Here is a 72,089-nt window from a genome sequence, read left to right on the forward strand (position 1 = left end):
CAGGTTTGGACATCAGTGTGTTGCCTGTTAGAAGCTGCGATGTGAAGCTTCCTCCATCTCAATCAAAGCTCACAACAGCAAACCAGGCTTCAATCATGACTTATGGAAAATGCCAGATAGATGTAGACATCGGTTTTCAAAAATGTTACCGTGGACTTTCGTGATTGTCGATGTGTCAGATGCAATGTTGGGTTTGGATTTTTTGTTTCATTATCCAGTTGAAGTAGATATCGACTTGTCAAGCATCTGCCAGGGTACGCATTAAAGGCACCCTAGGACGAGGGTCTTTGCCTATGTTCGATGACAGACTGGTGGTGTCACAAAATGTAAGAAACTGCAAATCCATGCCATATGCGCAGGGAGTTAAGCACAACATAGTCCATCACATCAGGACTACACCCGGTCAACCAGTGTCTCAGCGCCCACAGCAGTTAGTTCCCGATCATTTTACCACAGTGGAGGCAGAATTGAAAAAACTATTGCACTCAGGAGTCATCCTTATATCCGACAACTTGTAGTCATCACTACTTTATCTAGTAAAGAAAAAGATGGGACCTGGAGACCACATGGAGACTACCTGGCACTTAATACCCAAACTATTCCCGATCACTACCCTATACCACATATTAGGGATTTTATGTATGTGCTGGCAGGTGCGACCATTTTAGTGTCATTGGTTGTTGGAAACATATCACCAGATACCAGTAGTGCTAGCTGATATACCAAAGACAGCTGTCATGACACCATTCAGATTATTCGAATACCTCCATATGCTGTTTTATTTGAAAAATGTGGCACAAACTTGGCAGCAGTTTGTCAACGAAGTACTAAGAGTTTAACAATACTGCTTCACATATTTCAATGACATCCTGGTCTTTTTGGCACCCGAGAAATTGCATGAACTGCATATAAAGACTGTTTACCAATGCACTGATGCATATGGCATTTCGGTCAGTGAATCAAACTGTTTACTTCAACAGTGTCAGGTGCCATTCTTGGAATACTTAATGACAGCAGCTGGAATCAGTCCACTGCAAGATAAATTTGCCATCATCAAAGAGATAACTTGCCCTGTCGATTATCACCAACTGCCCTGTCGATTATCACCAACTATGCTGGTTCCTTGGAGCAGTTAATTTCTACACACAACATCTGCCTAGTGCGGCAGCCATCAAGGCACCTTTCACGTCAGCACTAGCCAGTGACGACACAGTAGACAAATGATCTTTGCAATGGACACTGATGGCATTCAATTAGACCAAGGCATGTCTACATCAGGCAATCATGTTGGCATACCCAGCTCCTCAGGCATGACTGGTAATTGTTGTAGATATGGCGCAACTCTACACCAGCATGTCGAAGGCCACTGGCAGTAACTGAGCTGCTTCTCCCGTAAGCTTATGTCATTACAAGTTAAATGGAGTGCTTACGACAGGGAATTGCTGGCAATTTATGAAGCTGTCAGACACTCCCAACCACAAAAGGAAGCCAGGCCATTCACAGACCACAAGCCGATTACTTTTGCCTTCAGCACAGGCAAGGTCAGCTGCTGACCATGACAACTTAAAGTCATCTATGCCTGCTCATCCGACCCATGCCTTCTCATCCGACCCATGCCCTTTTTTTTCTGATGCCTCCTTGGATTTAGGGTATGAAGGCTGCCATTCTTCTCTCCTACCACTGGGAGTCCGCTTCCGTCAACTGCTGCCTTCTCTTTCTTAAAACTTTCTTGACAAATGAGGGTATGGCACCACCTTGGCTTCGTCAACGCCACCTAGAGAGGTGGCATTGGCTTTGTTCCCAGACCTGCCTTCTCTGTGACCTTTGTCAGCTTCCCAAGAATAGTACCTCCCCTATAGTTTATCGACGGGCATTTGTTGCTCTATGCACACAAATGGAGAATGCCACATTTATTTACACTGATGGCTCAAAGACCACATTTGGTGTTGGGAGTGCCTATATTGTTGGCAACACCCCTATTAGATTTCGACTTCCTGACCAGTGTTCGGTTTTTATTGCGGAGCTTTACGCTGTTCTCCAGGCTGTCCAATACATCCGTTGCCTTAAGTGGCTACAGTATACTATACGCTAGGATTCACTCAGCTCTGTTCTTAACCTCCAAGCTCTTTATCCCGTCCACCCTCTGGTCCATCGGATTCAGGACTGCCTCCACTTGCTCCACATGGGGGTTGCCTCTGTGGCATTCCTCTGGATCCCAGGGCATTTTGGTATTCATGGAAACGAGGAAGCCGATACAGCAGCAAAGGCTGCAGTCTCTCTTCCTTGGCCCACTGTTTGCATGGTTCCCTTTGCTGATCTACAGAGCGTTTTATGTCGTCATGTTGCTCTTTTATGGTACATGCATTGGTCTACACTTCCCTATAATAAATTATGGGATGTAAAATCTCTGCCCTGTGCTTGGACCTCTTCCTCCCAGCCTCGTTGTTGGGAGGAGGTAATTTTAACTAGACTTCAGATAGGGCACTGTCTTTTTAGCCATTGGCATCTTTTAAGTGGAGATCCTCCTTCGCTTTGTCCCCACTGCTCTCAATCGTTGACAGTGAGACACATTTTACTTCAGAGCCCCTATTTTAATCCGCTATGTGCCAGTTTACAGCTGTCGCCTGATCTATCTTCCCTTTTAGCAGATTACATGCGCTCAGCCAATCACATCCTTGAGTTTATGAGTGTCAGTGAGATGACATCAGTCATTTGAAGCTCCTTTTTGGGGGAAAACCACCTCTCCCACCAATAGTAATTTTCTACAATTTCCTTCTGTTTTTACTTTCCCTCCTCGTTGAGTTTTGCTCCCATTGCTGCTGATTTAATATTCGGTTTTTTACCCTTTACTAAGCCACTGATTGGGCGCTTATGATTGTAGCAGTTTTGCACCCTAAAACCATAAAAAAAACTTAAATTCATCGCCAAATTCATGACACACCTGCAGCGTATAAAAGGATCTGAGAATGCCATGGTGGATTTCCTGTCCTGGTTGAATCGATCTCTCAGGCTATTGGCTACAAGAATTTAGCTGCTGTGCAAGACACAGACCAACAACTTGTCGAATTCCATTGAGTTACGTCTGTGGCAAATACAGCCTGCTGGTGAACATTTCTGAGTTTGGTGCGACATATCTCAGGGAAAATCGAGACATTTTGTATATGAGAAACTGCGACAGCAATTATTTGACAGCATCCATGGGCTGGCTTGTCTGGGAATAAACACGAGCACCAAACTGATGACAGACAGAATGAGATTTTCACTCTGCAGCGGAGTGTGCGCTGATATGAAACTTCCTGGCAGATTAAAACTGTGTGCCCGACCGAGAATCGAACTCGGGACCTTTGCCTTTCGCGGGCAAGTGCTCTACCAACTGAGCTACCGAAGCACGACTCACGTCCGGTACTCACAGCTTTACTTCTGCCAGTACCTCGTCTCCTACCTTCCAAACTTTACAGAAGCTCTCCTGCGAAACATGCAGAACTAGCACTCCTGAAAGAAAGGATATTGCGGAGACATGGCTTAGCCACAGCCTGGGGGATGTTTCCAGAATGAGATTTTCACTCTGCAGTGGAGTGTGCGCTGATATGAAACTTCCTGGCAGATTAAAACTGTGTGCCCGACCGAGACTCGAACTCGGGACCTTTGCCTTTCGCGGGCAAGTGCTCTACCAACTGAGCTACCGAAGCACGACTCACGTCCGGTACTCACAGCTTTACTTCTGCCAGCGCACACTCCGCTGCAGAGTGAAAATCTCATTCTGGAAACATCCCCCAGGCTGTGGCTAAGCCATGTCTCCGCAATATCCTTTCTTTCAGGAGTGCTAGTTCTGCATGTTTCGCAGGAGAGCTTCTGTAAAGTTTGGATGGTAGGAGACGAGGTACTGGCAGAAGTAAAGCTGTGAGTACCGGACATGAGTCATGCTTCGGTAGCTCAGTTGGTAGAGCACTTGCCCGCGAAAGGCAAAGGTCCCGAGTTCGAGTCTCGGTCGGGCACACAGTTTTAATCTGCCAGGAAGTTTCATATCAGCGCACACTCCGCTGCAGAGTGAAAATCTCATTCTGGAAACATCCCCCAGGCTGTGGCTAAGCCATGTCTCCGCAATATCCTTTCTTTCAGGAGTGCTAGTTCTGCATGTTTCGCAGGAGAGCTTCTGTAAAGTTTGGAAGGTAGGAGACGAGGTACTGGCAGAAGTAAAGCTGTGAGTACCGGACGTGAGTCGTGCTTCGGTAGCTCAGTTGGTAGAGCACTTGCCCGCGAAAGGCAAAGGTCCCGAGTTCGAGTCTCGGTCGGGCACACAGTTTCAATTTTGATGACAGACAGATTCGTGTGGCCCAGTGTAAATAAGGGCTGCAAAAACTTGCTTAGATTGTCAGAGGGCCAAGGCTGGATGATACGTGCACAAAGCGGTATGAGACTTCCCACTTATGACACAACGTATCACACATGTGCACCTGGATATCCTGGGATCTCTATTGCTGTCAAAAGGATACCATTATCAGACATTTCCATTGAAAAGGTGGCATGGGTATTTCTTTCATCATGGATCGCACATTTCAGCTGCCCTTTGTATGTTACCATAGACCAGGGGCATTCTGTTCTCAGAATTGGCCAATCTCTGCCATTTCCACCATCATCATACCACAGCTTACCACCCAACAAGCTATGGAATGGTGGAATGCTGGCATAGAATATTAAAAGTTGCTTATTGTGCCATGTGAAATCTTGGTTGTCAGCTTTGCCACTGGTTTTGTAGGGCCTTCGTACAGCATTAAAAGCAGATTTGGGAGCATCCACTGCAGAATTGGTTTGTGAAGAACCCTTATGATAGCCCACAGAATTCTTCACTGATCACACCGGGGCACGACAGACCAAATTGCCTTTATGTACTGGAAATGGTACACGAGCATATGGGCAGACTTCACCCATCCACTGTTTCAAGACATGGGGCGGTAACTACGTTTGCGCACAAAGACCTACGGTCACTTACACATGTGATGCTACAGATGTTCACTGTCAAGTCCCCATATTCTGGGCCCTACAGAGTGCTCTCTCAGGACAAATATGCCATGCATATAGATCAAAAAGGGGAGAGCAAAATGGTATCATTGGGATGGGTCAAACCTGAACATTACTGACATACACGCTAAACATGAAATGTCACCTTCCACTCTGCTGGATACGGTTGATACTGTCTCAGTGCCAAAATAGTAAGTACCACCAACCCTGCCCGCGCCAGAAATGGAACAAATTCAAGCAGCGCCTTCAGTATACATGAGAGCTGGATGTCGGGTGAAATATAAATACCGTACATTCCCAAAGCCCCACTCCCTGAGGAGGGAGACTGTGTGGGAGTCACCAGAAGAACATCTGTGAAGGCACAGTGAAGCACAGCATTATTCTGTGGAGATGAGGGCATGGAAAATCAGATTTATTCTTTGCATTGACTTAGATTTTTCAGTGGATTGGTGTTCGAGCTTAAGAAAATAAAAAGTTATTGCCTGACTACTTCGTTGGCTCTCTTTCGCAGACAGGGATACACTGCAGTTAGGTGAAAGGTTATCATTACATATAAATAACGTCTTCCTGGACTACTTTGGCCCCATTTAATTATTTCTGGAATTGTAACACAACTAACTGTTTGCACATTTATAGTTGATGGGGGTACAGAATATTTCACACTTTAATGTTTATGCCAAAAATTCTGAATTAAATAGATTCAAGAATGAGAATTTCACTCTGCAGCGGAGTGTGCGCTGATATGAAACTTCCTGGCAGATTAAAACTGTGTGCCCGACCAAGACTCGCACTCGGGACATTTGCCTTTCGCGGGCAAGTGCTCTACCATCTGAGCTACCGAAGCACGACTCACGCCCGGTACTCAATGCTTTACTTCTGCCAGTATCTCGTCTCCTACCTTCCAAACTTTACAGAAGCTCTCCTGCGAACCTGCAGAACTAGCACTCCTGAAAGAAAGGATATAGCGGCGACATGGCTTAGCCACAGCCTGGGGGACGTTTCCAGAATGAGAATTTCACTCTGCAGCGGAGTGTGCACTGATATGAAACATCCTGGCAGATTAAAACTGTGTGCCCGACCGAGACTCGAACTCGGATCCTTTGCCTTTCGCAGGCAAGGGCTCTACCATCTGAGCTACCGAAGCACGACTCACGTCCGGTACTCAAAGCTTTATCAGCGCACACTCCGCTGCAGAATGAAATACTCATTCTGGAAACATCCCCCAGGCTGTGGCTAAGCCATGTCTCCGCTATATCCTTTCTTTCAGGAGTGCTAGTTCTGCAGGTTCGCAGGAGAGCTTCTGTAAAGTTTGGAAGGTAGGAGACGAGATACTGGCAGAAGTAAAGCTGTAAGTACCGGGCGTGAGTCGTGCTTCGGTAGCTCAGATGGTAGAGCACTTGCCCGCGAAAGGCAAAGGTCCCGAGTTTGAGTCTCGGTCGGGCACACAGTTTTAATCTGCCAGGAAGTTTCATATCAGCGCACACTCCGCTGCAGAGTGAAATTCTCATTCTGGAAACATCCCCCAGGCTGTGGCTAAGCCATGTCTCCGCTATATACTTTCTTTCAGGAGTGCTAGTTCTGCAGGTTCGCAGGAGAGCTTCTGTAAAGTTTGGAAGGTAGGAGACGAGATACTGGCAGAAGTAAAGCTGTGAGTACCGGGCGTGAGTCGTGCTGCGGTAGCTCAGATGGTAGAGCACTTGCCCGTGAAAGACAAAGGTCCCGAGGTCGAGTCTTGGTCGGGCACACAGTTTTAATCTGCCAGGAAGTTTCATATCAGCCCACTCTCCGCTGCAGAGTGAAATTCTCACTCTGGAAACATCCCCCAGGCTGTCACTAAGCCATGTCTCCGCTATATCCTTTCTTTCAGGAGTGCTAGTTCTGCAGGTTCGCTTCTGTAAAGTTTGTAAGGTAGGAGACGAGATACTGGCAGAAGTAAAGCTGTGAGTACCGGGCGTGAGTCGTGCTTCGGTAGTTCAGATGGTAGAGCACTTGCCCGCGAAAGGCAAAGGTCTCAAGTTCGAGTCTCGGTCGGGCACACAGTTTTAATCTGCCAGGAAGTTTCATATCAGCGCACACTCCGCTGCAGAGTGAAATTCTCATTCTGGAAACATCCCCCAGGCATGTCTCCGCTATATCCTTTCTTTCAGGAGTGCTAGTTCAGCAGGTTCGCAGGAGAGCTTCTGTAAAGTTTGGAAAGTAGGAGACGAGATACTGGCAGAAGTAAAGCTGTGAGTACCGGGCGTGAGTCGTGCAACGGTAGCTCAGATGGTAGAGCACTTGCCCGCGAAAGGCAAAGGTCCCGAGTTCGAGTCTCGGTCGGGCACACAGTTTTAATCTGCCAGGAAGTTTAAATAGATTCAAATTCTGTACCCTCACACATACCACCCCACATAAATGAGTAAGCGTGTTTCTATTTTCTAAGCCATCTAAATCAAATATGAAATATTATAACAAACCTTCCTTTTAATTATACAAGTACTTGAGTGTTCATCATGTGTTTATTTTTTTCTCATCAATTAATTATTAATCCACTCAAAATATTTGTACCATTCTTGATTTTCCTTTGAAAGCTACTAGTTTATGACTTACATCAGGTAAGTATGCACGTGTTTTTAAAAAATATATTTTTATCATTACTTATTACGAGCATCATAAGCACCACCACCACCACCACCACCACCACCACCCTTTTTTTTTTTTAAATCAAAAAGCTGTGTGGTCTTTAATGCAATCAGTTCTGTTAGTGTTATAATAAATCTAGAGTGAAATTTTCACTCTGCAGCGGAGTGTGTGCTGATATGAAACTTCCTGACAGATTAAAACTGTGTGCCAGACTGAGAATCGAACTTGGGACCTTTGCCTTTCGCGGGCAAGTGCTCTACCAACTGAGCTACCCAAGCACAACTCACGATCTGTCCTTATACTCACAGTTATGACAGGTCGTGAGTTGTACTTGGGTAGCTCAGTTGGTAGAGCACTTGCCCACAAAAGGCAAAGGTCCCAAGTTTGAGTCTCGATCCGGCACAAAGTTTTAATCTGCCAGGAAGTTTCATAATAAATCTATGTAATCATTTATCATTATCTTTATTTCCAATTGAAACTTAAAATATACCACATGCAGCAAGGTTCCACTTTAATGGAGCTGTTACATCTGACTCACTGCTTTTTCTACTCACCCTTATTACAACCAAAGACGCACTGACCTTTCAATGACAATATCAATATGGTATTTAGGTAATCTGCTTCTTTTACACTATTACATAAAATATTTACTCCATATCTGGTAGAGACATTATATTTTAATATAGAGATGAAAGAGATTACTTATACAGAAAAACATTAGGTTCTTTCAGATGAAATACCATATATACCTTGACTGGAAGCGATTTGGACATTGCTTCACCTCGGGCGGACCTGTGAAAACATGTTTTGAATATACTGGAAAGGAGAATGGTTCACTCAATTGAATGTTTGGGTATGGATTACGGACGGATAGAATGGTACCCCACTAGGAGAAGTAAGAATGGAAATTGAAGATTAGGAATGTTAGAGCCCAAGAAGGAAAGAAGACAGCCCTGAAAGAAAGGCAGCATTCCCATCCAAGATCCCTCCCTAGGAGTACTTTTCTGCTGGAAGAATAGAGATGTACATCAATCCTACAGAATGGACACTACCAGCTTCATCCCCATAGTCTCCAAAAATATTGGTTCTAACACCTTACGATGGAAAGTCTATGGAGAGAGCCACAATGCACACTGTAACTTTTGTTCAACATCTGAGTCAGACTACAAAGTGGACTAACTCTCACTATAAAAATGAATAAAACTATACATCAGTGACCTTAATCTAGAGTTGTTAGGGGATGGACACAATTAATAAATTAGATCATGTCTGTCATAGTGGAAGACTCCCATAGTATGTTCTCCTTCCTCCAGAATTGCCAATACTACCATTACCATTTCTGATGGATTCTCCTACAAGCGCTAAACTGCAATTAAATATGTAACAAGGGAAAAAAGATTCCACTTCTTCACACTACATCAGTATACACACTATCAGTACCCATCCCATAAAGCAATGGTTGTCAAACTTTACTCAAGAGCCAGTACTGACATTTTTGGGGCAGAACCTCGGACTGCATACATACTGATATTATTATTAACTGGTAACCTACATACATTAGTATGTTACGAGGCCCCTAAAGTTTAGCTACAGTAATTGGAACTCTTTGTGTCAACTGTTGTCTTTTTCAGTTTGCTGCCACCATCAAGGGCCCCAAATAAGTGTTCTGTTAGTGTGTGAGCAGATGTGTAACTGATTAATAACAGTAACTGTACTTATGTGTCAATGCATTATGAAATGTGGTCACAAATGTTTACTAGATTTTTTTAATGTCATTTTCTCCTAGTCACTGTGTTGTATTACAACAGCCTTAATTTAATTTCAAATTCTTTGTTACAAATATGTACTCATTTGAAGATAACCATCTCTGTAATGCACATTCACAAATAAATGATTCTCATATTTGAAATTCATACCTTAGCAGCTAATCTGTAAAAGCTGTGCACACCCATGAGTTGCCAGTACTGAGAAGATGAACAATAAAACACTCTCACTCTCATATCCACCAGTCCTGTAGTGGCCACACTACGTACCCCTCTGTCCCTTTGGTAAGTGGCCAACTTAATTTAGCTCATGGCCGAATTCACCAATGTCAATTAAAATTAAGCATGCCCTTAAGTTATTACTATCTCTGTAAGAATTTTTGTTCATTACTGAATAGGAATGCAAACTCTCTTAAGAAGTTCTTATTGTAAGTAGACATTTTTGGTTTCAGTTGTTAGCTGAAGGATACTTATCATTATAAAATATGACTGAGAAGTGCAGGCCACACGAATACTTCATTAGGGCTGCATGTAGCCCATGGGCCACAGTTTGACAATCACGCCTGATTTTTGACACAAATTCAGTCTCCTGCTTTGTACTGCACAAGATCTCATGTAAACATTTTTTCCTCCATTTCTCTCCTTCTTTGATTAAAAAGACCCTCAGCCACAAAATCCTAAAGGCATTCTGGTACTGTTGGATATTTTTACTTACACACACACACACACACACACACACACACACACACACACACACACACACACTTGCGAAGTAACTACTTTAACTATATGCTATAAGGCCTCAGTATTTTCTTTACTGTTCTAAACATATTCCTTAAGTTGTAATGCTTTTTCATAAGCAGTACACACTGTGTGTGACCAAAATATAAATCCTTTCCTTACCTCACTTCTGACAAATTGATAGTTTAGATACTTTCTGATATGTGACTACTGTGTATTATATCTTTTATCCCCACAGTTATTTATTAAGCATCCTATCTCAGCTTATACAGAAGAGTTCCTTCACTATCAGAAGATTCCATGGTAGCTTCCAATTTCTCCAATTGTGGTTCCATTTAATTTTTAAATACTGCAAACAACTCAACATTCTTAGTTGTGATTTGGTCTAAATTATCCTTTGTCTCAATTAAAGCTTTTTCTAATATTTGTACTCAACTCACTAAAATACCTTTTACTGAGTAAATAGTACATAAAAGCTGAACTTTACTTTCTAACTCTTATTTCGCCAAGTCTAAATTATCACCTAAATCTTGAATATGTTTTTATTCGTAATTCCATTCTCTTTTCTAGTTTGTCTTATCCCACTTAACTGGGAACCTAAACCAAGCACTTTACTGTTGATGTTAGAAAGTTTCCCATCATTTTGAGGGGAAAATCCTCTAGTCTATTTGAGAAAATCTTTTGCCTGCCTGATAATATCCTCCATCCATTACTGCTGCCTGGTGAGAAGCCACCAACAGAATTTTTTTGAATGCTTCCTTTCCTTCCATGAGAATCATGGCCATCAATCTCCTCACCCAAAATGATAATAAAGAATCACATAAGTGGTATTTACAATAATTTGGAACATACTTATAGCAAAAGGTGCATGTTTCTTTTATCTAAGTTGCTCATAAATCAATGAAATTTGCTAAGCAAGTTCAGTGTGTAAACTGACATTCATCTCAACAGGTCACTCTATACATTGAAATTAATAACTCGCTGCACAATAAAATGATATCTCACCCAACAGAAATAATCAGGTTTCAATGAAGTGATCCCCAATTAAAGTTTTCATATGCCAAGCCCACTGCTCATTTATAGAGGATGTGGGCACACAATCATTGCCGGATTCCCACTGCATTGGCTGGTCACAATGTGGGGAATGGCTGAGCACATATTTCCAGCAAGCAGGTGCACTATGGTCACTGTGTTCTCTATTGTTACAGCCTCAAGGTGATCACCTGGACAATAAGCTATTCGCCTATCACTCAGATAGTACAAGAAGTGTCTACGTGTACAGGGTATTTCAAAGTCTTTGCACAAAATGTCTAGGGATGAAAGATCCCAACACAGGGCACAACTTTCGTTGGAGACAAAATATTTGTTGATGCTCCCTAACTGCTAGGCATACTTTAGTATTCACCAACCTTGGGATGACTAGATTTCACCAAACTAGCAGGGTCCACTAGCCAGGTGTGCTGAATATACCTACCACAGCAAATTTATAAGGTTGCTTTTCAAAAATAAAACCTTAAAAATGAGTGTCTCTAAGTAGAGAAACGTATTTTAGAAGCAAAGCAGTAACTTTAATTTTGCTGGGCATACCCAATTTCACATGGAGTAGATGACTGGGTTATAAGTAACATGCAAGGTGCACGTGCGCACACACACACTCACTCTCTTTGCAGAGTGCCTAAGTCCTGCTGCCTATCAGTGGAATAATGAGTATAAAATGACGCCTTGTGTTGCTGGAGTGTCAGCGAAAATTTTGTCTAACGAAAGTTGTTCCCCATGACATGATCTATCACCCCTAGACTTGCATGCAGAGACTATGAAACATCCTGTGTAACTCTGACTTTCAGCTTTTGATTTTTCCTCACTTAATACCATTCAAAATTACATTCAGTTTCCACAGTGTTCTTTGTATTTAATATTAACCACTAAATATTGTGGAACAATGGTTATTACTTTTTGTTCTGTCTGTTGACTGTCTTGTTGATTACTGTTGCTAATATATTTAATATATTGTGTGATGGCAACATTGTTACTCGCTCTTTTTTTTTCCTGCATCGGGACCCGATTGGTATGGTCATTAACATATGTGGCATTGTTAATTTAAGGGATGGCCAGATGACTTTCCTGTGCCCCCCTCCCATACATGTACCCCCAACTGTCTGTGTGTAATGTTGTTAATGTGAAAGTAAGAGAAAGTTTTCTAAATGTTTGAGAATCATGTAATTGAGGTGAGAGATGGGTACCAGCCCACTGTTCATCTAGTTGGAAGCGGTGCTTTAAAATGACCAGCTATCCGGGAGTGCCCTGTGAATTCAATATTAATTAATGTTTAAGATTCAAATCATGAAGCATTAGACAATTTCTTGATCCGTTAATAAGCTGTGAGGCTGACTTCCGATAACTGTAAACATTATATACACATATCTCACACTTCACTGAATCACGGTACTTCAATATCACTTGTAAATAATCCTTCAACTCACTTTAGAAAGGAAACCTTTAGTCCAATCTTCAGTTTTATAATAAAACCCAAAAATATCACTAAAGTCTGCAGTTCTTTAGTTTCTCAAGCCTTGATTACTGTACTATAGCACTTCCACATGTAATGAATTAGTTTGAATTTTTTAACTTCTTGCAGATTCAGTCTTCTTCACCACTATCTCACATGAAAGGCATGAAATTCACAAGAACTCACTATTAAAATATGTGCATTTTCTTTTAAAATGTGTCTTCTCCTTTCTGAATTTTGAAAAACCACCAACCATGCAATATTTTCAGATCTAGATCTCATCTGTTATCCGGTTTCTCCAGTTACTACAGTTTCATTTTCCAACATTTTTAATTCCCAGTTTCATGTTGATCTTGTTGTTTTGGTTTCTTACTTTTCTGTTGTTATTTACTACATTTAACTTCCATCATTTTTAAACAATAATGAATTTTTATTACAATGTATGTGGTTTGAGCAATTGCTAAGCTTGTACTCAACTAAAAAGTTTTACAAGAATTCATATTACAATTTTTTACTATCTCCTTTTTTCACATCCATGGAACAAAGTACTCTGAAGTTCTTGGCATTCTACACAGTGTCGGTAGCTCCATACAGCACCTGCTGCAGCATATGGGTGTCTGCTGTCAAACTCCATCTGCTGTACACTGCCCAAGGAGTATGCTAACAAATAATAAAAATAGAAAACAAATATTTGAAAATATAAAGGATATCATCCATAAGCAAATAACATATTTCTCCAACACTTTGGTCCCATTTAATTATCATCAGAACTACAACATAATTAACCATATGCACAATTGCTCATTTATAGATGACATGGGTACAGAAAATGTCTTAATTAAACTTGCCTGACTTCTGTACCCATAACACATAGTACGTGTCATGCCATAAGGTGTCATCTAGATTCATAGTTGACCTGAAGATTGGAGTGGATACCTTAGCAGTTTGGTGAATATGACATACTAGCAATGTTCACTTTTCAAACATTTCAGCTGGCTTTCACAGCACCCATCTGGATGGTGTTTTGCTATTTCAGTCTGGTGTTTCTTGACTGAGGAATGAGTATAATTCTTCAACCATTTCTCACTGATCAGTTTGTGCAACAGCAGCAGAGCATATTGAGAGATTGGTAGCAGAGAATGACCCTGTAGTAATGCCAACATTCATGACATATAGCATTCTCAACACCTTGAGTCAGAAGTCGGGTAAGGATTTCACTTCTGGAGCAGGAAGTTACTAAGCCTCATAGCACACAGTGTTTTGGAATCTTCACATAAGAAGAATTGGGGAGCTTATTTGTCAAAATTTTCATAAAACTTTTTTGTGGGGTTACATCAAGGATCATGTGTATACAACACAAGTCAATGTCACTGCTAATCTTCTTGCGCGAATCAATGATGCAGTCAGAACTGTTGAAGCTGCCAGAACTCTAATAACACCTTGATGTTGTACGAATGCCTAGCAGAATTTACTTTAAAATTCTACCACAACAGAAAAAAAATTGAGAGTTGCTAAACATTTTACAACAAACCACAATGCTCTAATAGTTTCAAAGTTGTGATTTTTTTTAAATGATGCTGGGACATTATAGACACCCTGTTCTTACCTCATCTCAATAGGAATTCAGATCCAGCCTTTTTACAGCCAAAGCAGTTGACAGCTTGGTAATAAAGGTATAGAACTCTTTTGAAAATAAAGATATGATCTGTGCAACTGTGTCAGATCAAGAAATACATTTAATATGGTCTCCTAAAATATTCTCACCAAAAGAATCCAGTACTATGGAGTGAGAGAGAATTCTCTATACACCTAGTGCAGTCGTACATGGGCAACTGAAAACATTCACTGAAGATAACTAATCAGAAGTCAGAATGTCTTCCAGTTGTAAAAGTTCTGCTTCAGTGATCTGTTCTCAGACCTTTCCTTTTCATTATTCACTTGAATGTTTTACCAACAGTTGTGCCATATGAACAGTGGTATACGCAAATGACACACAAAATGCTGCAGTGATTGCTTGTAAGATAGTGGTGTATGAAAGAAGCAAAAAGTGTGTCATTACCTACAAATACATGTATTTCCCCTTCAAAAATAATCCCTGAATGCAGGGGCATCATAAAAGAGTCTCCACTGTGTTAAATGTTTCAGTTCCTTTATGTATCCTGAAGCAATTCATGTTCAACTGTAGTATGGGAGCCACTTTAGTTGTGAGATCTGTTTCTTTACATCTGGCTGTTTTCTCCAAGGAGAGGAGATTATGGCAGATGGAGAGGGTTACTTGAGGGTTTGTTCAGGCAGACACTTAAGTCCATATCATAGAGTGAAATAGTTGTCATCTGAACTTTAAATGCAAACATTTTTGCTTAGGCTTTACTGTGGCTATTATTGATATAGAATGAAACAAGTTCACTGTTACCAGTCACCATTTATTCATTTCCACGATGCATTTCAGAGGTCTAAACCTCTATTAACAAGTGGGTTAATACAATGTGTGTGTGTGTGTGTGTGTGTGTGTGTGTGTGTGTGTGTGTGTGTGTGTGTTTTATGACTTTTGGGTAACCTGTGGCACTATTTCTAATGGTCATAGGCTCGTTTTCCTCTCATGCTACATCATATACACCATCAAACTTTGTGTCTGCAATAAGACTACAAGAGAGAGTACTATAGGTTACCTGAAATTTATAAAAGAACACATACATGCCATATTAATCTACATAAACCCACATGATGTAGGTTAAACCTCCAAAATGCACCATGGAAATACATAAAGAAATACTGACTACAACACTAAAAGCTGTTTCATTCGTCATATGAAGTGTCAAACAAGTCAAAGCTCTGACAGTCTTACATCAAATATTGTGGAGCTGTGGCTGTGCTTAATGCTAAGCCTTGATATTTAATTTGGTGATGGTAATTTACTATTGTAATGGTATGACGCAGACAGGAGTCCAGAGTTGTACTCAGGGTGCACATTGGAGCTAGCCAGTGTATCATTTTGCCATAGTGACAGCTTCCTCAATAGCGACCTTAGTTCTCCAGGCAATGATCAGTCTTCAAGAAGTTTTGATGGCACTGAAGTATGTGGCAGTACTTGTCCTTCACATTAACAACCCCTCATTTTCTGTATATATATATATATATATATATATATACCCCTGGACCAGCCGAGCAGATCATCAGTATGGCTTGGCTATGCATCAATGGCTAACATGTGTAGATCTCTGCCAACGGGTCATTGGGTCGCTGACACTCTTCTGATGCAACTATCATTAACACAACTGATCTGCATCCCAATGACTGCTGCCTGACTGCCTAGCCATCAAGTCACCTTTCTTCTGCACCATCTCCAAGAGACTGCCAGTGGGGGTCCTACCTCATTGTCCGACGTACAAAATGAGGTCCTCCCAGCTACAAACTGCTGAGGGCTGACACTGTCAGACACAGTGCCCCAACCATCAGTCCAGGGTTTGTTATCTGGAATTCACTGATATATCCTGCTAGACTGTCCACTGGTCTGCCTCATTTTGGCCACCTGAGGTTGGACTCTATCACACCATCGTAACTCAACAGCAGCCAGTGGCTTGGAATGTGCTATAGTCGAGACTTCTCAGTACCAGATTTCTCTTCGAGAAACACTTATAGCATTGCGTCCACACCTGTGTACCTGGCTGCACAGTTCAATGCCCAACATCTATCATCTAATTGCAGCATGCACACTGCACTACGTCTGTTTATTGTTAAAAATAAACAACTTTTGCAACATCTAGCTGCCTTCGTCACCTAATCGTCCAGCCATCTCCTCCAGAGAACCATGTGTCTACTCTGTTCTCCTCAATACCATTACAACTGGTGTCAGAAGTTGGATGGCGCAGATGGAGACAGAGTGCTGATGCAGATTGAACTGGTAGCTCAACATGTGTGAAGCAATGAATGTAAGTAGCAGCAACCGCTTATATCACTTATAGAGTCCCTGCACTTGTCCTCTTCCCATTTTGTAATCATTTGTCTGGGATAAACTCAGTTATGGTACTAGGGTAGCACCTGAGGGATGAACCAATGACACCAAATGTGTGTAAGCAATGTTATTTTTTTGGGCATGCAGCCCCATGAGCTGAATCACACTTGGTGCGCAGACAGAAAGGGCATTACCCTAGGCAGTAAACTCGAAGTCTGTGGCTAAGGTGAGGAAGGCCCTGCATACCGAGAACATTTAGGTGAATGCAAATAATAGGCAAATACAAGCAAGGGTTGTTTTAAATAGAGAAATAGAAATTTAGTAGTTTGTTCTAGTGGATATGATATGTCTATCTGAAATAGAATGAGTGTTATAAATAGTTAAAGTTTGTACTAGGAAACAACATAACCAATAGCTTATCAAGAGCTAATAATCTGGTAGTACGACAACCATCACGATATTACTTAGTGAATACTGCTTAGTTCTAATAAGGTAGATGTGTTTCCAAAAAACAACATGGATTAAGTGTCACAACAAAACTGTTTAATGTTTCCTGACTTTGAATCATGTGCACTGACTCAAAGCAGCAAGGCACTGAGATAAAAATGAGTCTTTGGCCATGATGTCATCAGTTAAATTGCTCCAGGTCCTTGAGTTACAAGGAGCATGATGGCAGAAAATCCACCTCATATATATGTTCAAGTCCAGGAAATGACATCATGGGGAATGCTTCAGATATTAAGGGAATAATTATAAAGTATTGACAACAGCCTTGCTGAAGTCATAACACCGGTTTCCTTCAGATCGCTGAAGTTAAGTGCTGTTGGGCGTGGTTATCACTTGGACGGCTGAGTGTCCAGGTTGGCTGAGCACTATTGGCAAGGGGAGGGAGGGGGGAGGGGGGGGGGGGTGCTCTCAGGCTGATGATGACACGGCACTCGGTCAGTACCGTTGGGCCTTCTGAGGCCTATTTGGATGGGGTTAGTTGTTATACAGTATCATAGAGTGCACAGGAGGGAGTTGTTGAAAAGCAGCCCCCAAACAGTAAGTCTGTGATATTGGAAATCTCATGTAGCACAGTATATTGCACAAGTGTCTCTGGATGAGAGGTTTTATTACATTGAAATTTTTGTAGTAATATGAGCCACAGAAATGTGGAGTTTTGATAGTTTCCCGGTCATTATGTCTGAGAATTCGACCATAGCAATGTTACCAAAGACTCCTTCCTTCTGTAACTAATAATTACCCTTATTTGTTATAAAGCACAATAGGGCACTGTGAATATGGGTAAGTTTGTTCAAGCCAAGACATGCTTGCTTTGACCTTGAGTGCTGGAAGATTGCCAAATACTGCTTACTTAGGATAGCACACGGCATGGCTCTAGAAGACATATACTATGTGATCAAAAGCATCTGGACACCTAGCTGAAAACGACTTACAACTTCATGGCGCCTTCCATCAGTAATGCTAGAATTCAATATGGTATTGCCCCACACTTAGCCTTGATGACAGATTCCACTCTCACAGGCATACGTTCAATCAGGTGCTGGAAGTTTTCCTGGGGAATGGCAGCCCATTCTTCATGGAGTGCTGCAGTAAGGAGAGGTATTGATGTTTGTCGGTGAAGCCTGGCCCGAAGTCAGCGTTCCAAAACATCCCAAAGGTGTTCTATAGGGTTCAGGTCAGGACTCTGTGTGTAGGCCAGTCCATTACAGGGACATTACTGTCATGCAACCACTTCACCACAAGCCGTGCATTATGAACAGGTGCTCGGTCATGTTGAACTCGGTCATGTTGAAAGATGCAATGGCCATCCCCGAATTGCTCTTCAACAGTGGGAAGCAAAAAGGTGCTTAAAACATCAATGTAGGCCTGTGCTGTGATAGTGACACAAAGAACAGCATGAGAATCATGATCACACCATAACACCACCACCTGTGAACTTCACTATTAGCACTACACTGCTGGTAGATGATATTCACCAGGCATTCGTCATACCCACACCCTGCCACAATGTATTGCCACATTGTGTACCGTGATTTGCCACTCCACACAACATTTTTCCAGTGTTCAATCGTCCAATGTTTACGCTCCTTACACCAAAGTGAGGCGTCGTTTGACATTTACCAGCATGTTGTGTGGCTTATGAGCAGCTGCTCGACCATGAAATCCAAGTTTTCTCACCTCCTGCCTAACGGTCATAGTACTTGCAGTGGATCCTGATGCAGTTTGGAATTCCTGTGTGAAGGTCTGGATACATTATGACGCTCTTCAACTGTCAGTGGTCTCTGTCAGTGAACAGACAAGGTCGCCCTGTACACTTTTGTGCTGTTTGTGTCCCTTCACATTTCCACTTCGCTATCACATGGGAAGCAGTGGACCTAGGGATGTTTAGGAGTGTGGAAATCTCATGTAAAGACGTATGACACAAGTGACACTCAATACCTGACCATGGTCAAAGTACGTGAGTTCCGTGGAGTGCCCCATTCTGCTCTCTCATGATGTTTAATGACTATTGAGGTTGCTGATATGGAGTACCTGGCAGTAGGTGGCAGCACAATGCACCTAATACGAAAAATGTATGTTTTTGGGGGTATCCGGATACTTTTGCTCACATACTATATATACTACTCTGCCTTCTTAGTAGTACTCAGAATAAGTGATGTTGAGAATGACACTAAAAATGTGGGTATTGTTAGTGAGGTTACAGTGATACAATGCCTCCAATTCTGATCCCCCCTTCTTACAAGGTGGAACAGCAGAGTAGCTTACTGGGTTAAAAAGGGAGTGAGAGATGAAGCAGGGTGGTGCAAAATAGGACCCAAAGACTCTGTGTCTGTGTCTGTGCCTCGTAAGAGTGACACTCTGAACATAAAATAAATACAGAAATGGAAAAAAGACAAAGTTATAGTTTACTCAAGCACGATTCCAGTGGACTCAAGCAGAAGAACGCATACTGCTCTGGGTCTGATATCACTAGGAACAGTGCAGCAGCTTTCAACCCAGTGTTTATCATCCAAATGTCACCACCATCTTTCACTACGCTGGTCAGCAGGCTGCATTAACCCAGCCATCACAGCCAGAACAGTGTCACACCATCCTGACTCAGCCACAGCTGCCTGACTGGAATACACTAGTACCCAAGGCTGTTCACTATCGAGCCACCTCTTTGAGAAAACACATACAACAGCATATCCAAACCAGTGCACCTGGGTGCAGGGTTCAATTATCATCGTCTGCTTAGTGTAGGCGCACTGCACTATGTCTGTCTGTGGTTAATAATAAAGAACTTTGACAAAATTTGGCTGCCTTCATCATCTCTGGCTCCACCCAGCTCTAGCAGAGAACCACTCACCCACTCAAATCTAAACAATACCATTACATTAACATAGGCATTCTTTCGCTACTCCATGTTTACCTAATGTGAAGATTATTGTTCCTCTAACAGTACATTCAACTGTCACTGTTAATTTTGTTCAAGGCATATTTGGACGTTTATTACCCACAGATTTCCAAAATCTCACCCAGCCACGATCGACCAAGTTCCCTAATGTGCTCCCCACCTGCATTATCTATGGAACACACAGAGCTTATGAAATGTTATAGATACAACAAGCATTACTCACTCTTCTCAAATTATAGCTTATTATCTATTAATTTGTGTCTCTATTATATTTCCAACTGTTGTGTAATAGCATTGGTAATTTATATTCTGACCATGCAAGGAGTAAAAATGCCTTGTCATGAGACTTTTTTCTTCGACAAAATGCATGTGGTAATAAATAGTATGAGAAACTTCATTACACATTAAAATAGTGTGGAAGATCAGGACTCAAACATGGAACATGTTCATCGCTACGAGTATGAAAATTCAGCTTACAGGAGAAGCACAAGACAACTGATCTGAAAATTCTTTGAAGCTGACTTCCAGCACACAATACTCGCGACCTCTGGGGGGGGGGGGGGGGGGGGGGAAGCAGTTGATAGTGCCTTATGGTATTCCCTATTAATGAACGAAAGCATATTCCATTTCTGCACAAGAAAGAAGAATGAATTTATGCACACATTGGCACCTGAAGTACAGAGAGACAATCTATGTGTTGTTGATGCAGTAATTTTTCTTAGAACATATATATGAATAATGCAGTTTTCATAAAGACTACAGGAATTTGGGGCACTCTAAATGATAAGCTAATCCTGTTCAGCACAACTCTACAAGAAAAGGATCAATGAAAAAAACAACTGTGATTTTTTATTTAGTGTGTCTGTATTTTATCACACTTGTGTGTATACGCAGTGTATCTTTCTAGTTGTGTTCTTGACACTTGAAATAGAAACGTGTGGGTAACACGGTACGCAAAAAAAGGCGAAACAAGGGAGGAAAAAATGGTAGAGACTGTAACACATATAAATTGATTGAAATACCACACATATACTAGACACTGCTCTGCTCCAAATGCACTTTATTGTGAAGCACGTGAACACCACCACGATAATTTAATTTTTTTTTGTACACACACACACACACACACACACACACACACACACACACACACACACACAAACACACAGAATTAAAATTGCATCTCATTTACAAACCCTCTGAACACATGTTTTGCTTGGTACCAGTGCATGTCATCAAAATTCTTATCCACAGAATTCTTTTTTAGGTCATGTGATACATAACTGTTTCTATGTAAGGGATTATGTCCTTCATTGTAAGGAAGCCTGAACTGTTCTTCACTATCTTCAGTCACTAAAGCACAATCTGGATAAATCTCTGCCTCTTGACCAGTATCATTATCCACATTACTGCTGATAGACTGTTCTTCACTAGTAGAACCTTTCAATGAAAATATAATATGTTGCCCCATGTTAGGTGGTTCATACAGTCTTTTGGGAAGAAGCCATGGACTATTCAGCCCAGCTCTCTTTTTCACAAACAGATAGGTGTTAGTAGTGCTGAGTGACTTGGTAACAAAGTTCTGCAACTCTTCACAAGTCATAATGCCCCTGAAAATGAATAAGAAAAAAGTGGTTTCAGAACAACTGGCATACAATGTTGAGATGTCTTTAATATTTTAAATCTGTCTATTAGTATACGGTAAACATTCAGATTTACTCCAATCAGTAAATGTGGACAGCAAATTAAACTATGTTACTTAAGTAATTTGTGAAATAATAAAGTTATTTCCAAAATAGAAGTTCAAAACATAGAATCACAACAATCTTACTAATAATAGGGCAAAAGCAGGAATCACATGAATAGGTGGTGACCACAGTGCATGAATCCATGGACTGTATTCATCACCACAGGACAAAAGGCTTGACTGCTACCACCTACACCTTCCTGTGGCAATGGTTCAAATATTTTTCGGCTGTAATCCTGATGATTTCAGATAACATGGCTTTTCAGAAGGTGTAATATCAATATGCTTGACACATTTTGATCCAATATAATGGTGAATCAGATAATTGTGATGACAGGTAAAGCATCACTCGGTGTGAAAAAAGTTGATAATTCCCAGGACAAAGAAACCAATTTCTCTGTTTCTCCTTAAACATTAAATTTCTGTAAGAGATTTGAAGCTGATAAAGAATTTTTAAATGCTGATCACAATGTACAGCGAGAAAATCAACATTTTTTAACAGCTAAAGGAAATAAAACATTGTGCGGGTTGTTACTAATACAACTGAAAGAGGGATAAAATTAATTCAAGACTTCATTTACAGGTTGATAATAAATGAAGAACAATAACAGTTTCTTTAACAGGCTCTCTAAACATAAGACAATTTTTGCTGAATCTTCAAAAACTATCAAACCAAACCCATTACCAACTTAATCACAAACGTTTAACTTACATTGATTTAATATGTATATTGTATAATTTAATAATTTATTAGCAAAATTAATTTGAATGCCATTACTTATTTTATAACTCCCATGCTCCTCTTTTTTCCTAATTTCTTCATTTATAGTTTGTACATAGTTGCACTTTTGTAAACTTCTCCAATTACCGATTTTGGACATACAAAATGAAAAAAATCTGGAGAGCAAATGCAAGTACTGATGTAATGGTATTTTCCCTTCCTAAGTCAACTAGGAATGAAACCAAAAGAAAGTGCTGGGAAGTTAAATGAAATGGCTGCAGGAAAAATGCAATGAAACAGAAAAGGTTGTCAGAACAGATTTAGCATATAGAACAGCCGAAATGAAATTAAAAGCAAAGTTGTCAACACTGAGAGTGTAAGAGGAATTATATTGTGAAACACACAGGATAGAGCAAAGATAGGAAAAGAGTGAATTGAGAGCTCCTGCGAGGAGGAGGAACTATCTGCTGACAATAGAACAAGAAATGGATGTTTCTCCAGAGGACATAGGGGAATCCAGTACTAGAGTAAGAGCTTTAGAAGTCAATCAAATAAGACAGAAAGTATAGAAAACATTAATACAGAATTGGAGAAATTACAGGAGAAAGTGTCAACCAAACGATTATTCAAGAGATGAATGTGATACATATTCCACAGTCAGTTTACTAGATCTTGCATCCTCATAAGAATAACATACAGAAGAATGGGAAAGAAAAATTGAGGAATGGAATGATCAAGTAGCCTCAGTTGTGGGTAAAGCAGGTGGTAGGGTTTGGTTTATTGGTAGAATACTGGAGAAGTGCAATCAGTCTACAAAGGAGACTCCTTATAAATCATTCATGCAATCCATTCTAGAGTATTACTCAAGTGTGTGGGACCTGTACCAAATAGAACTAGCATGGGGTACTGAACACATACAGAGAAGGACAGAACACATGGTCACAGGTTTGTTTGACCTGAGGGAGGGTGTTGCAGTGATGCTAAAAAAACTGAACTGGAAGACTCTTGAAGATAGATGTTGACTACCCCACAAAGTCTAGTAACAAAGTTTCAAGAACCGGCTTTAAATAACTCTAGGAATACATTACAACTCTCTAAGTATTGCTCACACAGGGATTGTGAGGACAAGATTAGAATAATTACAGCATGTGCAGAGGCATTCATTCAATCAATCATTCTTCCTGCACTTCATACATGCATGGAATGGGAAGAAACCCTAATAACTGGTGGATGTAGCTGTGTTACATGACAGTTAGCTTAGCTTTAGGCATGGTAAAAGCACCAGAGAGGCAACTGTGATGATGTGCTTTTATTGTTGAGACTAAACTTTATAAAAATCAAGAAACAGTCATAGGAGTTGTCAACACAGGAAAAGCTTCAACAATGTAAAATGTTGTAAAGTGTTTGAAATTCTCAGAAAAGTAAGGATAAGTTATAAAGAAAGATGGGTAATATACAATATATACAAGAACCAAGAGGGGAAAAATATGAATGGAAGACCAGGAGAAAAGTGCTTGAATTAAAAAAGGCAAAAGTTTTTCTCCATTACTGTTCACCTTTCATGCAGATAAAGCAATAATGGAAAGAAAGGTCCAGAAGTGCGAAAAAAATTTAGAGTGAAAGAATATCAATGATAAGATTTGTTCATGATACTGCTAGTCTCAGTGAGGCTGAGGATGAATTACAGGATACATTGAATGGGATGAAGAGTCCTCTGAACACAGAAACTAAAGGAAAATGAAGGCAGTGAGAAGTAGTAGCAATGAGACAGCAAACTAAATATCAGAATTGGGTACTACATCAAAATTGGCATCACAGCTCAATGAGTATGAATACATGCATCGTTACAGATCATTTAAAATACACCATGGAAGAACAATGCCCTTTTTCAAAATTTGGGACCACATAATAAAGGAAGTAAAGGAATTCTACTAAACTGGAAGCAAAAGATCACACACCAAAGGAAGCTAGTGGGAAGATGATGCAGACTAGCAGAAGAAAAAAAAAGATAGCATTCCTCGATGCAGACTAGCAGAGAAGCGAGAGCATTCCTCACTTCAAGAAATCTACCAGTATCAAATATAGGCCTTAATTTGAACAAGAAAGTTCTATGAAAGTGTTTTTAGAACACAGGGTTGTATAGATGGGGGAAAACAAAAAATAAAGAGAAATGTGGTGTTACAGAAGGATGCTTAATATTAAGAGCAGACCAACAAGTTAATATTTAGCTTTTTCTTTGTTTTCTTCCTCGTTTAATTCTTTAAATTCCGTGCATGTTTTTCTATGTAAGAGCTGGAACCTCATTTTTTGTAACTGTAAAGTGTAGATCTGTGTAGTCTGTAGGTGAGTTTTCACTTCTTTTGAGCAACCATTTACACAGTTCAGTAGGAGTCAGCTGCCATTGGAGAAATGTCAGGAGGGCAGCAAGTTGGGTATCTACATTGCTCTTTGTACTTTTATAGTGTACTTCTCCAGTTAGTTTTAATAGGATGGGAAAGAAGTGTGCATGCTGTGTCCAGACCCAAGAGGAGCTGGCCATAGTTTGTAACAGCTGAATACATTTTTGGTTATGGTAGCTGTCTTGAGGATAATGCCTCAGTATGTAGTTGTGGCAAAGAATCTGGTACATTGCATGTGACAACTCAGGTGTCGGCCTTATCAATGTACCCAATGCTGTGGATACACCCTCACCGCAGGGTGGGTGGCAGGTTGTAATGTGTTTGCGCCACTCAAGACGGAGGGTCAATGTGGAGACTGGCTGTCTGTCCTCGCACATCCACTCTATGAATGGACAGGTGGTCGCTCCTTCAGCAGTGTGTGATCAGGCACACAAGGGCAGGGGCTTGCTAGTTATTGGGAGCTAGGCACATTACGGAGCCCCTTAAGCAAATAGCATTTGGGGCCAGAAAGAAAGTCAATGCAAACTCAGTATGCCTGCTGGGTGGGGGGTCTCATCTGTGATGTGGAGGTGGCCTTGACTGTGGCTATTGAGCTTGCAGTGGGCAGTTATCTGCAAGCTATGACTTATACCATCACCAATGACACCTGCTGCTTGGGTTCTGAGGCCATCCCCAGTTAATATTAGTGGCTAGTGAGCAGAAGAGGTGATGGCTGTTGTTGGCCTTGCTTTGGGGGGGGGAGGGGGGGGGGGTGCAAACTAAGCTCACAATTTGCACTGTGTCATTCTTGGCTGCAGGTTTCTGGATCAGCATGATCGGATGGAAAACTATGGGACTCCCCTTGATAGGTCAGGGATGCATTACGCACAGGAAGCAGCTACTCAGGTAATAGAAGACTTGTGGAGTGCACATGGGTCTTTTTTAGGCAATGTGGTAGGCTGAGGTATTGTGATGAACACTTACCAATCAATACTCAGATAGTGAAATCAGACCACATTCAGAGTAAAGACACTTTGATTGTTAAAATTTTATCAGTAAACTGTCATTACTATTTGTAATAAAGTCCATGAATTTACTGCCCTCCAGGAAATATGCCATGCTCAAATTATTCTAGAGACTGAGAGCTGGCTGAAACCTTAAGTAGAAAGCTGTGAAATATTTAGTGAATCATGGAACGTACAGCGGAAAACTGATCAGATGTCATAGGAGGGGGAGCGTTCATAGAGTCTACAAAAATATTCTCTCTACTGAGATTCAATTTGAGTGTGACAGTGAAGCTATCTGGACATGTACAGCAGGTTTAGGTGAAATCAAGCTAATTGTTGGATGTTTTTGCCAGCCATATGATCCCACAGTGGCAGTTTTAGTCATTCAAAGAAAGTTTATGCTCAGTGGTGTGGAAATGCCCAGACCATGCAATGTTAGTTGGAAACGACTTTAACGAACCGAGTATCGACTGGGACAGGCAGCCTTGTGAAGTATGTTTAAACATATCTGGTAGAAAGAAATTAGAATTATATTAATACCTTCTGCTGCTAACGGGCGTTGATATATATCAACGGGGACAGGTGAAAATGTGTGCCTCGACCGGGACTCGTACCCGGGATCTCCTGCCTACATGGCAGACACACTATCCATCTGAGCCACCGACGGCACAGAGGATAGTGTGACTGCAGGGACTATCTCGCACACGCCTCCTGTGAGACCCACATTCTCACCTTGTATGTCCACACACTACATTTGTACTGTACCACCCCAACACACTCATTACTCGTGGAATACATTCTTACCAAATCCCGTAAGAGTTCGGGGAATGTGTGTACATGCACACAGAAGGAGGTCATGGCCAGTGTTGCCAGAACTATATACTTATATGGCTACAGACACAGACACAGAATTCGTGCATCTGTAAAAAGATCAATGTGCGAAGCATACAACTACCACTATCATACATTAGCAAAAGACCTTGCTAAGATCCTGAGAAAATTCTGGTCCTACATACAATCACTATGCAGGTCAAGGCTTCTATATAGTCACTCATTGAGCCATCTGTTGTAGCAATACAAGATAGCAAAATGAAAACTAAAGTTTCCACTTTCACATCATAAAAATTGTTCACGCAGGAGTATCGTACAAACATACCATTATTTGACCATAGTGCAGACTGCCAAATGGAGGACAAAGTAATAGGCATCCCTGTCATAGAAGGCAACTGAAAGAGTTCAAAACAGATAAATTACCAGGTCCGCATGGAATCCCAATTTGGTTTTACAGAGAGTTCTCTACAGCATCAGCTCGTACTTAGCTTCCATTTGTCGCAATTTTTCTGCCCAGCACAGAGTATGAAGTGAACAGCTCAAGCAAAAAAACTCTTGTATATAAGAAGGATAAAGAGCAGACCTGCAACATTACAGACTGATATTCTTAACATGGTTATCTGCAGAATTCTTGAGCATATTCTTAGTTTAAAAATAATAAATTTTCTCGAGATGCAAAAGCTTTCACCCAAAAATAAGTGTGGATTTAGAAAGAATTGCTTGCACAATACTCAGCTTTTCTTTTTCTCACATGATGTCCTGTGAAACACGGATGAAGGGCAACAGGCAGATTCCATATTACCTGAAAAGTGTTTGGCAAGATGCCCCACTGCAAACTATTAATCAAAGAATCATCATACTGAGTAAGTTCCCAGATATGTGAGTGGCTCGAAGACTTCTTAAGTAATAGAACCCAGTATGTTGTCCTCAATGGTGAGTGTTCATCAGAGAGAAGTGTATCATCAGGAATGATTAGGGAAGTGTGGTAGAACCACAATTATTTCCTATATACATGAAAGATCTGCCAGACATGGTGGACAGCAATCTGTGGTGGCTGGCTGATGATGCTGTGGTGTATGGGACGATGTTGATATTGAGTGACTGTAGGAGGATACAAAATGACTTAGACAAAATTTCTAGTTGGTGTGATGAATGGAAGCTGGCTCTAAATGTAGAAAAATATATGCTAATATGTATGAATAGGAAAAGCAAACCCGTAATGTTAGACTACAGCATTAGTAGTGTCCTGCTTGACACAGTCACATCATTTAAATATCTGGGCATAAAGCTGCAAAACAATATGAAATGGAATGAGATGTGACTGTGATTTTCACATCTCATCCAAAATTCACTCTCATTATTAGCCGCAAATAGGGAAGAAATGCATTTGCCCATAAGTGAAAGAATCCCTATGTCCCTAAAGAGTCACATGAAAGATATTCAGTTATCAGTTTTACAAAATACTGTTACTGCACACTTCTGTAGATTAAACACTTTTTGACCTTAGTTGGACTGTGCTGGGTAGTTTCGATGATTATCCTCTACAACAAGTTATGTAATCAATTTTTCGTTTGTTTGCTGATACATGTCTGCAGTCCTGGTACACATTGAAATCCCTGCACCACAGTAATGCAGCAAAGAAGTACAGACGCCAAAACAAAATGGTGTAGTTCATTAGTAAACTAGAGTATCATTTAGTCAGTTACTTTCTACATTTGAAGGCAAACAACACTGCAACAGTCCTTGCCAAGTTTGTGGAAGTTTGTCAATGCTGCACAATTATATAACAGTGGTTAGCTGACACAGACGCTTCCAGTGTGGTCAAACAAATATGAATGGGGATGAACCAACTGGTAGACCATGTGTCTCTGGAGAACTGGGATTTACAAGAGAAACCACCACTTGTTGTCACTCATTAGTAATGTTAAAATGCCAGATCAGTGAACCACCTAGACTGTTGCCCCTGCAACTACTGTAGAGACTGCTGCCTCTATTCAGAAATCCATAGTTACCTTCCGTTGTAGTTGCATTTAAACTACGGCTATCTGTATCACTTAGGCACACTGCAAGATCCATGGTTTGTGGGGGTATCAGTTATTTACCAAGATATCTACTCGTTTCCCTTTACTGGAACCACACTTGCCAAGACTGTGTCTGCAACTGTACATTCAACTGTTAAAGCGAGAAAAACCATCTGTAAACAGTATATAAAATTTATAAATCACAATGCGCTTAGGAGTATTAGCTCCATTTTCAGATGGGGAATTTGAATACTGGATCATCCATAGAGCGCTAAGGTTCTGAAACCTTTAATGACTGATATATAAAAATTTTAATTACTGACTATGAGGTGTTTCGTTAGGGCAATGCCCTTAATTGGTCCTTGACACTGAAGCAGCATTGCGTAAATCACTATAAAAATTTAGCTCAAAGGACAAATCTCCTCCCAAATTGGCAAGAAGGAACTGTGCTGGGGAGCTGCAGATGAAGTGTCCGGTGCGGCACTTGCCTGTGAGTGTCATGCTGCTGAATATGCACTCCTGTGTGCCCATACAGCTATGTTTAGCTGAACAGAACTATGAGTGATAGTCTATGTTAAAAGTACCACCATCACAGATCCTCAAATAGAAGATATCAAGGTAGAAATGTTAAGGATGGTAACTTCCTGTGCAGATGTATCTTTTTATAAGACCTCACAATACACACAAATTAGCTTTGGCGAATTTCAACATCAAATGTTTCAGTACTACAAGACAACTGGTAGCATATCGGGATGAACATCCACCCTATTACATCCCTATGATTCAGAAGCCAATGTAGAAGGTTAAGCAATGTTACCCTATCTGACACAAATGTTCTAATCTCAACCAAGTCAGTAGTGGTCATGGTAGATGGTCTGTAATAAGGAAATTGGGTATTCAATAAAGTGCTGGTATGGGTGTTGTGCAGAGGAACAGACACTGTACAACAATGTCCACACCATTCATTTGATGATGGTCTGAGAGACTTACATGAGGTGATACCAATTTCTGAAACCTGGCAGTGAAACATTATTTGTGATTATTCTGTAATTAATTTATATCATCATCATAGCTATGTCCAAGCATGTTTTGTTACCTCACTGTGAAAAAACAGATTGGGCCACTGGACTGAATAATGGCAGGTGTGATAGTATGGGGCACCTACACTACTAAACAACTGAAAACAGTCTGTCCCAGTATAAGGTTGCTATCTTACGGCCCTAGGGCAACAAAAATCTGATTTTAAGAATGTCATGCAATTACTGACCAAAATTAAAAAAAATAAAATGCTTACATAATCTACTCATTAACAAGTATTAAAATTAAAACTCTGTTTATGTCTTGATGCTGTGTAACTCATGACATGCAAATTACCACTATATTCATTCAGCATTTAAGAATGAGAGCGCTTAGTGCCTTTCAACAACATTTTCGCTGTTCATGCAGTAAAACTTGAGCATCAGGCATGACATTTAAATTTATTGTTTCTTTACTATTAACTCTATTTGCAACACATTTTGCAGACAGTTTCCACATATACCACTGAAAGCAACTGCAAAATTATATTGTTGTTTGATACACAGTTCAGGAGATATGATACCATAAACATTGAAATGCATGAAAAACTAGGTTTTCCTAAAATGGAATGTTTTCAACCATAAAGGTTTTACGTGCTTAATATCAAGATTTAACACATTAATTCATTTGTAGATTAATCAGACATTTGAATATGTTCTATACATGGGACTTTGATTCTTTAAAGAATCAGAGTGGAGCTGCTATTTGTGACAATTAATTATTTACTATGTGTTTGGCTTGTATGGGCGCCCAATGGCAAGGTCATCAGCATCCCTACAATTATCAGCACAAATGAATGTGGAAATGAACTAAAACTGTGTACCTGTGTGCACTCGAGATGGCCACATACTCACTCTATCTCACATGCAATGAAACCAATTAGGAGGGAAGATAGCTAATCAACAAATTAAAACAAAGAGAAAACAAAACAAAGAGGAGCTAAAAGAAAAGCGCAGGGAAATGTGACTGGCTGACCACCACTGAGCCAGCCAACCTGTTGACACATTAAAAACATCTCCCTAAAATCTTGTTAAAAATGTTGGGCAATTCACAAAACTTTAAAATTCAAACCACATTTGTTTCATCATTACATAAAATACACTTCAGGTCCGTTGGAAATTCTTCTGAAGACAGCTGGTAAGCAAATAAAATACAGTCCAATAAAACGTGGCACACTGTTACCTGCACATCACAAGCACCATACATTGGAGGGTCCTCTCACCAGAGTAAGAAGCCATGTGTCATAGGGCTGTGGCCTGTGTGAAGACGAGTAAGAAGGACCTCATCCCGTCAACATGCCTGGAAGGAAGTACTCCATGGCCGAGTTGTGGGCTTGATGACACGGAGCTTGTTGTCAGTCACTTCCAGCCACTCATCTTCCCATTGACACATCACTTTGTACTTCAACAGCGAGGTGATAACTTGCAGGGGGATAGCACTCCGAAATACTTGAAGATCACGACAAGCCTCCTTGGCTGCTCGATCTGCCAATTCGTTCCCCGCAATCCACAAGTGCCCTGGTTCCCAGCAGAAAGACACCTCCTTCCCCAGTTGTTTTAGTTGGAGGAGGGCATCCTGGATATTTTGGATTATTTTATCTGCTGGGTACAAACACTGGAGGGAGTAAAGGATGCTCAGAGAATCCGAACAGATGAGAAATCTAACACTGGGAGAACACCTTATCTGCTCCAGGGCCCACAAGATCACATATAATTCTGTGTCGAAGATATTAAATACTGAAGGGAGTCTGACGTCAAAGACATGATGTGGGAAAACAACAAAGCAACCGACGGAGTCTCCCTTCTTAGACACATCCGTAAAAACGGCTACATGGTTGTGGTGCTAAGATAAAATGTCTGAAAATGTCGAATTAAAAACAGGAGAAGGAGTGCAATCTCTCCCGTACTAATCCAGATCTAAAATCACTCTGGCCCTCTCCAGTATCCAGGGTGGCAGACGGTTAAAACTCTGGATTTGGGGTCGTACTGGCTTCACACCGAGTGACTCCAGCACATGTTCCACACGGATCCCAAATGGCATCATGGCTCATGGACAGTTAGAAAAAAGGTGCTCCAGAGGCGGACGAACAAAAGTATGGTGTGTGGGTGAAGTTGGAGCTGTGAGGAACTTATGCGCCTGACTCACCATGAGGAGCTGGCACTGGATGGCAAGTGGTGGTTCCCCCGTCTCAGTACAGAGGCTGGGTATGGGACTGGTCCAATAAGCACCCGTGGCCAGCCGAATCCCTGCATGGTGCACAGTGTCAATGATCCACAAATAAGAGGGTCTCGCTAACCCATACACCATGCACCCGTTGTCCAGCTGTGAATGCACGAAAGCCCAATAAAACTGGAGGAGGCGCGCCCTGTCCACTCCCCGAGACCTGTGGCTATAGCACTTGATGGTGATCAGTGCCTTTACGGTTCTTGCTTTCAGGTCTTGCAAATGTGGCAACCACGACAATCTGGAGTACAAAATCAGGCCCAGAAACTGCACTGTGTCTGTAAAATGTAGGATGGTGTCCTCCATAGTCAAAGCAGATAGATTAAAAAAAAGGTGACAATAACGATTAAAATAATGAAAACACACACACACACACACACACACACACACACACACACACACACACACACACACTCTTATCTGCAGAAAACTGAAAACCCATCTTTGCAGTCCACTCCTCTAACCTCCACACTGTAAGTTGCAACTGATGGCTTGCTGTTGCAACATTGGAGAAGCAAAAGAAAACAGCAAAATCGTTCACAAATAAGGAGTACTGTACAGGACTCCTTACCATTGATGTGATACTGTTGATGGCTATAGCAAAGAGGGTAACACTTCTTCAAAACACTGCCCTGACGAACACCATTCTCCTCCTCAAATCGATCAGACAGCGTGTCACCAACTTGGGTCCTAAAAAACCGCTGAGACATGAAAGACGGTATGAGGATGGGGAGGTGGCCACGAAAGCCCCATTGATGCAGTTGTGTGAGAAAAATGTCTCCAAGTAGTATTGTATGCCTTACTTATATCAAAGAATATGCCGATACATTGAAGCTTATGGAGGAAAGCCTGCTGAATAGCTGCCGCTAGGAGTGTCAGATTGTTGATAGTGGACCAAAATCTTCGGAATCCACACTGAGAGAGGCTAAGGGGTTGCCTGGTCTCTAACAACCAGACCAGTCGACGGTTAACCACTTGCTCCAGGGTCTTTCCTACACAGCTTGTTAAGGCAATATTCCAATAACTGCTGGGATATGTGCAGTCCTTTTCTGGTTTGAGGAGAGGGATCAGAATTGCCTCCCTCCATGAGTTGTGTTGGGGAAGTTGCCTGTCTACCATATTAGATTAAAACATTCGAAGAGGATTTCCTTTGCACCGCTGGCAAATGTCAAGGCATGCAATACAGGATTTGGTCGTGACCGGATGCAGTGTCATAAGTCTCAGTCAGTGCTGATTCAAGCTCCCACATGGAGAAAGGGGAATTGTAGGCCTCAGAATTGTTGGACCTGAAGTCCACCTTTTCCCTCTCTAAAGTCACATGGTAGAGACAAAACACCAGATCCTGGCTGGCATTGGCAGTAGTTTGTGCAAAATGCTTGGCCAGCATCTGAGCAATATCTCTGGGTGTTGTTTGGAGGCACCCCTGTTTCAGCATTGCTGCTATCAGTAAACGGCTTCGTTTACCGGAAATCCTTTGGATGGCTTCCCATACTTTTACAGAAGAAGTGGAATGATTGATGGAGTCCAGGAACACTTGCCATGACCTTTTCTTACTCTCCCTAATGACGCGTTGAGCATTGGTCCTCACAACTCTTAAGGCCCTAAGGTTGCCTCCTGTTGGTCAGCATTCAAAATGTTGAAGAGCGCCATACCCTTCCCGGATCACGGAATGGCATTCACCTGTCTACCAAGATACTAGTCACCTCCTAAGATGACCTGAGGACTGTGGGATGGACAGGTCAGCAGCATGATGATCACTCATGTGATGTGGTCCACCCACCTGTGGAAACTGCCACAGTGTTAGAACACAGCCAGCTGTCTGAAATGCATCCAGTTAGCCCTGCTGACCATCCATTTTGGTGGCTTAACTTCAGGTGGTGAGCAATTTAGTAGGTGAAGGCAGACTGGGAACTGGTCACTGGAATGAAGGCCGTCAATGACCTCTCACCGAACAGAGTCGGCGAGGGTGGGAGAACAGAAAGAGAGGTCGATGGCTGAGAATGGCCCAGTAGCAGTAGAGAAATGTGTGTGAGTACTCGTGCCGAGGATGCACAGCTCGTGAGATGTCATGAGGCCCTCCAAAACCCGACCCCAATGGCAAGTAGAGATCAAACCCCACAGGACATGATGGGCAGTGAAGTCTCACAGGAGGAGGAATGGTCATGGGAGTTGTGTGATAAGATCTGTGAGAGCCTCAGTGTCTATTGCATCTTGCAGAGGTAAATGCAGTGAGCAAACAGCGATCCTCCGATACACCGATACACATGAATTTGAACTGCAACTGCTTGCAGGTCAGTAGCCAGGGGGAGAGCAGAGGAGTGGTGCACGTTAGTGACAAACACTGCGACACCTCCCTTGGCCTCTCCTGATAGGTCATCATTGCGGTATAGTGTGTATCCCTGTAGCACAGGGATGTCTGTATACAAATACAGGTGTGCATTTCTTGTAAACATAAGCACAAGGGGCGTGCCTGTGCTATGAGTTTCTGTTCCTCCATATTAGTCTGGAACCCATTCATATTCCATTGTAGTATGGAAGCCATGTCATTGGTGTGGTTTTAATTTACCCATCTTAGTACCAGGGAGGTGAAACTTGAAGAGCGAGGGGGACTGGAGGGGCTGCCTGTATCTGAGGCATCTAACTCCATGATGTCCTCCTCATCAGATAAACAGGAAAGAATGACAGCTGATGGTGGTTGGGACAAATTTAATGAGACTTTCCTTGCAACCTGCCCCTTCGAGGATGATGGAGGATGATGGAGAAAGCAAGCATTGAGAGGCACTCTGTTATTCTTGCACCTTCTGTAAGCTCACTGCGGAACTATTATTGGTCTTTCCTGGTGCAGCTGCCTGGATTGCTTTGTCCTTACTCTTTTTTCCTTGACATGTACATGTCAAGTAAAGGTGCTTGTGGTAGATACAAGCACGCTTAAAGATGCCTGTGTCGAAGCAGCCGCCTTGGGAATAGGTTTGTTTTCCATGGAAGAATATGAGGTGGCAACGACAAAGGATTTTGTCGCCTTACATTCTTTTTTGGCTTCAGCATAAGGGATCTGCTTGGTTACCTTTATCTCCTGTATTTTGCATTCCTCAGCAAAAGCAAGACAGTCTCGGCTCCAGACTGGGTGGTTCCCAGAGCAGCTGATGCAGGTCGCTGGTGATGGGCAGTCGGTCCCAGCGTCATGAGCGGTTTTTCTGCAGTTCCCACAGATCACTTCACATCCACACTCATGGTCGTATGGCCAAAATGCTGGCATTTATAGCACCGCATAGGGTTTGGAATGTAAGGCCAAACATTAAGTCAATGGAACCCCGCCATACAATGTTCAGGCAGTGTCGAAGAATCGAATGTGACAATAAAAGTGGCAGTCTTTTCAGTAGCTCCATTATTCCTGTGCATTCGTAGCTCTACATCGACTGTTCCCTGGGATACCCATTCTTGCTTCAGTTCCGCCATGTCCATGTCCATGATATCTCAACACGTGCCCTTACTGAAATTGAGAGATGTGTGCATATCAACAATAATATCACAGTCACCCAGTTTCTGCAATTTATTAAGAAGTTCCACCTCCTTTGACCCATTAGTTTCGACCACCAATGGACCATTACGCAATCGTTTCATAGATTTTAATGTCCCAGCATGGCCTTTGAAACCCTTATGGACATAAAAGGGGGACACTTTTTCAAATGTCCCCTCCTTCCTCTTTACCACCAGAAACACACTGTTATTCATGACTCCATGAGCCCTGTTACTGCAGACCAAAGTATTCTTATTACCAGGATGACTAGCCTCTCTCATTCTTTTGGATGAATGGGTGTGAATACTCCCCGGCGGTACACCCTTCCCACTGGGAGAAGAAGATAATGATTTAGAGGGTTCCATCCCGGTCCCACAAGCAGCTAGAGTCCACTCACACAGAGCCCCGTGTGCCTGAATAAGACTTATACAACTGAGGTGCGGCAGGTTTCCCAGAGGTTGCCCGCTAATGACTATGCCACCTCAACAGCCATGCATCCCATCAGTGTGAAGCACACCTTAAGATTTAGGTTTTTTTTAAGAGGTTTATTCTGTCCTCGTGATCTAGGTGGTCAAGCCAAGATCCTCGTTCCATGAGACACACAACGTTCCACCGCTGTGCCGCACAGTGGTCACTGAACCATGCCCAGAGCTTACGGTGACAAGGGCTGGTGGCACTTACCAGCCCCCAGCTCAGGAACCCCAGGGTCGCCAAGTCCGTACCCAGCAAATGAAAATGTTGAGCCCCTGATAGGTTTATTATTTATTGTCATTACTCTTATTAGTAACTGCTGCTTCAAGAGATCAGATAAGTCTATATAATTATTGCTTTAACTCATGTCTGATAATACATTCAAAAAAGGAACTGGGCTATAAGCTGTCTGGGAATGCTTAAGTGTTCTACATGCTACACAAATACTGTTTTGCTCCTGGCCTACCCATTTACCAGCCACATCATCATCATCATCATCATCATCATCATCTACAAGAGCCGTTCAATAAGTAATCCAAGACATTTTTTTTTTTCCTCAGCCAGTTTCAGTTGAAGCAAAGTGAAGTTTGTTGTGGGACAACATGGAATATTCCCATTTCAGCCCCTACGATTTCATGAAGTTCCAATAGGTGGCGGCGCTATATGCAGGCTTCAAATGGCATCTGCAACAGAGGTGCATTCCAAGCACAGAGCTTTTGGTAGAAACCAGAGCATCACAGATATTTATAGGTGCTTGAAGAACATCTGCAGAGACCTGGTAATGAATAAATGCATGGTGAATCATTGGACGAGGGATCTGTCATCATCACATTGAGGTCACACAAACCTGTCCGATCACCTGTGTGCCAATCAGTGGCAAACAGCTGTGACTCCTGCAATGTTTGAACATGTGGGCACTTTCATTTGAGGTGATCAATGGATTGCAATTGAATACCTTGCTGCCCAACTGGACGTATCTGTTAGAAGTCCTGACACACTCATACACCAGTTGGGTACTCAAAGGTGTATGCATGCTGGGTTCCTTGCCGCCTAAAAGAAGACCACAAAGAGCAATGAAGGACCATCTGAGCAGAATTGCATGCACTTGTCAACAGATTACAATCAATTATTTTTGTCAACTACATGTCATTCTGGTGATACTCATAAGCAAAGTTAGTGACGCTTAATCACTTCGTTTCGTTATGATGAAAATGGGAAATGCTTACACTGGAAATGTGTCCATAATGCACATATCTCATTCTATGGTGTCCTAGATATGTTCAATAGGATTGAGGTTAGCTAACCTTAGGGTCACACAGTTATCATCACAATGAGTACTACACTCTACTGTGGAGATTATAAGGTTAAGAAACTTCCCTCTGATTAAAACTGTGCACCAGGGTGGGACTTGGACCCGGAACTTTGCTTTTCGCATGTGCCTGATGCCTGTAAGAGTGTGCTTCTTGAAAGGTAAGGTTCCGGGTCCAAGTCCTTTTACATCACACAGCTTTAATCTGCTGGGAAGTTTCAAGCAACCTTATGTCCGTGGAGATTTCCTCAAATCATTCCAACACTTTTTGGTAGCAAAAGGGTGAGCATGTTTTGCTTAGGATAGAGATTACCTGTTGTGTGCTGCACATGAGTAAATGGATGTCCAGGACTGAACAGTGGGATACCTGTATCACTTGCCAGCATGACCTAGCCTAATTTTTGAAACACTCGTACCACACCATTGGTGTGTACTTACACTCATCAATCCAGCTGACCTTTTTCCATGTTAAGAGCATTCAATGGTGGTAATCCTAGACCTGTACGAATCCCTCTCTTGTCGGAAGTATAGATCAGAGGTACCAGGTGGTTAAAAAGCAGCTACTCACAGAGGTCTAGAGTATGCTGGAATTACCACATGGCAGAGAAACTTGGTACATATGCTAACACGTTAATGCGGAACTGATTTATGGTTGAAAAAAATGTAGTTCCAATGTTGGCCACTAGGTGCAAATCTGGTCCTGTACACTGTTTATATGCTGGTGTGACAGCCGTGTTGTCATTTGACAAGCCATAACATGTGTGAACAGTATGTCTATCGCAAAGAGAGACTGTGTGCTGTTAGTGAAACTATTTTATATGAATGGCAGTAATTACAGTGCTGCACTGAAAGAGTATTGCTGACTGAAAGGTCTGAGGAGAGGCCCATTGACTTTAAATGATTTAAAGGTGGTGGAGGTGAAATTAAAAAAGAAATGGGTGAGTCTGGTGTGATACCTGGAAGTGTAAGGCATCCTATCTCTGTGGAAGTTATTGATGAAGTTGCTGTTGCTGCAACTGACCATGTAGCAAAATTCCAAATTTGCTCTTCGGTCCATTCTTCTTTGAAGGGACTTGTGAGGGGTACTGTGACATCTGCACTTTATTGAGACCTCCTTGTATACAGTATGTGATTCCTGTTTTGGAAGAGTGCAACTGTATGGAAACCACTGTATTCATGCAAGCTGGAGCAACACCTCATGTCACTCACACAGTGAAAGATCTACTTACTGCAACCTTCCATAAATGCATTACCTCCAGATGTTTTCCAGATAAGATCATCTGATCTTAATACATGTGGCTTTTGGCTCTGGGGTTATCTAAAAGAACATGTTCACCAGGAACACATTCAGTCTTTGAGTGATCTGAAGTCCAGTATACAGGAACATATTGCCACGATCCCACTGGAACTGCAGTGAACAATTGTTGATTGCATCGTTCTATGGGTGTAGCATCTCATTGACAGCTTGAAGGCTCATATTGAACAAATTTTGTAACTGGTTGTTAATAATAAAATCAAAGTTATGCCTTTCTCACTTGCTTCACATTTCTTGCTCACATCTTGTTCGTAATCCACTACATATGGAAACATTTCTGGGCCTTTCTCGCAACCACATAATCAGAACTGCACTTGTTGACCAACTGGAACTAATTTTTTTCCAGTGTAAATCAATTCTGCATTACAAGATCTACCAAGTTATGCTGCCATAGATAATTACAGGCCAAAGAAAACCTCTGTAAGTAGCTGCACTTTTATTATAACCACTCGGTACTTGTGTGGGGCAATGTCATCTACACCCCCTGGCAACAAGCTGATTCTGGACGGGATGGTTGCAAACGAGTTATTGTTGTCATTGTCCAACACTGAAATAATGGCAGTCAATTTGACTTGATACTGTGGTTTGTGAGAACCCCAATATCTGCCTGACTACAAAGAGGGCTTGACATGGTGGCTCGTAAGAATCCCTGACTCCAGAGACGAGCTTTTCTGTATGTCAGACACCCACAAACTAACTACAACCAAATGCATTGATACAGTGTGTCTTGTGCAACTGAACTTGGCTGTCAGATGGTCAGCACAAAGTATGATGACATTCCAGCCCTGTGATGTACCAAACTATACTCTTGCCACTGGACTGGAGTACCCTCTCTAAAACAAGTGTGTAACAGTACAACGTTTATGAAGTTTTCTGATTATTAACTCTTTGTAGAAAACGGTGTTTTCTGTCACAAATATTTCCATTTCCTTTCTGTGATTATCTCCAGCAGCAGTAACTTTGGATAGGAGTACTTCTGGAGGTTGCTGTGGGCTAAGATGTTTGTCCAGTTATTGGTATTATGTTCATTTAGAAATGGAAACAAGGAAATATCATTTTGTGTTATGTGGTTTTAAATTTAAAACTAGATTCATCACATGAAATGCATTACTTATCTGCAAGTAAACTGCTCAAAGAGAACTTTGCACAACTGTGAATGAATACGGGCTGCGATTCAAGGGGAGCAGGAATGAAAGAATAAGCTTTATGAAACTAAAAAAAAAATATCTGTACTTTGAAATAAAAATTAAAGGCAGTCTGTCCAAGAATGCACATCTTTGAACTAAACCACTGCTGCTCAGTAACTTTCAATGGCATGTTGATCAACTCTGTGCATTGTTACATACTTGGATCCTCCTTAACATGCTGTATGGAAAATGGGCAGGATGCCGTCGTTCAATTGTCCCCCCCTCTTTGATGGCAGCTAATTTGAGATCATCCAGTGAGTGGTGAATGTTTTTGTGAGAATGCACTGCAAGTTTCAACTGGTCTCAAGTACATCCAATTGGATTCCTGCCATCTGATGCAGCAGGCTATTCCACACAGCTGACCCTGCCTTTTGGGGGAAGGTGTTCACAAGGCGGGCATGAAGTGCTTGAGGACTACTGCCATGAAAGATCAAGCGATCAGCAACACACTGACTGTAGGGATGGATAGTGGCTTGAAGGATATGGTCCCTATGCTGTACAGCCTCCAACATTACCTCTATTAGCAATGGATTCGGTTGATTTGGGGAAGGAGACCAAACTGCAAGGTCACTGGTCTCATCGGATTAGGGAAGGATGGGGAAGGAAGTCAGCAGTGCCCTTTTGCCTGAAGAGATTTAGGGAAATCATGGAAAACCTTAATCAGGATGGCCAGACGCGGGATTGAATGCGAGTCCAGTGTGTTAACCACTGCGCCTCCTCACTCGGTATTAGCAACAAAAGGCATCGATACCTGTATGTTATACCAGCCCAAAACATAACTGACCTACCTCCCCACTTCATATATGGGAGAATGAGCCCGAGACATGCATCGATACCGGCCACCTCTATGCTCTTCTATGACAATCATAAGGCTTCATACAAACTCCATACGTTTTGGTAAAGTAAGCCACATACTGTAATTCCATTTCAGGTGTTTCCTTGCCCATCTTCTCCACACCCTACATTGCTGGAGTTTGTACAGATGTTCACAATGGGTGTCCACAGAGCAGGCCTGGAAACAGATTAGTACTGTCTAAGTCGACTAAGCACTCCCAGCTGTACCAAAAAGAGAATGTGCAATTCCATTGCATTCTCTTTGGGGGTAACTAAGAGTCATAATTTGTACGTTGCAATCATCAGTTGGTACAGTTGACTACAAGCACCCAGTAGCTGTTTTCTGTGGTCAAAAGAATATTGAAAAAGAGGTTTCTGATTGAAGAAACACTAACATGCAAGTCTTTATGGTAGTGTTAAACTTTTTTGAGCAGTTTACACGAATAACAATAAATGACAATAAAATCAGTCATCAGCTGCTCAACTGAAATATTTTAATGTACGCAACCAGTTTCAACAGATTAATCACTCATCTTCGGAAATCTACAAACGTAGGAAAATACAAACGATTTCCTAAATTTTGTAGACTTCCGTAGATGACAGATTAATCAATCGAAACCAGTTATGTGCAACAAAATAATTCAATTATGTAGCTGACGGCTGATTTTATTCTGAGAAAATTATACCACTGTTGCTGCAAAAAGTGAACAAAATCAATAATAATAACATGCATTTAAAGAATTATCATACCTGAACATGTGAAAAATATTAGTTTTTGGTGCTATGTCACTTGTTGAAGAAATTCTTGAATGCTGAGGCAAGATGATTCTATAAACTTCTTTTGGGCTCATTGGTGTGGAGCCAAGTACTATCATCACTTCAGGCACTAAATGGTTGTTACACTGGTCAAGTTCCTGGCGCACATTCTAAAAAATAAGTAGGATTCCCCTTAAACTATTTTTCATGTAATTGTAGAATAATTCATTACATTTAAACATTAGTTTGACATATAAATTCACACTGTAACCTCTATGTACTGTAAAACCATACAAAATTAGTAGTCATGAACGATGGAAGGTAACAGTTTAATGACCTCAGTGCTGACAGGATGATAGAGGTGGAGGGCTGTATCGTTTGGAGCAGGATAAGGAGGAAATTTCCACTTGTTTCAGTACACACTTTGTGAGATTCAGGGAAACCACAGCAACATTAAAACTAGGCGGTCATATGGGGATCGACTCTGTATCCCTGGATGAATGTTGTTTGTGTTGTTGGAGTGTCATTTGGGTTCTTTTAATGGCCACTCATTTCATGATTCCATCACTGCACAAGTTTCAAGTGGTAGGTATGTGAGGAGAAAAGGACTGTTACTTTCGTATATGACATCGCTTCACAAAGAAACTTTAGAAATGCTACACAAGGAACATTAAATCTCTTAAATGAGGTGAGGTGGTGGTATATTAAAGATAAAATCTGTGATCATCTGGCATGTGTGAGATCACCTCCTCCAAAGGCACATAAGTATTACAAAGGATAGAATCTATCTGCATCAGTATGTGCACGGCTACCATTTCCACTTCCAGTAAAATACTTTAAATGTGTCTTTGTGGAGAAATGCACAAATTCCAGTAGATGCCCTCGAAGTCTCAGTTCGATATTTGTAATAGGCTTTGCAATATCTACCAAGGAACCCCTTGAGTGGTTACAAGCATTGATGTTAAGTTTACCACTAATCTAATTTCTCCACTTCCCACTCTTCTTTTGGTATACTTAAATCCATAATATTTGCTCATTAGACTGTTCATTCCATTCAATAGGTTCTGCATTTCTTCACTTTCACTACGGACAGCAATGTCATCAGAAAACCGTATCATTGATACCCTTCCACCCTGAATTTTAATCCACTCCTGAAACCATCTTTTATTTTCATCATTCCTTCTTCAATGCAGAGGTTAAACAGTGGGGGCAAAATATTGCATTCCTGTCTTACACCTTTTTTAATCCAATTCTTGATATTCCATCTTAATATTCCCTTTTGTTTCTTGTACATATTGTATATTACCCTCCTTTCCCTATAACTTACTCTTATGTTTCTCAGAATTTCAAACATCTTGCACCATTTTATGGAGTCGAATGCTTTTCCTAGGGTGATAAATGCAATGAATGTGTATTGATTTTTCTTCAGCCTAGCTTCCATTAGTAACTGCAACATCAGAACTGCTTCTCTGGTGCCTTTACAGTTTCTACAGCAAAACTGATCATCTAATAGATACTAATTTTCTTTTCCATTCTACTGTATATTTTTCTTTTCAGCAATTTAGATGCAGGAACTTTCAGCTTATCATGCAATAGTTCTTGCGTTTATCTGCCCTAGCTATCTTTGGGATTGTGTGAACGATATTCTTCCGAAAGTCTGACAGCAAGCTTCAAGTCGCACAGATTCTACACACCATCTTGAGTAGTCATTTGGTTGATATATCCCCCAACGATTTTAGAAATTCTAAAGGAATGTTGTCCATCCTTATTTGCTGCCTTATCTGCACACAAGTCTTTGATATCTCTGTTAAACTCTGACTCTAATACCTATCACCAACCTAGTGCAGCGGAAAGTTTAGTGACTGTTCCTGGCACAACACAGATAATGTAGTCAGGTAGAATGGGGTACTTCCTCTTTCACTGGAGAGACTGTTATCTCCATCAGTGATGTTGAGAAAACTGCTTTCTTCGGAAATGGAAAACTGAACTACAAATGAACAATTCAAACCTATATAAAAATGCACATTTAATAAAACTTACATTTATGTCTGGGTAATTTAAGTGTGCATTGTCTCTATATGTGTGTAGGCTGTCGTATTTCGAAGATAATTATTTTAATTGCAGCACCCTCACATTCTAATTATTGAAGGGTGCTTGTAGCAAACATCGATGGGTTTGCCTTTCTAATTTGTAATCTAACAGCCATTTGTCTAATCATCCTTTTGATACAAGGAACTTTTATATAGGTTATTCAAATAGGAGGCCTACTGTAAATTTTAAATTGTATGCTCATGCAGAGAACCATTTTAGATGGCAAAGCGGAGATTGTTCATGTGTGTATTTATGATCTATGGATCAACTTTCATGGTTAAATGGAGCAGGACAGGTCAAGTAAACAAAGGGTCAAGATGTCAATCTGAAGACAAGTTTAGTGCCCTGGAATCTTTTCTGAAATAATAAATCTTTAACATCTATGCACGTACAGTGTGACTGATAACTTTATAGAATATGTAAATAAGGCACAGATATAAAAGAAAAGAAGTCAGTGATTTATTTGTAGATATTTTGGGTACTCTCACTTCAAACTGATCACACCTGGTAGATTGTAAGGTTTATTATTTACTGTTCGTATAATAAGTAAGTGATATGTCAGGAATTAACCCTTTCAGACCCTCTGGCTACAATTGTGTACATTAAATTTTACTGTGTCCTGGCTGCAGCAGCAGTATTTTTTACCAATGTTAACCTGAAGCATACATTTGTGAGTGTTCAATCTTTCCATCCTGTGCAAGTGCTGGCAACTGTTGGGCTTCATTGTGAAAATATCAGCAAGACAGTGTAGCAAATGATGAACAACAGTATACACAGTTGTGGTTGGTTCGATATATTACACCGTATAATCCAATATTGTTATTGTTATTTTGCATGATAATTATTGAATGAATATTTTACTAATTACTACAGTAGAGAAAATTTTGAAATTAGTTATCTTGGTCAATATAATGAAGTCAAATATACGAAATATGTTTTGAAAACAGGCACAGAATTTTGTATAAAACTTGCATATAAATTCTTTAAAAAGTCATCTAAGAGCATTACCACATAAATAAAAATTTTCCTTCCACCCGAAAAAAGTCGGGTCTGAAAGGGTTAAATGAGAAGGTATGTTACAGATGTCACCTCTGAAAGTAGGCAGAACATAACAACAACACTCTACAGCTACCAAAAATGAAGGTCTCAATACATCATTCAGAGTGTCTTTTCATACAAATCCACTGTAACAAGGTTCTGTAGTTGATGGTAGTCAAGTATACAATAGTCTAAATATGCAGACATACTTTGCTCTCTTTGAATACTTCAATAAATTCACTTAGATATTTTTTTCTTTAAATGTGCATTCACACAGCACTGACACCTTGTCACTGATTAAATAATTTAATTGTATAGATAAAAAAGCTACTCCTCACCAAGCAGCGGAATAACACACACCTGAAAGAGGTTGCAATTAGGTAAGCTTTTGGAGCCAGTGGCTCCTCCTCCAGGCAGAAGGGTTGAAGGGAAAGGAAGAGGGTTGAAGGAAAAGGACTGGAGAGGCCTAGGAAAAGCAGTAGATTTCTGGAAAGCCACCCATAACTGCAGGCCTGGGGAGATTTACCGCACGGGATGAGAAGGAAATTATTTTATTATTTTGTCAAAAATTGATTGTTTTCCTTGTTACTGATTAGTTCGATGCAGCTCTCCACAATGCTCTGTCTTGGGCAAGTCTTTCCATGTCTGCATAACCACTGCATTTACGTCAGTCTGAATCTGCCTACTGTAGCCAAGCTTTTTTTTTTTTTTTTTTTTTTTTTTTCCTTCCTATATAACTTTTAATCCCCCCCCCCCTTCCCTTCCCTAAATTACCTACTATTCATGACTCAGGAGTGTACTAGCAATCTATACATTATAAAAAAATTGTGTAATACATCCTTTTCTCTTGAATTTGATTCAGTACTTTTTTATTAGTTGCTCAATCTTCGGCATTCTTCTGCAGAACCACATGTCAAAAGCTATTTAAAATTATATTTGATGTTAACACAATCTTTTCCAGAAAAGCCTTTCTTGCTATTGTCAGTCTATATTTTGTATAGTTATTTCTGCTGCTGTCAGTTATTTTGCTGTCCCAGTAACACACACTGTCTAATACTTACATTGACTCATTCCTTATCTACTTCCCTAAGAATCACCCGATTTAATTCAACTATGATCCATTACCCTTGTTTCACTTTTATTTACATCTTATAAAATCCTTTTAAGACACTATCATTCTGCTCACCTTATCTTCCAAGTGCTTTGCCAAAGGTGTTTCTGACAACTATATGTTTAGCAAAGTGCAAAGCTCTTATATCTTCTTTATGAACTGAAATTCACTTTCCAAAATTTTCCTCATTTGCTTCGCTGCTTGTTCATGTACATGTAGAACGATAGTGATAGGCTTCAATCTTGCATCACTCCTTTCTCAATTATTGCCTTCCGTTTTGTCCTCTGTATCTCATGAGAGCAGTGTGGTTTCTGTACAAGCTGTAGGTAACATTTTACTCCCTGTATTTTATCTTCCCTACGGATTGGCTTCTATGAATCATTCCATCACCTGTGTTAGTATTTTACAAACATACAAGAGTGGATAAAAAATAATGCCTCCAGTACCATAAAAAAAATTAACAATGAAGATATAACAGTGGAATTAGTACATATCGTAGTCTGAACTAACTTCTACACAACACTATCATTCAACATAGTCATCAGGTGTTTTTATACATTTGCAGTATCACTGAACCCAGACATCAACACAAGTTTTGAAATATTCACAGACTTGCTTCTTGAATATGATTTTAAAGCTACTTCAATTTCATCCATGAAGAAAGTGTACAGAGATGCTTTAATGGATGGTGTTGGTTGATGAATTTTGGTGACAAACAAATGGACATAAACCATGCAGCAGCTGGTTGACATTTGCCACAGATATTAACTGAGGATGTGTTGTTGAAGGGATTTGAGAAGAAGACTAATTAAAGCTCACAATCAACTGTAAAACTTATGTAACCACACTTAAGAAGCTTAAGGCTGCAATAATGCACACCCTTACATATAATCTTCCACAAACCAAATGATTGTGAAAATGGGCTGGTTAATGGTACCTCATGCACTCTACCAGACCTGATTTGGGCCTTTCTGGTTTCTATCTGTTTTGATCTATGAAAGACAGCCAATGATATTACTGATTCAATTACTAGGATGAGGTTAAAAGTTTTAAAATTATGGGTCAAGAAGAAAAACTGCAATTTTTTCCAAATTGGTTTTGAAGCCTGAGTTCAATGATACCACAAATGTGCACAAATTCATGGTGACTATGTTGAATGGTATTGGTGCTTATAATACAGTGCAGGCTATGATCTGAGATAACTCCACTGTTGTATGCCCATTGCAATTTTTTTATGGTACAGGAGGTATTACTTTCTGACCCACTCTCATAGAACTGTTCATGCAGTAATACTGGCTGTTAGTATTTGCCTTATTTAGGGTTGAGATTATTGCATTACTGATGTGTGATTGTATTTCATGTGTGTCATATACGGTACATAACCAATGGAACATTTGTGTTACTGTTGCTTCACCCAAGAATCTTAATAATGCTGAAGGAATGTTGTCTACTCCAGTTGTCTTATTTTGAGTTAAGTCTTTCTCAGCTGAGGCAAATTCTTCCTGCAGTATTGCATTCCCTGTCTCATCTTCATTAACTAATTCTTCTCTTTTCGAGTAATATTTCTTTATATAGTCCTTCCAAGAGTTCATTCCACCTTTCAGCCTTCCCTTCTTTGTTTAGTTCTGGCTTGCTATCTGAGCTCTTTTTGTATTTACAGTTGCTTCTTTAATGTTCCTGATAGTGACCACCTCTCCTACAGTCAAGCATATGTTTACATGCTTTTCATTTCTTCTCTAATCATTCCACATTGCTCTTCCTGTCAATGACATTTTTAGGTGAATATATTCCATTTTGCTTGTTTTATTTGCATTTTTACACTTTCTCCTTTCAACAATCAATTTTAATCTCTCATGTGTTATCCAATAATCTCTCCTAGGCCTTGTCAAGTTTTTACCCTATTGCCTTTACTACCACTACTACGACAGATCTCAAAGCTATTCATTCCGCTTCTATTGTACTCATTTCCTCAGTCACAGTTACAGTCAGAGTCACTATCTGTGATCTCTCTAAAGCCCTGGATAATCAATCACTGGTTGTAACACTGCCCAAACCACCTAAGTAAAAACATAAATCAGAAATACTGACAGTATATAATGGTCCCCTAAAATAAATCTTCATACACATTAACAAAAACATTTTTTTTCTCTTTAGCTCACTTCCTGTAGGTATTAACTGGCGAGATAATTGCAGCAAACTTTTCAGTATTTTCTAACACTCAATGAATCAAAAGCGCAATAAGTGTACCCAAAATGTTACAAATCAGTGAAAAATTTGTGCACCATAGTGATGCAGCTGTTTTAAGTTTAACAACTCCTGACATGTAAGGAAAATTATGTAATACCAACTTCAAAATTTACACTCATAATTACTTTTAATTTTGGGCCTACCTTAAATATTTCTTCCAACATTTCAAATGATTCGACAATTTTTTGATATTTTTTCCACTGGGTTCTGACGTCCCGAAAGTGAACACCACGCCCCTGTGGAGGGTGGAAAAAAAAGTTATTGGAGTTCTTACCACATACATTTGATACTAAAGATCTCTCAGCAATGGTAATAACATTAACCCTAGTTCAGACAAACTGGCTACAATTGTGTACATTAGTTTTTACTGTGTCTTGACTGCAACAGAAATATTTTTGTACAATAGAAATCTAATATACACGTTTGTCAATGTTCAACCTTTTCATCACACTCAAGTGCTGCCACCTGTTGTGCACCACTATAAAAATATGAACAAATGAATGTAGCAGTGCACAGCAGCTTGGGACTGTGAGAACAGATGGAAGTGGTTGATCAACTACTTAAATGAATGTTGTTGTTATTTTACACATCAGTTCATTTATTACAACAGCGAAATTAATTATTTCAGTCCATAGAAAGAAGCCAACTTCTTCTATGCACACAATTGTTACCATGAGATCTGAAGCACAACATGTGACACAACCTAAAACTTTTACTTTTACTTGATGTGAAGTGGTGTTCTAAATGTTTAATTGTTATACAAACAATTTTTAAGAGTTTTGTTTGAGACTTCTTCAAAACAAATATGTCTGTTGTATTACCAGTAATTGTTATAATGAGTTACAACTAGGATGATTACTATATCATTCAAGCTCCAGTTATTGCCAATGCTATTAGATCTTTGGGGACATTCATCCTAGTGCGACCGAAAGTCTTTGGCATGAGCGGTGTGGAAGCTCTTTGGGACAGCATAATATGGTTTTAGTGCAAGCTGGACAAAGAGACTGACTAGAAGCTCTGTACTAGTTCTCTGTTTAATAAACAATATTGTTGTGATTGAGTGTGTAATCTCTACTTCTTACAATGGTACTCCACGTCAAACATGAATAAGTACAAATTTGTCTCCATACTCAATTGTGCTTACTACATGGTGACAATGTGGCCACTTTACACGACATCACTGGGCACAGTATCTACATCAATGAATGCCGCTCACAGGAATATAGTGCAGGATCAGTATGGACACTGTGTGAATCAGACTGTGAAAATTGAATGTGCAAATAATCCATTTTGTTACCACTAACCAACAGTGGCACAACACATCAATGAATACAATGAACCCATTACCTGTCTTAAATCCAGTGAATTCCACAGACTCCTTTGAGTGCTTTCTAGATTCTAATCATCTCTGCAATGCCATGTTCACATCACCCGCATCTTTCATGCCATGCAGTGTTATTCAAAATTTGCCATGCAACAACTAATTATACATGAATAATTGGCAGCCATCTTTCCTCACTTCACAGGCACAGTGCGACGACCAGTAAAATGACGTGGTCGGGAGGCACTCAGTTCAAAGTACCACTTTTCGACACCAAGAAACCGAGCTTGAGGTTCATGATCATATAGTACATTTTTCAGACAACTGGCAATTTCAATGACCAATCAAAGTATATGCATACAATCAGCCACCTGGATCTAATTTACGATATTATCACGTTGCCTCTGGCAGAGGATAGATACGAGATGGCCAAGGCAATGCTGTTACAGAGAGAATCCCATATGCCGGAACAGCAACTTCAAGAGGTCATGATGGATTCAAACTGGGTGGTAGTACACCATCACATCTCTCACACCCTTCCGCACCTCAGTCTATCCTGCTCTTATACCGGTCGCCATGCTGTGGGCTGTGTGGTTGTTCAAGATATTGACACACCTACAGCTCACCATGATCATGAATGAGACAGAGATGATCACAGGGTACTAGGCTACGGCTGACATAATGTTCACTGTAATTCACTATAGGCAAAAAGTAACAATGTTCCAAGATTCGACTCAGTAACACAAACAACAGACCCCACTCCCAACACCACATGACCAGAGCTGATGGGACAGAAAGTGCCACAATCACAGCAGACAGCACCACTTCTCGCTGCCTGCACGGCAATGCACACCAGAGCCCAAAGCTACACATGTCAACAGCATCATCCAGTTTGCACCCGCTCCAGGTCCTGCTCCCTGCCAGTATCATATGCAATTCGGCACTGCTGTATGCAAATACCTGGATCCTTACTGACACCCAAACTCCATAAGTGGGTCATAAGAGGCATTTCAGTCTGAAGTGCCTCATCAAGTCACCTCCAATTCACCAGAAAAACTCACAGACACATCCACCTCAGCTGTTGCACATAAATGTCTTGTCGACTTGGACAAAGCATCAAACCAATATCTACTAACAGACATGGGTTTCCATGCTAGCTCACTTCCATGTTCCAACTTTTGAGCCTACAACTACCCTCACATTCCAGGCTGCCAATGTCTCCAAGATTACTATACAAAGCACCATCGCACACACAGTGCACCTGTCTGACACATTCCAGTGTCCATTGGCCTTCCTGGTTACCAACACGGTAGAACCACTCACCGGAATCAACTTTATACACCATTATCAGCTCTCCCCCCATGTCTTACAGTCCACGTTCATTCACCACAATGAGTATAAGCTAGCTACTGTAGTGGCCCCAGAATTTTACGAAAGTCTGGAGACACTTGTGTTCCAGCTGTTTCGAACACACGTTATTTTAAAGCAGGGCGTAAGGATGAGCATGGAATACTGCACCCATTTATTGTTTGTGCAGGCAAAACTGGAAGGGAGATAGTTCGTGGGCACTGGCAAGTGTTCAGCGCAACCTGCGAAGAATAAACACATACGGCCTGGAAGCTCCGTGGCCGGCTGCAAAGAGTAATGTAGCTTTGTATTGTTGAAAAACAAATGGAGTGACTCGAGATAGTGACAGTTTTAGAAGACGTTGAACTGCTGTTGAGAGTACGTGGACTGGATGTGGATAGTCAGCCACGATAAAAGCTTATGTATTAACTGCGTTCAAAAATGTGTAATTAACTGATCTTGGGTGCCTGATAATGTGTGGGCTTACGTTATAAAGTTTAGTTGTTTTTTGTACAAAGTGGAAATAAATATGTTCTGGTGCATTGAATGATATTCCACGAGTAGTGTATTTTTAAATAAAATGAGAGAGAGAGAGAGAGAGAGAGAGAGAGAGAGAGAGAGAGAGAGAGAGAGAGAGTGTGAGTGAAAATTTCCCCTTCATAGCAGTGAAATCTTCAGAGAAGCGTCTGGTGCTAGCAGAAGAGATCAGCGCTGCAAGAAAGCAGAACCCGCATTCTTCAACAAGTAAGTCCACGAAAACGCTTAACATTACACCGGGCCACCGCACTACACCTCTTCCATGCCTCCACAAACAGCACCAGTTGTGCTCTCCCTCAATCGCACCGTCCATGGCATTCTCCACTAATGCGCCAAACTCTCAGATGACTTTCCCACACAAATCGACACTATACCACTTGCAATGTGCAGACACAACCGCTCCATACATAAAACGAGAGGTTCAACTTCGTACTGCTGCCACTGCCATGGCCCTAGCAGCTGCACATGAGCAGCTGGACACAGCCCAGCCTCTCTCACCAAGGTGTGCCCTCTCTCCAGCACACACGACACCAACACAGATGCTGACAGCGATTCCAGGATCAGTAAACTACAGCATGCAGGGTTTGTTAACAGTGCTACCTAATCCACCACCTCGTGCAGATACACATGCACCTGTGTTGTTAGTGACGAAACCATACACTGAATAATAACCATAGACAGACACCCAGTTTGACACAAACCAAGACTGTTTGCCCCAGCAGATCCACAATTTGCCAAAGATACAGAAAACAAACTCCTTCAAGCAGGAATTTTTCACTCGTCAGATAATCCCTGGGTCTCCAGAATCGAACTCATGCCTAAGAATAACTGCTCTACCAGATTGTGAGGCAATTACATGGTCTTCAGTTCTCATCAGACAGCATATGACAGCTACCTCATTCCCAACATATAGAACTTTACTTATGCCCTCGCAGGCGCTAAAATTTTCAGCATGATCGATTGCTAGCGCGACTACCTATAAATACTGATCTACCTTGATGACATCCAAAATTCTGCCATTACTGCTCTGTTTGGACTGTTTGAGTATCTGTTTAAGATGTACAGGCTTGAAAATGCTGCACAGACTCTTCAATGGTTCACTGACATTCTCCTATTCCTCTTCACCTTCTGCTATACGTATCTTGACAACACACTCATTTTCTCACGTGGCGTGAACAAGCTCTCATGGCACCTGGAATAAGTTCTAGCCACACTGCAGGAGGGCGGAATGGTCATTAACAAGGTGAAATCATAACTTCAGCAGACTGAAGTCACCTTCCTTTGGCACATTCTTAACACCACTACCATCAGACCAACAAATGAATCTATACTGCTGGTGCATGATCTTCCTCAACCAGAAACATACCACGGCCTACGATGATTCTTCAGGATTCTCAACTTTTACCTCTGACACCTCCCACAGGCAGCTGAGTTGCAGATCCCGCTAACAAACACTTTGAAAGGCAAAAACAAACAGAGGAAGAGGAAATTACCTTGGCCACAGAAATGAAGGGAGCGTTCTGCCACGCTAAACTGTTCAAACTGCCTCGTTCAAACTGTTACAATGGTGCACCCACAACTGGATGCTCAATTGGCACATACACTGGACATAATTGGAGCAGTTCTTCAACAGACTGTTTCTCCAAGAAACTCTCAGCTACGCAGTCAAAATGGTCAGCATTTGACCATAAGCTGCTTGCAGTTTACCCCATTGTGCCTTATTTCAATGAAGACATCGAAGTTCGCCATGTAACAATATTTACAGATCAGAAGCCTTTGACCGATGCCATTCGCAGTTCATCTTATTGGCCAATACATGAACAATATTTGTTGTGCGCACAGAGCTGATAATAGCACCACTAATTATTTTTCATGTCTTACAGCAAACTCCGTTCAGTACGACTACGAATGCATGTCACAAGAATTAACAAATGATTCTGCCACTCAACTGCTTACTGATGGAAAAACAAACCTTCTGACTGAACAACACACTTTGCCTTTGACAACTACCACTTTATTTTGTGATTCTCTGCGGAAACCATGCCCACTGGGACCCCTCAGCATTGATGCGAAGTATATGACAGAGTTCACAAGCTCAGCCACCCTGGTGCCAATGAAACGCAATAGATGATTATGGAGCATTTTGTGTGGCCTAATGTAAAACATGACCATTGCCATTAGGTACAATGCAGTTTACCCGCCAAAAAAGCAAAACTGGGTGTCACACTCAACCTATATTAGGCAACTTTCCCATCCTGACAATGCATTTCAAACATGTCCACACTGACATCGGCACACCACAGCCCGAGTCCAAAGGATTTTGTTATTTCCTCTCTGGCATTGATAGAATGACTTGCTGGGTGGAGGCAGCCTCCTCAGCACACTATAGAGAGGGCTTTTGTCGAACTACAGGTTGCGCGCTTTGGCATACCTGAACTTATGACTGACAGGGGCAGACAGTTTGACACAGCCCTTTTCCACACTATCTGCCACCATTGTGGAATCAACCATACGCATACCACTGCTTACCATCCACAAAGCATTGGCCTGGTGGAGAGTTGGCATGGAACAATGAAAGCGGACTCATGTGCCACGGGGACTTATGGGCCGAGGTACTTCCATGGGGGCTGCTATGCATACAGAGTGCACATAAAGATGACCTTAAGGCCTCGCTCACCAAAGTGGTGTATCGAGAACTGCTTGCACTCTCTGCAGATTATACTCAGCCTGTGAGTTTGATCTTCCACAATTGGTAGGACTCATGAAAAATCACATTTATCACACACGAATCCTGTGCCATTGCCACACTCCACAATGAATGTACTCACTCATGGAGATCTCTAACACTGTGACAAGGTGATAACACCATAAATCCCGCATTGCGACCTCCTTATACCAGGAACCCATACCTTTGACATACTGATTAACGAGAAATCTACCACTGCCTCCCTTAACCATCTTAAACCAGTGCAGACACTGCAAGACGGACCACCTCCACTGTTACTGGATGTGGAACCAACACTGTCACACACAACGCTTCACTTTGGCCGTCACAAGAGCTATGCGGCACTGCTGTGTGTCTCTGCACAATCTGAGTAACCCATCCACACCTCCAACATCATGGTACGGTCACACTAGATGACCACTGCAGCACCCCACCCCCTACGACACGTACAGCTTCTGCCATGCTACATCTTCCTCTGTGAGAAATTATCTGATTGAGCTTCATGCAAGTGCCGGCCACAGTGTGATCAAGCACATATAATCCCACATTCTCCACAAGAAACAGCACAGTCAGGCCCTCTGCAGGCATCACACATGGGTACATGCACCTGCACCATCACAAACAGCAATGCTGCCTGGCACTCCTGCACCTGTCAGCGCAGACTAGTCACCATACTCCACAGTGCTTTGTACTCCCAGTGGGGGGCTCTGTGGGGGCATTTGGCCTAGTGTGATCAAACACCTTTGGTACGAGTGGTCTGGAAGTTCTTTGGGACAGCGCAATATGACTTCAGTGTAAGGTGGGCAATGCGACTGACCAGATGTTCCACACTAGTGCTCTATTTAATAAACAGTACTCTTGTGATACGGGCGTGTTGTCTCTATCGGTAGCTTACAAGTGCTGTAGTATATGACTTCCTACAGGTCTACTGTATATCATTATATACACAAAAGTACTACGATTATTGTTTGTTGTTTTATAACTTTTAGGCTCCATTCATCATGTCAAAGAAAAGGTATTTCTAGAATATTTCTGCACTTCCAGGAGAAAAAAGAAATGAGAATAAGGGCCGATAAAATAAATTGGAAAGAAACCAATGCTCAGACAAAATCGGATAATGAAAATGATGTGTATAATGACAATGACAACAGTGATAGCAATATTCAAAAAAGTGATATATTTACCAAGAATGAAATTAGGGACATACAATACATTTTATCAGAAAGAAAGGACATCAAAAGGCATTGTTATCTGATTTCTACATTGGATTTATATTCGCAGTGGGAACAACATATTAAAGGCTAGGAGTTACTTTCTCCTTCAATTTTTTTCACAAAGTACATTCCCAATGACCTCTTCAGCTCAATGGCTGATATGGCAAAACACATATGCTTTGCAAAGCAGAAAGATTTGCAATTTTAAACTAACTATACCAGCAGAACTCAAAACATTATTTGGAGTTCATAGACTTAAGGGAAATCTAAAATTTCCCAGAGTATAATAAAGACAGGTTTTACAAAGATGGAACTATCTATACTGCCCCGTGTAACAGATGTATTGTTACCTGTGGAGCTGGACTTGGTAGTTGATGAGGCAATGATCCTATATACAGGACAGCTCTCTTGTAAAACAAGATGTGAAGTATAAGACAACTCAGTGGAGTATCAAGAGTGTACATGTTATGCGGGAATAGTGGACATGTTAAGGATTTTATTCTTTATATGGAAGCACCAACTGATTTTCAAAAATCTTCATTGAAGGTGTTTTGGCATGGACCAAAGGTTGTTTTTTGGTTAGTGCAGAGAATGAAAAAAGAAATGAGGCAGAAGATATATTTTGTTCATTTCTTCCCTCCATACAAACTTTTCCAAGCATTTAAACTAGAAAACATTTGTGCTGCTGGAACTGTCAGAGCCAACCATTCTGCTAATTCTTCTCTAATAATGGATAAGAAGGCACAGAAAAAGGAAAGACGATTTTTAGAAGTAATTTGGAGCACAGATGACACAGCACTGCTAAAATCAATCTACAACAAAACAGTCATTCCAGGTTCAAATTTTATTGAGAAAGTGACACAGTCAAATGCTGGGACAAGAAAAAAATGGTATAACATCTTTTTTGCAACAAGGTTATTAGAGACGTGTCACAAGCTTGAATTTAGGAGGGATGTGGAAGGAACTCGGTAACATCCATTTCAAAGGAAACATCCTGGCATTTTTCTTAAGTAATTTAGGGAAACTACAGAAAAATTAAACATGGATGGGAAGCTGGAAAGCCTTCTTCTGAAACAAGTCTAGTGTTTTCCCACTGTGTTCAAATTACCTTGTATTACAAAAGTTATATTTCAGCAATTATTACACATTCCTTCTACACAAAAGGGCTACTGACGAGTTACAGTATGCAGGGGGATCTGTAACGGAGCTATATCAGTACATACCTTTAACACTTCTGTAGACCACTTGCATTAGTGACCAAAACAGTGAAACATTTTATGGCATGAAGTGATTACAATCCCAGAAGAATTCTTAGTGAAATTAGGAAATTTTAACTCAGGTGAAATTCTTAGTACTGTTACAACCAAGGGGCATGAACTAATATTTTCTGTGGTCTGTAACAAAATAGAAAGCTGGAATTACCTTTTGATTACGCCTATGAAAAGAAATTCAAAATATATCAATACAAAGGGACATCATGGGTGTGTTACCTTGTATTGCAGAAAATTCTGTACTCAGAGGATATATAATGAGAGACAGTACAACTACATCTACAAGCTGCATATGGAACTTAACAAAAATCGTCATTTCTCGAAGGGGTTTTTATGGTAAACCATGAAGTGCATCACAAAATAATTTTCAGTTATCTGTAATGAGTTAGGGCAAAAATGTGTTTTAATCATCTAATTACATTATCATGCCCTATCATTATTAAGAGTTAAAAAATTAGAGAGTTTTACGTTCTACTTGCCTACCCTGAGAAAGATGCAACTGTCTGGGGATTTTGTCGAAAATATATTGCGGTTCGGCACATTATCCCTACTTCCCTCAAAAGTTCATCACGCTGAAACTGCATTACAGGAATTTTCTGTATCAGTTGAAACGTAAGCTTCAGCCCGCGGACCGTTTTCCATAAGTGTAATTCTGTGGTCAGTTAATTTTCATGTCCAGTATTTAGTGTAATATACGGACATGCAGCACGGAACAAGCATAAGTACTTTCGAGGAGCAAGGGTAAATACGACAGAAAACATTCTCACTTTCGCTGGCGCATCTCACAGGCGTTAAGCAAATGATATTACATCTATAAGCAGAATGAAATAAATCAATGAAAATTTCCAAGGAAAGGAACAAGCATACTGGCTTGTAAAATATAGCGCGCCAGCATGACCGTTCAGTACGGTAGCAACAGACAATAAATACAACCAGATTTCGCATAAAATTTAGATGAGCTCTTGTAAAGTCAGTACTTACTGCACCCTCTTTAATTTTTGAATCATTGAGTACTGCTTTGCCTTTCAAGGCGAGGTCCATTAAAAACTCGTAAGTGAAAGGTATTTGCTGTCGTTGATATAGTATATATTTTATGGTTTTTATTACAATAACTGAGCTTGGTTCATGAGAAGGTGTCATAATATTAACCGTAATCGGTTTACATAAATCATTAATCCGCGAACATCGCGTTTGAGTGGCCATAGTTTCACAAAAATGACATTCTTCTCTCTACACTGAGTCACTGACAAACGGAGACACTCGTACTTTTCAATCCTAAATATTGCCGCCTTTGACGTGTACCAAAGATACAGTTGCCTTCACTTGGTTCCAATAAAGGTGGCTGTGGTCCAATGATCTCTAAAGAGATCACTGACTGTTTGTATGGGTACGTTAAACACAATAAATAACACACAATGTGAATTGCTGTATCAGAACAAAATTTATTTTATAGCTTGCAAACATTCACACAACATTGAATCGTGCACAAAACATGAGTGAATGCCAGAGTCAGTGATCTGCTCTGTTTAGTGCAAACAGCGATCTACAATTTAAACCACAGGTACACATTACACTCGAACACAGCAGAATGGACCACCGGGAATGTAGGGGAACTGGTATCGAAATCGACGTCCGACCCTGGCGGCAGTAGCACTGATTTCTGCGGAGTGTACTTTCGAGGTGAAACTGGCGGCTCTTGGTACGGTGGGGGTAGTGGCAGCGCTGAAATTGGATATCGCTGACCCTGCTCGTCTCATTTGGTGATAGGGGAGACAGGTACCGAGTGAGTAGGCTGGTAGCAGATACATTGGCTTTACCTTTTGAGTGACACGTCGTAGGTTTACCTCTATAAGAGCTGCATATGTGTTCATTGTGCTTCAAAACCTCTTATCGGCCAGTGTAAGGAGGTTTATACTCTGCTTCTCTGACGGAGAAGAAGAATTACATTGGTAAAAGAAACTATTTGAGAATGTAGATATGTGAACTCATTGTCCGCTGCCAGGACAATTCGCGACCGCGTAAATATTAATTATTACAGATTCTGCTTGGACGTCGGACTTCGTAATGAAATAATAGCTGCTGCTCTGAAAATGTTTACTACTGCCAGTAGCAATCTGCATGAGAAGTAGAATATGGTAGACGAAACTTCCTGGCAGGATAAAACTGTGTACCGGATCAAGACTCAAGTCGGTAACTTGGTCTTTTGCAGCAAGTGTTCTACCATCTGAGCTACGGAAGCACGACTCACGACCCATCCTCACAGCTTTAATTCCGCCAGTATCTCGTCTCCTATCTTCCAAACCTTCGAAAGGCAAAGGTCCCGAGTTCGAGTCTCGGTCTGGCACACAGTTTTAATCTGCCAGGAAGTTTCATATCAGCACACACTATGCTGCAGAGTGAAAACTTCATTCTGAAAATGGTTGATAATTGTCTGTCAGCAAGCTGTTATTCTGGAAAGCTTTACAGGTACTTACAGAAATTGGAAGCTTTTTAGTTGGTCAGCTGTGAGAGTGGTAATTATTACTTTTAAAATAAACACAAATACATAATTTTCAATCAATGCATTTATTATTAACAAAGAATTACAACTGCTTACATAAGCGATGGCCAAGGCAGAAGAGAGTAATCTAACTGGAGAAAAATAGGAAAAAAAAAGAATTAATCGAAAACAAATCATGAATAACTTACAAAAATTCAGACAGACAATTTTGTTGATTTTTATCACAGTTAATGATGTACAAAGGAAAATAAATCGATGTATTGTTACAAGTTGTAGTGGGAAGTGGATAATGTCTGTCCTAAACTTAACATGTGAGCAGGTCTTCAATTATTATGAATGAGAATGTTGCCTTCTCTGTGGCAGTGTAGGGTGAAGCTTTCAATTTAAAGTCTTAACTTGCTGCAGTAGGAACAGTGGTTTGTGCATGGAGAGGGATTGTTGTGGTAAGAAAAACTCTAGCGTCAGGTTTCCACATGTAAGTTAGCTCACATATGGGAGCTTCTCACTTGCACACTGTTATGCCAATTATCCATAAGATGCTAAAATTAACTGCGTTTAACTTTATTGCACAATGTTGCTTCCGCCAGTCATCGTCTGTAAACTTCAAAAACTGCAGCAGTGTGGATCTATTCTCATTCTGCTATCGTTGTTGGACGGTATATGTCTTGAATCATTTGTTTATGTGTTTGAGCAGTTAGTGTCCTGAAAAAATAATTGGCTTAGTCTCCAAATATCGTGATAGAATCACATTCTAGCATTCAGAAATCCCTTGCAATTACTTATTTGTTATAGAATATCATGCCATTGTTTAAAATGACGAACTGGATAATAAAAGTAATTTAGCTGAGTGTGTGGACTTGCCGAGGTTCATGTTACTGCGGAATGACCACAACCGTAAAAGTATGTTATATTTTAGTATAATGATAATAGTTTTCTTGCTTCACTCATTGAGTTTAAATATGATGGTGAAGTTGAAATACAAAATTAATTTGTGCCTTTAGAGAACGTTATTCTTGACCATAATTATCCTTATGTAAATACAACAGTATTTGCACTGTGGCAGTCATTGAGTAATAATTGTTCTGCACATTAGTACAAAGTTTGGTTACAAAATTAAGTACTGTACCAGTAAAGGTTACGTTTACAGCACCTGTGACCCATCAGAATCATGATTAACTCTAAAAATAAAAACGAAACACAACTTTTGAGAAAAAAACCTTACTTTCTGGTGTTTCTTCAGTGTATTGTAGACAGAATCTAAGTATTTACCACAAAAAATTAGAAGTAGTGCTCTATGGAATGCAATGCTGGTACTGAAATGATGATTGTCTCCAGTTGCCAGATACCGAATTTTACTTGTACTTTAATGTGGGCTGACACAGAATCTCCCATGAGTCTAGCAGATTTTTGTATAGAATTAGAAATGTGGCCCAAAAGGAATTCAAAATTGATTTTACACACTCGAAAATGAGCTTCGTCTTTGGCAGATGGCTCTGTTATAGTATACTGAATATCACCATATGATTTCTGTGTGGTACCCTTTTCCTTAGTCAACTTCTGTGGGTCTGTTTTTCTTAGTCAATGTTAGTGTAAGCACTTCAGCTAAAAGCTGCACGATCATATTGTCTCCCCCACGCATAAGGAAGAAGCAATATTCATCTGAACCTTACTAGTAAACTTCAGGTGATACTAGTTCTCCCAATGAATAACTTCACTTGTCGCCATCTTGAAAGTTGGGTAAGTAGCGTTCCCAACTTCAGTATGTGGAAATGCTAACTTGCTTGTAAGGGTAGTGGGGGAGGAGCAGGCAGGATTCACATGTAAGTAATTCATGCCTGTGGAAATCTGACTTAATGGAAGTTGCAGTGTCTCTACACAAACCATTTCATGCTGATGTCGTGATTGATAGTGGTATGGACATCATGAACCACTAGCGCTAGAACTGCTGTTCACATCGTGTCATGAGATATAAGTGCAGCTTTGAGTGTCCTGTACCAGAATTCTACCATCCCATTGCTGGATAGGTGATGACTTGTGGTGAGATGGTATTGGAATCTACTTAATTTAGCGAATTTGACAAATAGAACAGGCTTGTACTGCTGCCCTTGATCGGTTGTGACATGTACTGGGCAACCGAACTGGACAGACCATATAGCATAGAATGTCTTAGCCATTGTTTCCACAGAAATGTCCTTGATTAGTAGGTTCAGCTCAATCGATGTGCTGGTTAATAGCCATGAACATGTATCTGAATGCTTCAGAGTGAGGCAGGCAGTGAATTTGATAGCTGATGGTATAGGAAACTGGGCTTGGCAACTATGTTATCCTTACCTTTCACCGAGCGAGGTGGCGCAGTGGTTAGACACTGGACTCGCATTCGGGAGGACGACGGTTCAATCCCGCGTCCGGCCATCCTGATTTAGGTTTTCCGTGATTTCCCTAAATCACTCCAGGCCAATGCCGGGATGGTTCCTCTGAAAGGGCACGGCCGACTTCCTTTCCCATCCTTCCCTAATCCGATGAGACCGATGACCACGCTGTCTGGTCTCCTTCCCCTAACCAACCAACCAACCAACCTTACCTTTCATGTGTCTTAAATCTGTTGTAAATTGACTGGTAACTTCTAACTGCCATAGGAAAAAAGATTCCTGAGGCCTTTTGATGGCAAAAGTTATGAGTTTGTGATCAGTGTAAATGGCTTGCTTCCAACATACAGGACAAAGTGAAAGATGGCTTAGAATATTGCAAACAACTCCTGATCATAACCTGGTCTAAGGAACAAACAGATTACGAGAAAAAAGGAATCTAGGGGTTGTCATGTGTCGAGTATCACACAAGTTGCTAGCTAACTAGTGTCCACAATCACAGCAATAGAAGCCACATATGTGGTGTGTACCAAAAGAAGCACTTCGTGTATGCCAGTCTTCACGATCCTCAAATGATTTTTTGGCGATCTGAGCCACATTACATTTCTGTAGTCTTTGCTGGTGGGTGGCGACCGTCCTGAATCAATCTGTCAACATTTTGCTTGTGAAACTCGGTGGTTGCTGTTACCGGACGTCCAGCTCTTTGTTTGTCACGCAGGTCAGATGTTTCCGCCTCAACATCTTTAAACTTACTCACCCAACGACGAACAGTACTCACATCTACACAGTCACTGTAAACGCCTTTCATTCTCTGATGAATCTCCTTTGGGGTGACACCTTCTGCTGTCAAGAATTCAATGACTGCACGTTGCTTAACTTGTATTGACTGACCGTCTGCACAGGGTTACATACTTTACACTGTAACAACACAACTGTTCAGTGCTAAGACTTTCCGCCAACTGGAGCTGTAGAGAAGAGGCTACGAAACAAGCCAGTACCTACCGCATACCAATGCTTCCAACTGCTGGAGAGTTACGAAGATGGAGGCATTACTTTTCAGCCAACCCTCGTAGTTTCATTTTTGCAGCATCCGATTCCCTTTTTACAGAATACAATTCTTGGTTTTCAGCATATAATTTTTCTATTTGTTCTTTAACTTAGGTTTGTTCTTTAGCTTAGGTTTCAAAACATGGAAATTATCCTTTACTTGCGAAAGGTCTTCTAGATTACATTGTAGAGGATCAGATTTCACCTCGAGCAAGTCTAGATTCTCTGTATCTGTCTTTAACGTACTGGATGAGGTGCCAATGTTTCCTTTGTTCTTGCTCACACCTGATGTCCACTGAAGATTACGTGAGAAACGCTGCTGTTTCTTGAAGACTTGCCTAATTGCCCAATATCATCTTGGTCTCCCTCTGAAGCTGTGCTGTGTATAGACTGATTTCCAGTCCACAATCACATAAGACATATGCACCTAACTTAGGTTCAGATATACTAGTCAGCACAAAATTCTTTCCAATGGCCAATGAAAAGCAAGGTTCACCATAATTTTACAGTCACTGTAAGTGGAACTACTTGAACTGTTAGACGCAGTATGACATATACATGCCTGAGTATTTTTCTCCATTTCTGCTGCGTGACCAGTAAGGTGCTCAATTCAGAACTTCAGCCCACCAGATTTGTGAATATATTGTTTGTCATTTATGTATAGCCGTCGGAATTCTTCAAAAACACTAGCCTGTTTATCGTAGATAGGCAAACCACAAACCATGAGTGACCACAGGGCCAATGTTTCCTGTATATGGAACATATTAGCTCGTAAAGAAACAGGCACTTGACTGTTTTGTTTTGATGGCTGGCGAGTAGTGGGCTTGATGTGGCAATTTTGGTGACATTGTGTGCCCTGATAATTGGCGCTTGTAGACTGTGCCTAATACAGATTACCGTTTGCGTTTGCAAGGTGTGATGCAATCCATAGCCCAAGCTCAGAAGCGGCTGATACCGGTACACAAGTGTTGCTTCATGTACTGTTCTTTTACTGGTCATGGGGCCCAGAGGGGTGGAGCTACAGAATTTTTGCAGCTTCTTGTGTGGCATAGCCTCATGACTTGTCTTCCTTCTCGTTAATCTCTTGTTTGAGTGCATTCAGATTGTGTTGTGAAGTCCAGATCTGCTCAGAAACCGTTAGCTAGTATTCCTTTTCGTTGGCAGAGACTGCCACCATGGTGATGCCATCTTGGGATTTCGTCATTGTTCATACTATTTCGTGCTGAAGCATGCGGCTTAATTTGTTTGCAGTCTCTGTCTGTGAAATAATGTAATTTTTATTGCTTGATATAACTGTATTTTGAAGGGTGGTGGCAGCTGATTGAGCACTGCAAAATGTAATGTTGACTATGTCTGTATTTTCCGACACAACAATAGCGCATACGATCACCAAAACTCAAATGGCGCTTTTCACTAATTTTCTCTTTGTTTAACACCTATTGAACGCGCTGAACCTGTGATTTGCAGATCCTTTTTACTAAAGTACTTTTGAGATTCTGGTAACTGTCTTGCACTTGCTGTTTTTAATGATGTATGGCACCAACACTAATGTATGAGAGTCTGAGGTGTTAACTGGCAGTATAAACTGCATCTAATCACTTGAAACATTATATGCAGCAAACGAAAGTTCCAGCATACGAAAACTTAACTATGGGTGTTTTAGTAAATATGACGAAATTTCCATTTTACATCACGGTACTGTTGAAACATATCGAGTGACAGATATGCGAAAATCCCGAACTTCGTGGAAATATTGTCCTACACTATTTGAAGTTGCCTGGAATTTGAAGTCACTATTTACTCTGTGTTTGGCTGCATGGTGATTTCCGAACAAGGTCTCGACATAATATTGTCTGTTTAGGCGTTGTTGGTTCACTTTTAATTTCAGTTCTCCTTACTGTCCATTTTGCTTCTCAGGTCAAGAACTACGATAAATAACACACACTCGGAACTTCAGAATAATAAAAAAAATATTTTATAGCTTACAAATATTTTGACTATGTTACACTGAGGTGCCAAAAGTCATGGGACACCTCCTAAAATAGTGTCGGACGTCCTTCTGCCCAGCCTACTACAGCAGCTCGACGTAGCTTGGGCTCAATAAGTTGTTAGAAATCCCCTGCAGAAATTTTGAGCCATGCTGCGTCTATAGGCGACCATAATTGCGAAAGTGTTGCTGTTGTAGGATTTTGTGCACGAACTGACCTCTCGGTTATGTCCCATAACATTCGATTGGATGCATGTTCGGCGATCTCAGTGGTCAAATCATTCTCTCGAATTCTCCAGAAAGTTCTTCAAATCGAGAACAATTGAAGCCCATTGAGATAGTGCATTGTCATACATAAAAATTACGTCGTTGTTTGGGAACACAAAGACCATTAACAGCTGCAGACGGTCTCCAAGCAGTCGAACACAACCATTTTCAGTCAGTGATTGGTTCAGTTGGATCAGAGAACCCAGTCCATTCCACGTAAAAACTGCCCACATCATGATGGATCCACCACCAGGTTCCACAGTGACTTGTTGACAACTTGGTTCCAAGGCTTCATGGGGTCTGCGCCATACTCGAACCCTACCACCAACTCTTGCCAACTGAAATCGGAATTCATCTGACTGGGCCATGATTTTCCAGTCACCTAAGGTCCAACCGACATGGTCATGAGCCGAGGAGAGGTGCTGCAGGCGATGTCGCGCTGTTAGCAAAGGCGTCGCGTCAGTCGTCAGCTGCCGTAGCTCAGTATCGCCAAATTTCGCCGCACTGTCCTAACGAATACGTTCGTAGTACATCCCACATTGATTTCTGTGGTTATTTCACGCAGTATTGCTTGTCCTTAGCACTCACAACGCTACGCAGGAGCCACTGCTTTCGGTCGTTAAATGGAGGCATTCGGCCACTGCATTGTCCGTGATGAGAGGTAATGCCTGAAATTTGTTATTCTCGGCACATTCTTGACTCTGTGGAACTCGGGATATTGTCTTTCCAAACGATTTCCGAAGTGGAATGTCCCATGCGTCTAGCCTCTAACTACCATTCTGCATTCAAAGTCTGTTAATTCCCATCAAACGACCATAATCACGTCGGTAACCTTTACACATGAATCTTCTGAGAACAAATGACAGCTCCGCCAACGTACTGCTCTTTTATATCTTGTGTAAGCGACACTACCGCCATCTATACATGCGCATATCGCTATCTCATGACTTTCGTCGCCTCAGTGTAAGTCGCATCCGCGCTGGTATTGTTTCATCACCCTCACCACACAGCTTACACTGAATGGCTTCCTTCTCTATACCTATCATGTGTAAAGGTTTCTTTAAGTTCCCATGGCCTGTCATTCCTCCTACCAAGATATTGGTCTGTCTCCTGTTCAAGCTCAGAGTTACAGAGCTTCTATTAAAACATGGTTTTGGCAGCATTAGCTTGCTTTGTTTTTGTTTCTGGATTGTTGTTCAATATTTTATATGCTACCTTCTGATCTAGTTTCGTAGTTTTGATTTAACCATCGCCTTATTGTTGGTTAGGACTGTTTCCAGTCCAGTAAATGGAATCGTCGTGTCTGCCATGGCTATCCTATCAGCTTGTTCAGTGCCACTGATTCCTGAGTGACCAAGGATCCACAGCAGGTTTACTCTATTGCTCTCCTCTAGTCTCACAAGGAGTTAGTAACTTTCAGAAACGGTCTTTGATCTCATTACAGGGTCTGATAGAGATTTTAGAGCTTGGCTGTTTGAATAAATATAGCTGCTACAATCTTTGTAACGCCTACACACATTTTCCTTTACACACACTCTGAGAGCGGATATTTCCGCCTGAGATATCATAGCCAGTTCCCTAGAGAGACTGCGTTCTCTAGTTTAGGCTGTACCCCATATAACCTGGAAGTTATTGTGCAGTCAGCCTACATTTTCCGACCGTTTCTATATTTAACACATTCCTAATATTGGTGTGGGATTCAGGATTTCCTAAAAGTGTCCAGTTATTTCCAGTTGTTAGCCTGTCTGCCCTTTCCACTGCCGCCATTTTAGCCCACAGGTGTAATGGGGGCATGTCTATCATTGTCTCCACCCCAGCAGTGGCTGTACTGCTAGTTCCGCCCGTTATTTCTAATCAGTCCAGTCTCTGCACTTTGTCAAACTCCTTAGCAGCCACCTTTAGTTCTGTTTCTCCATACTGCAGCCCAATAAATCATCGATCTTATTACAGTGGCACATATCCAGTGCATACTCTTGGGGTTTAGACCCCAATTTTTTCCTTAGGCTCTTCTAATTCTCGTAAGAGTGCATACCGTCTTGGAACATACATTCCTTACATGTGGGATTGATGATAGTCTCCCATGCAGGGTTACCCACAGCTACTTCACTGAAATAAAATGTCGTGTGGCTAGGGCCTCCCGTCGGGTAGACCATTCGCCTGGTGCAAGTCTTTTGAGTTGGCGCCACTTTGGTGACTTGCGTGTCGATGGGGATGAGATGAGGACAACACAAAACCCAGTCCCTGAGCGGAGAAAATCTCCAACACAGCCGGGAATCGAACCTGGGCCCCTTGGCATGACATTCTGTCACGCTGACCACTCCGCTACTGAGGCGGACAGCTCCTTCACTAACCCTTCTACAGGTAGTTTCATCGAGAAGCTTAATCTAAGCTAATGTAACGTCGCTACACAGTTTCTAGTAGAGCTTGTAGGAATTTCTAAGGAAGCCACTGCAAAGCGTTGTAGTAGCAGCCATGGGCTTTAACTGCAGTGTGTATGGGTCAGAATAACACATACGAAAAAGGACTGCAAGACAGGCCAGATGAGCTTGGCGAAACCTACACCATTCACCAGTAATAGCCAAAACAGGCAGGACGACGTCACCATACCACGGCAAGATTCATGTTGTGAGCTACATAACCAGGGAATGGCTAATAGTGCAACAAATGCACCTCAGAATCGTATAAATATGTGTGAATTTTCAGGCAAATTCATTCGGAGTACAACAGCACGTCAAATCGGCATTAGACAATGAGACAACTGGGCACTACCAATTGCAGCCACAGGTTTGAGACCCATTGCAGCAGAAGTAGGAGAGTGCCGCAGACGTTAAGGCCAATGCAGAACACACGTGTGTGTGCATCTCTCCACTGAGGCAGAAGCCAGCTGTCTACAAGCTGATGCCAACCAGGATGCCTGGAGGCAACAGACACATGATGTCACTAATGAGGAAGCCAGGCAATCGTTAATTGATCAGGTAGTGCGGTCAAGGGCAGAGAGTATATTTGTGAATAATAAGCTAGCAGAAAAGTATGAGGAATTGGTGCTGTTGAAATCACAGAGTCTGTGATAGATTCAGCTGTTGAGAACCTTTTTTCTCTCTTTTCTGGTAGGTCATCTGAGGATGTGTTTTCATTTATAGAAGATCTCTTGTCATCAGCTGAAGTAGGGGGTTGGCCAGCCAAACAGTTGTTGCAAATAGCAAGAGTGAGCCTGTCAGGTGAAGTGAAGTCGTTTTTATAGGTAGATGTACTGGAAAAGGTGGAAAGTTTTGAATATTTCAGGTAGGGATTTGTACAGAGATATAGGAAGCAGAATGGTGCATAGCTTTTTCATGAACAGTTGAGTATATTTTCTAAGAGGCGTAATGAGGCCAAAGAGGCTTTTGAGGACTTATTTAGGAAACTTAACATGCATACTAATGGGTTGATGCAGAGTGATGAGCCAAATAACAAGTTTTATTGGAAACCAAACAACAGGTACTTGAGGCTTTCTTGAGGGGTCTACATCCAGAAATGTCTAGGAGGGTGCACAATGGTGCGCCTAGGGATCTCCCTGCAGCAGTTATACTACCGACGGAATTAGAGGAGACTGATGATGCGACAGGAGTAAGAGATGTGTTTGCAGCAAATATACGATATTTTAATTGTAGCCATATGGGGCATGTGCAGAGGCAGTGGCTCCCAGCCATGGAATAAACAGGGGTAGTATGAACTATCAGCGGTTTTGTGGGAATAACATAAGGGTGGTATGAATCAGCAGCAGGATTATAGGACTGGTGGTAGGAGTGATCTGGGTGGCAATAATCGTCCGTTAAATCGAAAAGGGAAGCCAAGACCCACTGAAAGGCGTTCCCAGTGAAAGCAAACGCAGTGAATACCAATGCACAAGCAGAATGTGCCATAGTGGTTGGTCACAAGGGCGCATGTGCCGGCAGCCTCAAGAAATTTGATGGGTAAGAGGCAATGGGACCCACAACGTTATAATTTGCGTGGGGTGGGGATAATGATGTATGGCCACTGGGTCCGATAACAGTGCATTCTCGATTACAGGCAACCAAATTTAGGCAGTGCGTGGAAATGGTGTCTCATACAAACGAGGGCTACAGCAAGATCCTAGTGTCAGACTTTCTGCATCAGCATCATGTCGTAACTGAGCTTCGACAATGTGTGGTGGAATTTAGTGGGAAAACATTCTGGCTAGCAGAAACTGTCGTCAATGTTGATCCGTCATGAGAAGTGTCTGTTTTACAAGATAATCTAGTTAAACCGTGAACAATGACACTAATGCTTAATTTACTTGATAGTGTGTCGAGTGGCACCAGGAAGTTACTGTGGGTGAATGTGGAGACTGACTTACCAGCTGATATGTTGTGTATAGTGGAACCGCTGGAGGATAGTGAAGTATTCGATGAAGCGTGTTGTTCAGTAAGACAAAGTACTGTACACATACAGGAAAAGGACGGAAGTTAGACTCATCAATGCGGATAATTTTGGGGTCGAGGAGATCAAGTTGTTGAAAGGAACGTTAGTGGCGACGTTAAAAAAACCTGGAGAGATAGACTGCTACGCAGAAGATGTAGGCAACGATGCTAAGGCTGCATCGCGTTAGAAGGTGAAACATTCGAGGGGAAAAGACAGGGCACAGATGGTAAAACTGTTGCTAGAGTCTCAAGACTTGTTCTTTTCGTGAGGACGGTTACCTGCAGTGCCTGTGATAGAACACAGGATTCCTGCAGGGAACGAAGCGACAGTGTATTGGAGGCTGTACAGAATACCGCGGTCTCTGTAGCCGATTTTGGAGGAGTTTATCAATCAACAGCTGGCCAGTGGCGTAACACAAGAAAGCAGTAGACCTTGGGAGGCAGGAATGGTACTTGTATCGAAGAAATATACGAATGGTTCAAGGAAATATCGATTCTGCTGCGACTAATAACATCTACAACTACACTCTGCAAACAAATGTGAAGTGCATGGCTAGGGTAATTTCCATTGTACCAGTTATTAGCGTTATTTCCCGAGCGAGGAAAGAATGGTTGTTTGAATGCATCTGTGTCTACTACAATTATTCTACTCTGGCATTCCTCACGATCCCCACGTCAGCGATAAGGAAAGGGTTGTAGTATATTCCTAGAATCATCATTTAAAGCCGGTTCCTGAAACTCTGTAAGTAGGCTTTCTCGAGATCGCTTATGTCTATCTTCAAGAATCGGCCAGTTCAATTTCTTCAGCATCTCTGTGATCTGGGGTATCTGTTTCATTAGAGTTTCTTTACAGTGACTGTATACTAAGGAGAGTCCTACATCTACATCTACCTACATCTACATTTATATTCCGCAAGCCACCCAACGGTGTGTGGCGGAGGGCACTTTACGTGCCACTGTCATTACCTCCCTTTCCTGTTCCAGTCGCGTATGATTCGCGGGAAGAATGACTGCTGGAAAGCCTCCGTGCACGCTCGAATCTCTCTAATTTTACATTCGTGATCTCCTTAGGAGGTATAAGTAGGTTGTTGTTGTTGTCTTCAGTCCTGAGACTGGTTTGATGCAGCTCTCCATGCTACTCTATCCTGTGCAAGCTTCTTCATCTCCCAGTACTTACTGCAACCTACATCCTTCTGAATCTGCTTAGTGTATTCTTCTCTTGGTCTCCCTCTACGATTTTTACCCTCCACGCTGCCCTCCGATGCTAAATTTGTGATCCCTTGATGCCTCAGAACATGTCCTACCAATCGGTCCCTTCTTCTTGTCAAGTTGTGCCACAAACTCCTCTTCTCCCCAATTCTATTCAATACCTCCTCATTAGTTATGTGATCTACCCATCTAATCTTCAGCATTCTTCTGTAGCACCACATTTCGAAAGCTTCTATTCTCTTCTTGCCCAAACTATTTATCGTCCATGTCTTACTTCCACACACGGCTACACTCCATACAAATACTTTCAGAAACGACTTCCTGACACTTAAATCTAAACTCGATGTTAACAAATTTCTCTTCTTCAGAAATGCTTTCCTTGCATTGCCAGTCTACATTTTATATCCTCTCTACTTCGACCATCATCAGTTATTTTGCTCCCCAAATAGCAAAACTCCTTTACTACTTTAAGTGTCTCATTTCCTAATCTAATTCCCTCAGCATCACCCGACTTCATTCGACTACATTCCATTATCCTCGTTTTGCTTTTGTCGATGTTCATCTTATATCGTCCTTTCAAGACACTGTCCATTCCGTTCAACTGCTCTTCTAAGCCCTTTGCTGTCTCTGACAGAATTACAATGTCATCGGCGAACCTCAACGTTTTTATTTCTTCTCCATGGACTTTAATACCTACTCCGAAATTTACTTTTGTTTCCTTTACTGCTTGCTCAATATACAGATTGAATAACATTGGGGACAGGCTACAACCCCATCTCACTCCCTTCCAAACCACTGCTTCCCTTTCATGTCCCTCAACTCTTATAACTGCCATCTGGTTTCTGTACAAATTGTAAATAGCCTTTCGCTCCCTGTATTTTACCCCTGCCACCTTTAGAATTTGAAAGAGAGTATTCCAGTCAACATTGTCAAAAGCTTTCTCTAAGTCTATAAATATAGGTTTGCCTTTCCTTAATCTATTTTCTAAGATAAGTCGTAGGGTCAGTATTGCCTCACGTGTTCCAACATTTCGACGGAATTGAAACTGATCTTCGCCGAGGTCGGCTTCTATCAGTTTTTCCATTCGTCTGTAAAGAATTCGCGTTAGTATTTTGCAGCTGTGACTTATTAAACTGATAGTTCGGTAATTTTCACATCTGTCAACACCTGCTTTCTTTGGGATTGGAATTATTATATTCTTCTTGAAGTCTGAGGGTATTTCGCCTGTCTCATACATCTTGCTCACCAGATGGTAGAGTTTTGTCAGGACTGGCTCTCCCAAGGCTGTCAGTAGTTCTAATGGAATTTTGTCTACTCCGGGGGCCTTGTTTCGACTCAGGTCTTTCAGTGCTCTGTCAAACTCTTCACGCAGTACTGTATCTCCCATTTCATCTTCATCTACATCCTCTTCCATTTCCATAATACTGTCCTGAAGTGCATCGCCCTTGTGTAGACCCTCTATATACTCCTTCCACCTTTCTGCTTTCTCTTCTTTGTTTAGAACTGGGTTTCCATCTGAGCTCTTGATATTCATACAAGTGGCTCTCTTTTCTCCCAGTAGGGGGAAGCAATATATTCGATACCTCATCTAGAAACGCACCCTCTCGAAACCTGGACAGCAAGCTACACCGCGATGCAGAGCGCCTCGCTTGCAGAGTCTGCCACTTGAGTTTGCTAAACATCTCCGTAACGCTATCACGCTTACCAAATAACCCTGTGACGAAGCGCGCCGCTCTTCTTTGGATCTTCTCTATCTCCTCTGTCAACCCGACGTGGTATGGATCCCACACTGGTGAGCAATACTCAAGTATAGGTCTGACGAGTGTTTTGTAAGCCACTTCCTTTGTTGATGGACTACATTTTCTAAGGACTCTCGCAATGAATCTCAACCTGGCACCCGCCTTACCAACAATTAATTTTATATTATAATTCCACTTCAAATCGTTCCGGACGCATACTCCCAGATATTTTACAGAAATAACTGCTACCA

At 41.3% G+C, this 72,089-nt stretch overlaps 1 protein-coding gene across 3 annotated transcripts; it reads right to left on the reverse strand.

The window, feature by feature from the left end:
- Positions 1 to 21,036: 21,036 nt before the first annotated feature.
- Positions 21,037 to 57,602, reverse strand: LOC124623020 (MAD2L1-binding protein). Of its 3 annotated transcripts, XM_047148828.1 has the most exons (5): positions 57,284 to 57,602; positions 48,031 to 48,123; positions 41,395 to 41,570; positions 40,726 to 40,822; positions 21,504 to 21,616 (listed from the first exon to the last, which is right to left on the reverse strand). In XM_047148828.1, exons 1-4 carry the CDS (start codon positions 57,503 to 57,505, stop codon positions 40,738 to 40,740), a joined length of 576 nt encoding a protein of 191 aa, XP_047004784.1. In that variant the 5' UTR covers positions 57,506 to 57,602; the 3' UTR covers positions 21,504 to 21,616; positions 40,726 to 40,737. The 3 variants fall into 3 exon arrangements, with proteins under 3 accessions (XP_047004770.1, XP_047004777.1, XP_047004784.1); XM_047148814.1 differs by lacking the exon at positions 40,726 to 40,822 and having other exon boundaries at positions 21,037 to 21,616; positions 57,284 to 57,596; XM_047148821.1 differs by lacking the exons at positions 40,726 to 40,822; positions 48,031 to 48,123 and having other exon boundaries at positions 21,037 to 21,616; positions 57,284 to 57,597.
- Between the last annotated feature and the right edge of the window lie 14,487 nt (positions 57,603 to 72,089).

This window comes from Schistocerca americana, chromosome 1, assembly GCF_021461395.2.
Source record: "Schistocerca americana isolate TAMUIC-IGC-003095 chromosome 1, iqSchAmer2.1, whole genome shotgun sequence".
NCBI lineage: Eukaryota > Metazoa > Arthropoda > Insecta > Orthoptera > Acrididae > Schistocerca > Schistocerca americana.

What these genes read in the sequence shown, in the direction of transcription:
- LOC124623020 (XM_047148814.1), bottom strand. Translation starts at nt 57,505, where the DNA reads ATGGCCACTCAAACGCGATGTTCGCGGATTAATGATTTATGTAAACCG. An exon ending in CAAAAATTAAAGAGGGTGCA is followed by an intron (nt 48,124 to 57,283) that starts GTAAGTACTGAC and finishes CACCCTCCACAG; the next exon opens with GGGCGTGGTGTTCACTTTCG. An exon ending in AATATTTTTCACATGTTCAG is followed by an intron (nt 21,617 to 41,394) that starts GTATGATAATTC and finishes ATTCATTTTCAG; the next exon opens with GGGCATTATGACTTGTGAAG.